Source organism: Rhipicephalus sanguineus, chromosome 4 (assembly GCF_013339695.2).
Source record: "Rhipicephalus sanguineus isolate Rsan-2018 chromosome 4, BIME_Rsan_1.4, whole genome shotgun sequence".
Taxonomy (NCBI): domain Eukaryota; kingdom Metazoa; phylum Arthropoda; class Arachnida; order Ixodida; family Ixodidae; genus Rhipicephalus; species Rhipicephalus sanguineus.
This window is the reverse complement of record NC_051179.1, coordinates 109,432,527-109,504,615: the sequence shown is the minus strand read 5'-3', so window position 1 is coordinate 109,504,615 and position 72,089 is coordinate 109,432,527. Positions and strand designations below refer to the sequence as shown.

Here is a 72,089-nt window from a genome sequence, read left to right as displayed (position 1 = left end):
TTCGACGGTAGGCCCTTAGGTCAAACCTCGCAAGTCAAGCACCGCATAGATACCGGTGATGCAGCTCCAATTCACAGGCGTCCTTACCGAGTTTCACCATCAGAGCGCCAAGTTATTCAACAGGAGGTCGACAAGATGCTCACAAAAGGCATTATTGAGCCTTCTTCGAGTCCGTGGGCTTCCCCTGTAGTCTTAGTTAAAAAGAAAGACAACAGCTGGCGTTTCTGTGTGGATTATGGGCATTTAAACAAGATCACCAAAAAGGATGTCTACCCGCTTCCTCGTATCGATGATGCCCTGGACTGCCTTCATGGTGCTACCTATTTTTCTTCGATAGACCTACGCTCTGGTTACTGGCAAATCGCCGTAGACGACCTCGACCGTGAGAAGACTGCCTTTGTAACGCCTGACGGTCTCTACCAATTCAGAGTCATGCCGTTCGGCTTGTGCAATGCGCCGGCCACGTTCGAGCGGATGATGGACACGCTTTTGCGCAGCTTTAAATGGTCTATCTGCCTGTGTTACCTGGACGACGTCATTGTATTTGCCCCCACCTTTGAGTCTCACCTCGACCGACTTTCGTCCATTCTTTCAGTGTTTCGTGCGGCTGGGCTACAACTTAATTCATCGAAATGCCACTTTGGCCATCGCCAAGTTGCTATTCTCGGGCATCTCGTTGACTCATCTGGCATCCGACCCGATCCCGACAAAGTTCGCGCTGTCCTCGATTTTCCCGTACCAACTTGTGCCAAAGACGTTCGAAGTTTTGTGGGCCTATGCTCATATTTCCGACGATTCGTCAGAAACTTCGCAGATATTGCCCGCCCCCTCACTGATCTTCTCAAGAAAGATGTGCCATTTTGGTGGGGTCCTGACCAAGCCAGTGCTTTTTCCCGCCTCATTACGCTGCTCACCACACCGCCGATCCTCGTCCACTTCGACCCGTCTGCTCAAACCGAGGTCTGCACAGACGCTAGTGGTTAGGGCATTGGCGCTGTGTTGGCCCAGCGTCAATCCGGTCATGATAGAGTTCTTGCGTATGCCAGCCGGCTCCTCTCCCCTGCCGAACGCAATTACTCTATTACTGAGCGCGAGTGCCTGGCGCTTGTATGGGCAGTTGGTAAATCCGCCCCTATTTATATGGTCGACCTTTCACCGTTACCACAGACCACCACGCTCTATGCTGGCTTTCAGCACTCAAAGATCCAACAGGGCGCCTAGCTCGTTGGGCTCTGCGCCTCCATGAATTCACGTACACAGTGGTCTACAAGTCCGGCCGTCTACATCAAGACGCCGACTGCCTTTCTCGGTACCCCGTTGACGATCCAGACCACGTAACGGATGACACGTCCATCTGTATCTCCTCGCTCTCTGCTTTCGGCAACATCGGTGACGAGCAACAGCGTGACGCGTCCCTACGAGATCTAATCACCCGCCTGAATACTGACTCGACGGACAGTTCGCTTCGCATGTTCGTCATCATAGACGGTATCTTATACCGCCGGAACATGCGCCCATTGGTACAGGAACTACTAGTTGTAGTACCCACTCATCTCCGCTCGACCGTACTTCAGCAACTACATGATGTACCAACGGCCGGCCACCTTGGTGTTGCCAGAACGTACGACCGTGTCCGCCGACGCTTTTTCTGGCCCGGCCTCTACCGTTCCGTACATCGTTATGTCGCTTCTTGCGAGTCGTGCCAACGCCGGAAAAGGCCAGCTGTACACCCCGCCGGGCTCCTTCAACCCATAGACATACCTGCTCAGCCTTTTTTTCGTGTCGGCCTCGACCTTCTGGGACCTTTCCCACTTTCTCACAACGGTAACAGATGGGTCGCCGTCGCTACGGATTATTCTACCCGTTTTGCCATTACGAGACCTCTCCCGAGCAGCTGCGCTACAGACGTCGCCGACTTTTTGATACAAGACGTCATCTTACATCACGGCGCTCCTCGTCAACTCATCACGGACCGAGGCCGCTACTTCTTATCCAAGGTAATCGAGGACCTACTTCGCTCTTGTGCAACCAAGCACAAGCTTACAACGGCCTATCATCCCCAAATGAACGGACTCACAGAACGTTTAAATCGCACGATCACTGACATGCTCGCCATGTATGTCTCGACTGATCATCGCGACTGGGACATTGCTCTACCCTTTGTCACTTTCGCTTACAATAGCTCGCGCCACGACACTGCTGGATATTCTCCCTTTTACCTTTTGTATGGAAGAGAACCGACCTTGCCGTTCGACACGCTCGTACTCATCCCTGACCACATCTCCACCGAATATGCTCGCCACGCTATCAGCACAGCCGAAAAGGCCCGTCAGATCGCCCATCGACGCCTTTCGGACTCTCAACTCAGCCAGAAACATAGATACGACAGTTGCCACCGGAACGTTCGCTTCAGTCCGGGTGACCTCGTTCTCCTGTGGTCTCCGTCTCGGCATGTTGGCCTGGCCGAAAAACTTCTGCCCAAATACTCCGGCCCCTACCGTGTGCTACGCCAGGTGACTGAGGTTACCTATGACATCGCCCTTTGGACCCTACGGCGCCCTCTACGTCTTCAAACGTCGTCCATGTCGCTCGCCTGAAGCCGTACCTTTCGCCCATCACCTGCTAACAGGCGCCGAGTCGGCGCTTTCGCCGCCGGAGGTCGATGTAGCGGGGTTGCAGCTAGGACTATGGTGAGGTGTGCGAAGAAGAGGCAGACGACGTGTCGGTGTGCTGGAAGTAACAACCGCCATCTTGACTGCTGGACCATCCTACACTGTAAATAAGTTATAAATATATTCGCAACAATATATATATATATATTTATATATATATATATATATATATATATATATATATATATATATATATATATATATATATATATATATATATATATATATATATATATATATGCGGCAGAAAAGACATGGAATTTACAAAAACCACACTTTATTTCCAAAAGTCAGTAAGTTTGCTTTCGCGGGCCTTACCATGCAGCAATTTCATGCCTCTCGATCGGGAATCTCCTTTGCCACGGCACAAAGTTCACCCCATGCACTGGTCAGTGACGGCGGCACTGCGCTGTCAACAGTACCGTCATCAGGTGCGCCTACAGGCGAACCTTCTTCCGGCTCCGCTAAATCAGCGCGGATCAGCGCTGAATCGTGGACAGCGAGCTGCACGCAACGCCGAATTCTTCGGCGATGACTGTATTCTTCCTACCCTTTTCCACCTCACTGACGATTGCAGTCTTATCTTCCAGCCTGATGAACTTCCGCATTTTCGTTGGAGGCGGCATCTTCGCAGGCAGCGAAATCGGACAAAGGAATTGCAACACACGGTTCCCGTTGCACCAAGTGACCAAGCAAACACTCCATAATGGCTCCACACACGCGACCATGTGCGCGCAAAGCCGACAAAGCCAAGCACAGAGCCAAGCCAACGAACGAAACTACATGAGGAATGTGGATTTGGCTACGTAGTCTGCGATAACGAGCAGGTGTTCCGGCAAACCATCATCATCATCATTGTCGCCAGCTTTATATTTTTTTGTAAACAATGATGGCGGCTGCTTCTCAATTGCGCTATAGCGATAGTTTTGCAGTTTTCGAATCTAGTTAATGTTGCGAGAGTAGATTATTTTCGAAATCGTGTTTCAAAAATTTCGTTAATGAGGGACTGCTGTATGAATATATTTCGTAGTCGCGAGTTACGAAATGCATTGACTCCTATGGGCGTTCGCCGGTGCTCCGAAAATATTTCATTGCGGTGAGAATTTCGTAATCGCGGGTTTCCACTGTATATATCTATATATATATATATATATATATATATATATATATATATATATATATATATATATATATATATATATATATATATATATATATATATATATATATATATACATATATATATGCTTGTGTGTGTGTGTGTCTTTATGCTTATGCAACAATTCACGAGATTCCTTTAATGCTGCTTGCGTTTACAAGCGAAATAGAACGATACAATCCGACCCGGAAATTTATGACAATGATTGAATATCTCGCCTCATTCCAAGAATACACTCAAAGTACTTTTCTTTAACGTCTGCACATGCGTTTCGAAATATATTAATAAATTTTGAAGGGGTCTTACGTCCCAAAACCACGATATGGTTATGAGTGACGCCGTAGTGGAGGGCTCCGGAAAGCACGATTATCTGGTGTTCTTTAACGTGCACCTTTATCTAAGTACACGGGTCTCAAACATTTCGCCTCCATTTCGATCCTGCGACCTTCGGGTCAGCAGTCGAACATCATGACCGATAGACCACCGTGGCGGCGTCACGTTTTCAAATAGTGTAGCCGCTGGAATGTCAGCCGGCGTTTCCTGGTTTTTCCTAGTCGATCACAATAGCAATGCCACTTCATCTTCTATAGCAGCAGAAGCGTGACATGGATATGTCACGAAAAAGTTGTGCAAGCTCGATCACTTCTCAAACCGTCGTATTTATCAAAGGTTTCACCATCCACGTTCTCGACTTAACAGTGCTTTCTGCGTTTACGCGAGCTGCCGTCAAATTTTGGCGGTTGGAAAGCTACGTTTCAATTTTGTCAAAAATGTCGCACAAGAGGAATGTGGGGAATACAGATTGGCTTTTTTATTACATGTTTCTTTTTGTATTGCTTTAGACGAATTCCTGAGCAGTATACGTAATCACCCATCTCCAGTGCTGGCGGCTGCTATAGGAACTAGCGGCCGTGGAGGCATCCGAGTTTTTCTGGTTTTTTTTTTGTTTTTTTTACAGCGAAAGCTGTTACAGAATCACAACAGCACGCAATTGTTGTGGTGCAGTTGGCCGCCGCAGCTGCCGGTGTTGGTAACCGCTATTGCGAAAGAAATATCTACGATCAAGCGGGATTAGAACCCAGGCTCTCTGTGTGACAGTCGGGTATTCTACCACAGAGCCACACCGATGCTGGAAGTTAACTTTGCAAAAAGACCATATGCAGGTATCACATCGGACAAAGAATCATGTTAACCGATGCAATACGTATATCCTGGTAGAAGAGTAAAATGACCTCGCGTCACACCATGCGAATTGCGTAAAGAATTGGTGGTTTAAAGCTTCCCACCCTTTACAAATAAGCGCTCACGACGTGGCAATAAGGCTTAGCCCACCTGTCCCAGAGTGGGAGTGGCATGGATCAGCCCTTGGCTCAGCCTTAGGACCCAATAAAGTTTTACCGTACCATATCATATATCTTCACCGTCTTCAGCCACAGCATCAACAAGGAAGCAGCAGAAGAGAAAGGAAGGTCAGGTACGTTAACCAATCTAAAAGGACCGGTGTGCTACCCTACACGGGGGGAAGGGCTTGCCGCAGCCCAGCCTTACCAGTTGCTGCACCACGATTGCAGGACGTCCACCTCCATCATTTTGCCCTCTGTGACACGGACTGCGGACCGTTAGTATTACCAGCATGCAATAGAACTTAACGCCATCGTAAATAATGTGTCTGCTCTAAGCTAGAAACCTTTCACGGTCGTCATCATCAACATCAACCAGGTATCGACGAAGACCTTCAAGTCAAGCATGGCTGCCTATACGAATTGATGACTTTAGTTCACGGTTTCTTCAAGCGTAGCTTGCATTGACTGACCGTGAAGCTGGTGTTCTAAAAAACCCTCGTCACCCATAGCTGGTACGCGCCAAATAAAATAGAATAAATTTCCTTTCCCTGACAGCAGTTAGAACCCCGGTCCCCCGGGTTCGAATACGAGTGTCTTGATCACTAGGCCACGCGCTCATGCTTGCCTAATCTGAACTGAACTGAAGCATACGAATGCGTTCTACCGACGATGCAAAAAAGCTATTGCGAGGCAGTGCATTTTCTATGGGCACTTCACTGAAATAATTCATGTTGGCGCACTAAAAGCGATCTGCTGGTCGATATCAGGAGTCGCACGTTTCAGGAAAATTCCGACTACTAGAATATTGAATTTGTAACGCGTGTTTTCGTGACCCTTTCGTTGGGCTGTTCTAGAGGATGACGGACGCTGGAAAGAGCACGAACGCCGTCATGCCGATTCAGCCCGAAAAGAGCGCTCCATTGACGGCCGTCACTTATTTTAGGAGGTAGCACTGTACAATGCGACAGAATGTAAGAAAGAAAGAAAGAAAGAAAGAAAGAAAGAAAGAAAGAAAGAAAGAAAGAAAGAAAGAAAGAAAGAAAGAAAGAAAGAAAGAAAGAAAGAAAGAAAGAAAGAAAGAAAAAAAGAAAGGGCAAGGGAAGTCTGCCCCGCGCCAAGCTTCCCTTGCCTTACTTTCCCGATAGGGGAATGGCTCCAGATCCCCCCCCCCCCCTTTTTTTTTTTGTCAATTCAGAACGAAGCGTCAAGCTGAAAGGTAGGCACCAAGTAAATCTCCTCGCCTACAGTTTGAAAGTGTTGTGCGTAGCTTTCCTTACATCTCGTAAGGCCTTCAGCAGGGGAACTCCGTGAACTATTTTTACCTGCTCGTCTAATGTAACATTCCGTACAGGGCGGTCTCTGCTGATTGCGCCATCAGAGTGGCCACTCTTTGCACCAATATCAAAGTCGCCGGTGAAGCAATATGTTTCTGACCACCTCTCTCTGAAATAAGGCGTGTTGTTACGTGCATTGAGACGTTGCCCCTTTCTAATGACTACGCTAACTTGAAATCAACTACTTACATCACGTTTGCTGAAACACTAGTGCTCACGGGGCGCTCCTACTGACAGGAACAATAGAAAGGCTCAAACGGTATCAGGTGTTTCTAAGAGAACCTAAACTTGTCCGTAACTGTCCCAACTACCGCTATTTCTATCTTGCAAAATTTTAACGCACAAAGGGCCATACATCTACCACACGGAAGGACGCTCTTTGTAAGAGCTGTTTGTAAGACAGACAGACAGACAGACAATGAACTTTATTTGATCCTGAGGAGCTTTTGCGGGAACCCCTATCGGGGACCCCCGGACGCCGCTGGCCGCGTCCAAGTCGGGGCTGGGACACCGTGATGTTCCGCCCTTTCTTGGGCCCTCTGGATTGCCTGGATTTGTGCCTGGAGTGATGGGCTCAGGATTGCCTCCTCCCAGTCGGCTTCGCTGGATAGAGGGCCGTTAGGTGACGCGGGGCATTGCCAAATCATGTAAGAGCTGTTCGCAAAAGAGGTGCCACCAAATCGTTACGTTAAACATATTGTTACCGAAGGCAGCTATCACCAGGAAATACCCCTTTCAAACGAAAACCTTTGCGCATTCGATTAGTTTTCTTGTCGGGCTTCATTAGGTGAATGGGGATTGATTGGTTGATTGATTGATTGATCGATCGATCGATCGATCGATTGATTGATTGATTGATTGATTGATTGATTGATTGATTGATTGATTGATTGATTGATTGATTGACTGTAATGCAATTTCTTTATTTGTAGCATCGGCAGTTACTGAACACTTCAATGTAACTTCCGCCGTTGCCGTGATGCTTCATATAGAGTCCAAAGGAAGTGATGTCATTACGTAAGAATGTCAGGCGTGCAAACGCAGGCACAAGAGCAGAGAAACAGACAACACGGCGTATGTGTTGTCTCGTTCCATTCTCTTGTGTCGGTGTTTGTAGCTGACACGAGTTGTCATATTCATCGCGTCATGGATAGCTTTAGAATTTATTTATTCCTGAGCAGATTGGCGTCTAACCATGGGAAATTGTGCGTTCTCCCATGATAGAACCCTACCAACCATCCCACCTTCCTCTTTCATAGCAAGCGATAGTATCCTTCGCACCTCACACGCTTTGTGCAGTAGTTTCGAGGCAAATTGTACGAAGACGAACCGACAAGTGTGGTCGCTTTTTTATGTTGCAAGGCTACAGAAAACTTTTTGCAGTGCAGTCGTCAAGGAGCAATGGAGCCTCCACGGACTCATATCGATACCTGCTGGGCCGTGCCTTTCATCACAGCATGCGTGACCCTCCTGTTTGCAATGCCGAAAACCAACAGTGCGGTTTTCTTCGTACTCTTCGTAGACGTTTTCGGCTTCAACCGGGAGGCCGCATCCTGGCCAAAGACCATCGAATCAGCCACTAGTAACTTCATGGGTATTGTTGTTTACACGAGTTGTCATTTTTCTCACGTCATGGACAGCTGTACAATTTATTTAATTCCTAAACATGTTATGGCTACTACCCTTGGAAAGTTGTGCGCCCTCCGTCCGTTGGACTAACAGTTAGGCGAGTTGGTGCGGATGTATTGTTAGGAAAAAGGCACGACAGAAAAAAAAAGCGAAAAGACTCGCTTGCTGTTGTGGAAATAGTCTTCGTTTTTTTTTGTTTTCTTTCGCACCGTTTTCTTTTTCATTCTCCGTCCATTCGTAACATAACAGAAACTCCTGGAGGTGTGCCCTACTGAACTAACAAGGGAGTTGCAACTGATATCCCAAAAATGATTTCATTTATTGCAGCTACCGAAACAAGTAACCGTTGGGGGTGTAGGATAAGTATATCTTATCCTACACCGCTCCCCACCCGCCGCCACTCGATCTGTAAAGAGCAGTTAACGGTGAAGGTGCCGATATTTACTAGCATACAGGCAGCGTTGGCTAGTAAAGGTTATTCTTGGCTAATTTATAGGTAATGCTTTACATTGGCGGCTAAGCGGTGGTTAATATGGGCTAGTTGTGGCTAAATTAGGGCTAGTGCTGACTGTTAACAGCTGAATTTCGACTTATGTTCGCTATTGTAGTTTAGTATTCAGTAATGATTTTGAATGTTTGGCTACCTCTCTGTAAAGTCCGCTAAATAATGGCTACTATCAGCTAGCGCAGCCAAATCTTGCTCAAGCGATGCAATTACAAATATTGATTACGGGATATCTGAAAATTGCCAGCATGTATTTCGTGCTGTTTATACTAGCCTCACAATGTGCAGCCAAGGCATTACTTGGAATCACAGAAGTGGAACTCACAGTGGAAATATACACGCTAACTAATGACTATTTCATCCTCCTAATGAAATTATGGGGGCGGAAAGGCTGCCGCCTTTGTATGGCACTGGCTACTTCCTGTCGCATAGGAAAACAAAAAAAAAACATAAATGTGTGATAAAATAAAGCATACTATTTGGTACCACTTGCATATATATTCAACAGCAATACGTGAGCCTAAAATTCTTACATGAGTTCTGGAAACATAAAAAAGTATACAAGTCCATATACGAGCACACGTGTGTGGAATTTCGCATAAACCACGAAAAAACCCACTTTCTTGAAGGTAAATGCGTAAAACATATGCCTACAGCCGTAACATTATGAATGATAACTTTCTCATTTTATATCAAGCAAGCATAATAATAATATCTGGGGTTTAACGTCCCAATCCTACGATATGATTATGAAAGACGCCGTAGTGGAGGGCTTTGGAAATTTCGACCACCTGGGGTTCTTTAACGTGCACCTAAATTTATGTACACGGGCCTCACACATTTTCGCCTCCATCGAAAATGCAGCCGCCGCGGCCGGTATTCGATCCCGCGACCTTCGGGTTAGCAGTCCAGCGCCATAACTACTACACCACCGTGGCGGGGCTATGAAGCAAGCATTTCGCTCATTCAACAACTCTATCAACGGCATTTACCTGTATTACTTCTACTTTGGAACAATTTCGCTTGCAAAGGTTTTTCTGCAATGTGATTTTTTTGAAGGCTCGCTGTTAGCCACGAAATATTTCTCACAAGATCGATGGACGCTTATCTAAAAGCTGTAACTTAATTCTAAGTGTGCTTCGTTGTAATTCGTAATTCCAAATGTTCGCAAAGGCATCGCCGACACCGCCAACGTGTAAAAAAATGCAATGTCTGCAAATAAGGACATAATATCCTAACCCTGCCTTTTTCGCATGTATATTGTCGCTTTTATTTTGTTTGAAAAATGTCTGCTTTTTTATACGAAGGATTCGCCATTGGTGCGGTACAAGACAAGGTGTCCATCTTCAGCGTCATTGCAGTTGGTTCTATTGTGTGTCCCGTTGCCATCGTCGCTGCAGCTTTCACGACGGACATGACTTGGCTGTCTGTTACCTTGGGATTCCTCTACGGCAAGTACCATTTGCCTACCAAAAGCGTGTCTTTCACGTAAGAACGAGATCTCAATTACTTGTACATGCTTCACGTTGCAACTGCTGGTATACGTACATAACATAAAAACTCTATGTCCAAGTGTTGCGGTGGTATTTTGTCAGAAAAAAATAGATTAGTAAAAGAGGGCTTTTGGCCTGCGCTGCGGCTTGAAAAGTTAACGCAATTTATTTTTAAAGGGATCAGAATCTTTGAAGCTTATTCAATCTTAAAATCAGATCCGCGTTTAGAAATGTCTAGTTACCGCAGGGGTCTAAGCACACCTCAGCTAGCGGACTGCAGTTACGAAATTTGGTCGCTCTTGGGCCGGGACAGTAAAGAAGATCGGAGAGGGGACGAGAGAGAGGGTTTCAATGAAACGTCGGGTGATTTTGCCATTTCAAAGAACACGACTCTTCCCAATCTCATTTCTGGGCCATTTCTGGCAGGGATTGGGCCTCAGAACTCGAGAAACATCGATATTGATCTCCAGAGTGACTGCAATGTGGACGCCGACTCTGACACACAGAGTTTTTGTTCCACGGTTGTGTGTCAACAATTGGTAACTGCATAGGGAGCCTCATAAAAAAATATGGGACGAAGGCAGCCATGTGCGGGCCGCGCGCCGTGTGTTTGAAATGGCTATAGTTACAGGCATTAAATGTATGAATTCAGCGCGTTTCGCTCCAACTCTATCATATTAGAGCATAAGAACAAAACCCAGCCGAAGGGACTCACATGTGTATCATGGATTGGCAAAATATCTGTAAGCGTTAAGCTTCCACGTTTTAATCCATGCACAAATGCCGATTGTCATGGCAAGTCACCAGTTCGCCGTCGGAGCGATGTCATCGACGGGGTATGACAAACCGAGTGGTTGTTCCGTGCTCAAAGAGACACAGTGAAAAGATCGAAGTCGCGAGCAGAGAAAAAAAGATATTTATTTAATGGTAGTCCTAGAAAAAATAACACAAAATGGCATCAGAGGAAAGAAAACTACTATATTTGCACTTAAGTCGACCATTTAAGAGGACAAAATATAAGTAATTGGCATTTAACAGTGCCTACAAAATTAAGGCATGATGTGGGTCGATTTTAATCAACACTGCCAAATAATATACATAAAGAGTATTTTGCCGTTGAAACTTGGATCCCATGCTACAAATATAGCCATTTTACCTCAACAATTGAACGTTGGAATGCGTTGTCCGGAATCTCTTGTTCTTGGCCCATGACCGATCTTCTATCGGGAATGAACCTCTGATGTAATTGCCGCTACCCTCATAGCCCGCGATGGGCTGCAGTATGTAGAAATAAAAACAAATAAATTAAAAAGAAAACAAAGATATGGTGAAAAGTGCCTAAATCACCACAAATTAAAAATAAGAAAGATAGGATGATATATGGATGATTGGGAAGTACTAGCAAGCCCATAAACCATGAGGTCGAGGGCAGAGATTTCTTGAAGAACGCTACCGTGTCTCATTGGGGTCAATGCGGTGGCTTGGCTGGTGTTTCCGGGAGAGTACCTCCGATGAGCAGCTTCGGGAGAGCAGCTTCCCCGATAGGGTTGAGCGACATTGAGGGTAATTAACGTGGATTTGGTTGCGGACGTGGTCTGTCGGGTGTTGCGTCAACTAGTCATTCAGACTATGGAAATTAGTGTTAGCTGCTAAGGATACATCATGAAAGAACGTATAGGCGTGCAAAGACAGACAACACTGAAGTGAATGAGATATTAACAGACGCCGTGTTGTCTTCATCTCTTCTCCTGTGTCTGTGTTTGCACGTCTACGTTCCTTTATGACGAGTCCTTCAGCGTTCATATAAGGTCAGGCGACCGACGTGACACTGGAAGGCACTCACTTCTTGAATGCTTCTTATGGTATTCTATATCCAGCGTACAGAGTGGTGAGCGGCAGCTGTACCCTACATTTAAATAGCATCTATTTCCCTTAGTTAGTTCGAGTGGAAACGGCAGGTCTTGGTCACTGTCCAATCATGTTCACCTACTTATCTGAAATCTCCCTGAGGATCTTGGCAGCGCCCCTTCTAAAGGGAGAAGGGAACGAGTGACACCCATGCTGCTGTGCGATTACTTTGCGCACGTTAATTGCAACACACGCACGCACACGCACGCACGCACGCACGCACACACACACACACACACACAAACACGCACACAGCACCTCGTGTCGACAATAGGCAAGCACATATACGACAACGGTAGCCGGCTATCCGGCGCCACATTCATTGATGACCTTTCGCATACACTGCTCAGAGAAATACTTCGGGACACCCACACAGCCGCTGGCCTCCCTCTAGATAATCTTCAGAATGCGCACGCTAGGCAGTGAAGGTGCAAGCGTTCTTCCACAGACTCTTGTCGTATACGCGAAGCTGCAACCCACAAAGCTGCAATTCTTGCTCGGCACTCATCCGCCCAACAGAGTGACAATTGCCGTCTTTCTCCGAGATCTCCTCTACTCGCGATTTGATGGTACTGACGTGGTACTGACTTCTGTGCCACCTGTGGCTTGGCATGGCCTTCACGAATGCCTGCTCGTTTCGGATTGGAATGGCCAACAACTCGGCATGTAATGGCTGCAGCTGTGAAGAAACGATAGTCAGTCTTCTGTGTGAGTGTCCCCGTTTCAGTACGCCAAGACAAGAATTTTCCGATACATTAGATAGACTTGATAATCACCCTTTGTCAGAACAAAGGGTTCTGGGACACTGGCCGAGTCCGTCCTCAACGCAGAAGGCTTTAAAGACGTTATTGCATTTCTTGCGGACAACTGGTCTCACAGGCAGACTTGAATCAGTGTCGCAGTCTCCTTTCCTTCTCTCTACAAAAGCGTGACTTTTGTAGAAGCGGCGCGGCCGTACTCCAGAGATGTGCTTAGCAGATATCTGGAGTACAGGTTTTGATCGGGATCCGGAGCTGAAAAACGCTTGCCTATTACGAATTACGCATGCTCAAAAGAACGAGGACTACTAAGACCTAAACTGGAAGTTTCTGGTAAAAAAAAGTCACAATTTCGCCGCAACGGCGAAGCAATGAATGCGATAGCAGCAAATTGGAATGTAACGTGAAGAAGGGAAAGGAGCTCGAAATTGCCAGTGCGTCGCTCGAGCCCAAAGGACGCACGAAAAGAACGCACACAGGACGAGCGCGAACTATCATGCGTCACAGCTCGATATTTGAAGCGCACTGCTGAAACATAAAGCAGGACGCATGAAACGAACACACAGGTGCACACAGGACGAGCGCAAACTAAATGTTGCAGTTGTTACCTATTTCTGTTTGAACAGCGCGCTCCTTTCGCAAACGTGGCCGCTGTAGCGAGCCAAGTGACCTTCGTACGCCCTGTGACTTCAGCGCGCACATCGAGGGGAAAGCACAAGACATACAACCCCCCGCCCGCCCCCCTACTTTCCTTGAGATAAGCGCACGAAGGAGACCACGCTCTGTAAGGCGCAGAGCATCGGCGTTCGCAGGAGCGGAGCGACGACCTTCAAAGCGCGCCCAGCGCCCAACGCCCAGCGCGCACATCGCGCCATCTCGCTGGTAATGAAGAAGCGCGTATAAGCGCCTGCCGTCTCTCAATCCGGCCAGCGGTAATGGGTGTGTATATAACGCTCGCCGTCAGCTACCTGGAGGATCTGCGTTTCGTAGCGTAGTGGTTACCGCCACGCGCTGTGGAGTGAGAGGTCCCTGGTTCGATTCCACGCTTCGGAAGCATTTTTGTGAATTATCTTTTGTTTGGGGTTCATATATATATATATATATATATATATATATATATATATATATATATGCTTATACGGTGCATGACGGCGGCGGCGACGAGGACAGACAAAAACCAGTCGAGACTGTCCATATAATTACTATCGCAATAAAGAGCCTCGTTACAAAACTTCAGCTTTATTTCAGTTAGCTCCAACATTGATATAAATTTTCGGGATCCCCTTTCCCAAATGTCACTGTAGCACATAGTCCTGGTCTTTTACTACACACAACACTTTTAGCACGCATACGTAGTGAAGTCGCAAACTAATCTTGTTTAGGTATGATCTAACATGTGTCCTTTTTTTTTTACTAGCAAAAGCTACGATATAACTATGACGCATGCCGTAGCGGGGGCTCTCGACTAATTTTGGCTATCCGGGGTTCATTAACGCGTTCCAAGACATCAGTACCCGTGTTCTCTTGCATTTGAATCGGCTTGAAGCATTAGTAGATTCTTTCCGAGCACGTAACGTACTTCTTTGATGAGTAGCAAGCTAACAAGCTTTAGCTGTCCCGGTCGTACTTACGTGTCTTTAAACAACGTTGGTGTGTAAAAAATGCCACCGTCAAACATACTTACAAACGTTCTTGCGACGTAGTTACGTACTATGCGATTAACATAGTTCTGCAAGGTGTAATCATTCCAATGGATTTAATTTCGTTTGTTGTCATTTCTTTTTAGGTGTGTCCTCCGGGCTTCTTATGATCGGGTCATCCATTTATACAATGTCATACTTTAACCACTACAGGGGCGTCGCAGCTGGCATCAGGTTTGCGGGAGTTTCGCTGACTGGCGTAATCGGCCCGCCGCTGCTCGCTGAATTAACAAAGAGGTATGGTCTACAGGGCTGCCTGCTCATTACGGGAGGCCTCACATTGAATCTGATTCCCTTGTCTATGATTCTACGGAACGAGCGACCAGTTGCCTACGCGCTTTTTTGGCGCTGTTGCAAATCTGAGAGTGAAAGGAGGACTTCGAGTTCAGCTGTGGAGGCAACTACAGCGGTCACGGCGGAAAACATGCAGCCTCCTACGCCACCCACCAACGCGTCGGTGATAAAGACCCTCACATACGAAAAACGTAATCAAGAGGTGGAGGCACACGCTGTGAAGACTAAAGCAAGAGAGAACTCTGGTCATGCACCTCCGCCAGAACAGTCAGCAGCCCTGACTGGCCCATCGAGAGTTTCCGAAATGCGCGAAGGTTCCAACTCTGGAATCGCGACTCAAACCGTAGTCGTGCTTACGAAGCCATGCTTCTACATTATCCTGATCTCCATGGTGGCCGCAGATTTTATAGTTCCTTTGTTAAGTACTACAATCGTCGACTACGCCCTCGACAAAGAACTGCCTCCGGATCAATCTTGGCGATTGGTCACCTTTCTCAGCGTGGGTTCCATGTGCGGTCATCTCGTCATACCACTCTTGTCGGACAAGCTGTCCCGCGGTCGCTCTCTCATGGCGGCCCTCAGCTTCACTCTACTGTCGCTTTGTTTTATCGTGATGCCGCAAGTGCATGGCTTCGCGACTATCGGAGTGGTCGCGTTCGTGGCAGGCGTCCAGCAGGGCTACCTGAACACACTCAAGCCGGTGCTCGTGGCCGACTACCTAGGCGTCGGCAGTGTCGCTGTTTCTTGGGGCCTCATGGGGCTGGCCTCCCTGCCACTCACATTTTGTGAACCAACGATTTTAGGTAAGCTGTGAATCGTATTTACTCTTCTTTTTTGTTCTTACTTGGCACATTTAAAAATAGACAAACTAGAGGATAACGTGCAGACGTGATTTTTACTTGTTTCATACCGCTAAAAGTAAATTAATTATTCAATAATGTACATAATTTTCTTTCATAACAATACTGTCGTTCTCCCACCAGCTTTCTTCGTGAGATCTGCGCAGTGTTCTGCTAGATCACAAACATTTAGTGACATGAGAACCATCGTCCCTTATAGAGGCGTGCCGCAGAGCTGAAATATTCATAAAACTCTGACACACGCCCCTACAACAAATTCAAAACGCCCTTATCCATGGGAATAAAATAACGGCCACGCACGCGTAACAGCGAACTCATGACATAACGTATTCCTACATAATCGCCTCTCACTCTTCTCATTGTACTGCTATTTCTAGAAATTCTCCGTGCCCAGTGTCGTTTTTTGTGTGTGTGTTGTGAGGAAACGAAGCTTCGCGCAGTTGTCGCGCAGTAGTTTGCCTTGTGAACCTAGACTGCATTTAACGCAGGTGCATTTCGCGACAACGGAGGCTCCTACGACAGGCTGTACCGCTTGTGCAGTGTCATAAGTCTCGTCGCAGCTTCCCTGTTGGCCCTTCAGTCCTGCCTGGATGCAAGAAAATGGACCGCTTGGTCCAAGAATGCACCGCTTCCATCCTCACCAATATGTTCTGAGAATGCTGCTCCGACGCAACACACCCCACGGTGACGCTCATATGCGCGTTGTCCGCTTATTTAACCTTCCTAAAGGAATCAAAGTAACAAGAACAAATTTAGCGAGGACGCACTGAAGTTGTTGTAGGTGTAATATGGACGAGAATATCGACTCCTACACATGTATGGACAAAACAATCTGTATTGTGTCTGTCTTTATCAAGTTGGCCATGTTTACCTCGCTTACCAATTTCATTTTGGCAAGAATAGGAAGACGAGCGTTGAAGTATGACACATGTCCGAAGGATTTGAAGTGCACATGAAATCGGCAGACGACACAGTAATGTGTATGAGCTGCAACATTGGACAGCGTACGCCATCATTTGGACACTCCATTTGGTAATGTTAGGCACAGACCCGCCACGGTGGTCTAGTGGTTATGGAGCTCGACCGCTGACCCGAAGGTCGCGGGATTGAATCCCGGCCGCGGCAGCCCATTTTACTTAGATTAAGGTGCACGGTAAAGAACCCCAGGTGGTCCAAATTTCCGGATCCCGCCACTACGGTGTTCCTCATTATCATATCGTGGTTTTGGGACGTTAACGCCGACAGTTACTAATATTAGGCATACGTTGGCCAACATTGCAATACCCTCACCCCATCTTGTAAGCTTTAGCAAGTTTTACCCAACACTGCAAATAATCTGGGCAACACCAGGTAACACTAGCCTATGCTCACCAGTGCTGCTTGTACATGAATAAATACAGCAGCCCGGGATACCAATGATCACCGGGATATTGCGGCCGTTACCATAAAAAGAGAAGGGTACCAAGCTTGCGGTGGCGAACAATGCGAACTCTTTTTCCTATACGGTAGAAACCGAGTTTAATCACGGCCGCAATACATAAGCTAGCACATCTCTAAAACATCACTATAACATCTCTAGCACATCTCTATAATTGGCAATGTTTCCAACACTGAATAAGTTATATGAAACCGTGTCGTTTGCATAAAACAAACTTAGTACACAAACGTCACCATATTATGAAAATAAGAAGAAAAACTGGTGAACACAATAGCTTGTGTATTTATGTGTTTTGTGTCATAGTAAACGTTACACGAGAAAGCAAAGACATAATGCAAAAGAAATCCTGACACAAAGGCTCTCTAAACTGCAGCCGTTAGGGCATCTAAGGCAGAACATTTTTTGTATGCTTGCAACTTACGTGAAACGCGCACCACAAAATTTGAATTTGGTGACTGTTTTTAGAGTTACGTTGACTGACTACGTGATGCTCTGCATATGCGAAAAGACGCCTTACATCAAAATTAATTGTGGGAGTACATTTTACCGAACACTAGTGCTGGAAAAAACAGGGGAATTCCACGTGTTACATTTCCTCTGTTCCTTCGACGTGGCATTTCACTCTGCATGGTATGTAATACCAAAGAACGAATACTTTCAGTTTTCTTCTACTGTGTTAGTTTACTACTGTGTTACAATATGTCGCAGTATTCAGTATTCACTATTAGCCCCATAACCACAGGGCACCTAGTCCACAGAAAATGAATGAATGACGTCAGCCAAGCCGGTCGGCCAATCGTAAGCAGCACTTGGGAATCAAAATCTTTGTCAATAGACGTGAGACTCTGCCCAGGCGGCGCTGAGAAAAAGACCTCCACCAGCGCCCTCATCGCAACCATTTCTCTAACTGGGTCCGTAACCGAATGTGCATAGGCCCAATAACCCCCCTTTCGTTGTTACGATGCAAGGTTTCTTGAAAATCAAGGACCTGGATACCTTCTTCCGCCAATCCACGCTTCAGAAAAGTAGGAAGCTCATCAAAGCTAACTTCGGGTGCAATGCAAAAGAAGCTTCAGTTATTTCAGCGTGCTGCAACTCGCAGTTACAAGCGAGCATCGCACGACATTGAGTTCGAGACAAGCTCTCCAACGTCCGTTTTTTAGCGCCTAAACGCGTTAAATTTGGGTACATACCTAACGTCAAAGCAATGAAGTGCAGAAGCGTAGTAGGGTGGGCCAATTGGTGACGGTTCATGCTGTAACCACAAGAAAAACGGACGAGAACACAAAAGAGAAGAATACACAAACAGGCGCTGACTACCGACTGAAAGTGTATTCCAAAAAAAAAAAAGCCAATAGAAAGGAAAAGTAAAAAACAACAAAGATTGCACGACAGGGGAAGGGGAGGAGGAGGAAATGGCAAGGACCCACATCAGCAAAAGGCGAGGATGCATCAACCGAGGCACACCTTTCAAACAGGCCCAAGACAACTCTTTTTCATGCAGAGTCACTGAGGGGACGCTGGCGCATAACTGCGTATATGCACAGCCTCAACAATTTCAAGCGCTCTTTGATTTTTACGTCGAAATAACACGGAGGTGCCACAAGATAGCCGTGCGCACCCACAGTTTTTGCAATGCGCCGCGAAATGAATGCCAGCGTGCCCTTTCAGATAATTGCAGTTTCCTCTATGTCCAACATTTCAACAGCGTCCTATTTGGCCTACTCATACACGATTGCATGAAGGGTACAACCGAGGGCAAAACAATCCTGGAGGTAGTCACGGCCAACATTTTACGTTTTACTTTTGTGACGCACGTGTTATCACAGATGCACATCCGCCCACGACCGTTTATCCCTATCACGAGTTTCCGGAGAGAGCACTGGCCAGGTCCCACGTCGATGATCAGCGCAGGATGGTACTGAGATGCTGAAGCTAGTGGATCGCATGGTGTTTTGAACTGATGTACCACAGCAGGCACTTACACAAGACATAAAAATAGGACGACGAGAACAAGCGCTCGACTTGCCGCTGATTTTATTCCAAAAGAAAGACGCATACATATGTACACAGATTCTAATGCGCGATTACATATGTGCGCATTTCTTTTCAAATGAAATCAATTGGAGGTCAGCGCTCCTCTTCGCTTGTTGCTCCCTCTTTGTTCTTTGTATAAATGCGCCCTGTAATATATTATGGGTCGACACCAACTAGCCCCGTCACATGTCCTGGACTGAAGACTCCTCCCGGTGACTTTCTTGCAATAAATATATTTATTCTTTCTCTTTCGTTCGCTACGCTAAACAGGGAAAATGGCTATGGCAGAAAAAATATCGGAGGAGCAAACCCAATTCGCGAAGACTTTTCATTAGTGTGCAGAAACACGACTCAAATCGCCTTGTTGGTACCTGCATTTTGCAGCGGAAACCGGCCCACATATCCCTCACACTGATTAACGCTTTCTGAGAAGCGAGAAAGGAATCACTGCACCGTTCGGCTGAGGTCAAATGGTAAATCCTAAAGAACATCACTGTTCGAGCCCTCGCCTTGGGCGTGTCAGTGCTTGGCCAGCATCACTGCTCTTCGCAAAACTCCACTCCGCCACTGTATACGCTGCGCGTGCGAACGACATTGGCTACCATGCCGGTTGCGCCATTTTAGTTAGCCAATCGGAATCGACTGGCGCGAGAACGTCAGGCATACGCCACCATGACGGTCGCATGGGCGAACCTGTTCCCCCGACCATGTGGTCGGACCGTCTTAGCAATGACCCACTTCTTTTTCGATAAAATGTGCAAGGCAGGGCAACACAGACCTGACCGCAAGTGTCAGGTTTTGGTGAGGCTTGGTGCACTGCGATCGCTTGATTCTTCCGCGTCTATTGACGCCTGGCCCTGGACGGATTCCTCAGCATGACCGACTGGCGACGTAGCTCCGCACTGTCCGCGTACAGCGTCGTCTCGATGCGGCTGTTCGTGCGAGACGACGACCTGTTCACGTCGTACAGCTCGCGGTCAGCGATGTCCCGCAGCTGAAGATAACGCCTGCTCAGTGCGACCACCAGGTCCTGTAACACACACAAAAGGAAGAACGGAAGGATGCGGCAGAAGTCACATTAAGAGCAGCGCAATTGTTTCGAAAAGATGGTCCAAGTTCCGAGGCAGCCATGCATGTTCCTGAGACAACATTGCTTTCGACATACCCCTGGCGTAAAAAAAAAAGAGATTATGGAATACTCGAAGTGAAAAACCATGAAATAGTTATGCTGGTTACCGCCGCTAAATTATGTTGAGTCCCAATATACTTTGTTTTAACCACTCGACATTCAATCGTTACGGGCTATTCCATACTACATCAACCAGAATTTTTTCCTACGATCACAAATATGGCTGAAAGAAATTCCACATTTTTCCTGATGTTCAAAACTTGTTCTGCTCGGCAATAAAACGCACATGATAACCTCCATTTCTTTTCGATTGTTTTGAAGACGGCGCCAAGTTTGCAGTCTGGATCCCAGGTGAGTATGCTTGGGCTGGAGAGTGCCGTCGCGAGTGCTTCATGCCGCTCGAGTTGTGTAAGCGAAAAACTTGTGGAGATACAAGATTTCAAAAAAAAATATTTCTCAAGTTTAAAAATAAACACCCTCCTGTAACTTCGCATATATTCAGCTAATACGCAGAGCTTTCTAATGAGCTATAGGATGCATATTCTTAGGCCGAATCCAAAGCTACTTTTTTACGTTGAATACAGAGCTTTTTTTAAAAAAATAATAAAATTCGCGATTTTTTTCCAGACGATCTGCTATACCATCAGCGCCTGAATTATTTTTTGTAGCAGGTCGAACACGCCACTATTTCATTTCTTATTTGTGCCCTTTGAATTTGCCATGTTTCCGGAAAAAAAATGTCGAATAATTTTTGCAACCTTATTTCCCTCGTGCCAAAAGCCCTCGAAGAATCGATATACGTAGATAAGTCATTATTTTTACAGTTGCATCCCTTCATTAAACTGCCACAAATACTACTTATTCGAGTACATCCTATAAACGTCCTTTGAAAAAAATTGCTGTTTGATGCCCTCCAGCTCAGTCGGCGCAATGCGCCGCCTGAGGAAGGGGGGCTCCGGTAGGGCTAGTCTCCCGGCCCCCGCCTCCATTGACCCCAGCAAGGACAAAAATAAAGTTATGTCTCTCTTTCTCACAAACACAAATAGCCGTGAAAATTTTTGACGACAGAAGTAAACGGGCTGAACGAGTTTTGGACTTCACGAAAAATGTGGAAATTTTTTCAGCCATATTTGTGATCGTCGGAAAAACGCTGGTTGATTTGGCATGGCACCCTTACCTGAACTTAAGTTCGTCACGTGGGTGTTTTTTTTCTCTCCCTCTAGATGAAATAGCACCGTCACTGCTGCGATGGAACCCACGCCCGCAGCACCGCCATGATATAGCTCGTGAGTCATTACGACGGGTTCTGCGAGCTGTGATTGACCTCCATCAGAATTCAGTGACAACACTGTTTTTTACTTTCTCTATTTTCTGCGTATTTTCAGGCTTTCCTGACCGTTGAAGAAATAATGACGTCGTTTTATAATTCCGTACACGTTAGGCGTAGAAGGGTGAGTGAATACCGAAGGAAGAGAATAGAAAAGAATTTGGCCGTTGTATTTCAATTTCCTTTATAGTACCTCATTGTTGAATTTCATCGAAATTTATGTTGGAAACACTACTCGCAAGAAGGCGTGTGTGCCGCACGACTTTATTGCTCATAATTCTCAAAGCGGCCTACAATAAGCGGAACACGTGCATACTGTTTGCCTGTAACATGACCGTTTGTACGGACTCCTAAGGAAGAAGGAAAAAAGCCAGAAGGCTCCTTACAGCAACATTCATACGTGTATACTTAGAAAATTAGCCTTTTGTATGCCTCTTGGTTCATTTTCACGTATGCTTGGAAGTTCAAAAAAACAAATCGGAGTGGTTTCAGCCAGTGCAAATTCAAGCTTATTTTGTGGACAAAGGGACACTATGTTCCCCACATTTCTTTTTCCTTCTTCATTCAAAGTGCATGTTGGCACTGCATTCCGCTAGTGCTTGGACGTCGCTCTCCCAATCATCCCAGTATGGGCGTACTGCCACATATAGTACTAAGGCATTTGCGTGCTACTCCCCCCTCTTCCCCCATCCCTGCTTTATTTTACATTTTATTCGGCGCCTATAGCATACTCTCTGAAATAGCCTTTTCTTCTTGAGCACATTTCTCCGTCAGCGGCCTCATATAACCACGTCTCTCACTTCTCATTCAATCTTACTATGAAAGTTAAAATGAAATTTAGAAAATTGAGATCCTAGAAGACATATTGAGAATAAGTCTAGTTACCTGGTTCTTTTCGAATTGATTCTTAGTTTCCAGAATTTAATCGCTCGATTCGTTAAAAATACATACATAGCAACACATAGGGCGCGTTTTTTCCGAAAGTAGGTTGATTGCGGTAACGACTACATACAAGTTAGTTTTTTGTTGTTTTTTTGTACTATATTTATTCGGTTGCCCGAAAGCAAAACAGGGGCCTACGTGCCGAGTTGCTGTAGGAGCAGAAAGCCTTTGTCAAGCCACATGGCCTTTAGCTCCTGCTTCCTTTCTGTTGTAAACAGGAAAAATAAGTTCGATTCAATTCAGTTCGAAGAAAAGTAGGTACCGTATTTATTCGAATCTAAGCCGATATTTTTTTTTTCGAAAAAAACGATGTGCGAAAGTGGGGGGTCGGCTTAGATTCGAGTATAGATTCGAGTACAATGATTGTTTTTTTTTTTTCTGGCCTTGCGAATTTCGGGAGTCCGCATAGAATCGGGGCCGGCCTAGATTCGAGTAAATACGGTAATAGTGCCATGCACCTCTCGTTCTGCCGCTAACTGCAATAAGGTCGTCGCAACCATCCTCACATTACATAGTTTCAAAGCCGTATTTCTAAGAACGCGGAAAGAATCGCTGATGAAAACGTATGTAATGCTTTCATGGGTGATGCTGAAAACACGTATGATATATAACCATAGCAGGAAAGTAAAACCAGCGCGCGTATGGATCTAACTTGGTTACAAGCCTATTCCGCTTGGAATAATGTTAAGCTTATTTGCACATGCGCAAAATATTAGACGATTCGCGCCCACTAAGCTTCGCATGTGACCTACCTAACTAAAGACAGTCGACAGCATCGCAAAAAAAGTGCTTCTACATACCTGGTATGAAAGGCGCCGACCTGCGCCACAGGCGTCGTCAAACTCCCAGTCGTGGAAGCAAGATGAGCGCTGCAAGATAAAGGGCGAACGTCAGACATCACACAGTGAACGCCACCTCGCTTCTATGAGATACCTCGAAAACTTCTTCTACCTGTCAATAAACTCTTTTCCTTGGAAACCACGGTCCTTATATACTGCATAACTTTCAGGCGCTTAATGGTGTTCCTTAAACAGGCACGCTATCACTTATGTAAAACCTACACTCCTTTGCTCCTTTTTGGTGAGTCCTAGCTGGCATGCCACGTATATCACTCTCCTTAAAGATACACGCTAAATCTCCTATGGAGAGTCACACCTTCTACGACTATCTGAATAGAGCATAAGGATCACCAGAAGATAGTTAACGTGCATCTATAAAGAGAGTTATACATGTGGCAAGTCGGGATTGACGAAAAAGAGTAAGAGGTAATCTTTTTTTTTCCTTGCTTAGTTTGAACGACTCTATGGTAATGGCGAAGCAAGCAAACATTCATTCCTTGCAATGAGCTGCCTGAGCAAAGTGAAGATTGCGAACGCGGTGGAATAACTCGCAACAAGCTCTGGGTTTTGTCTGATAGTCTCCCACGGATTTTGCGAAGCTTTTTATTGGACAAACTAAAACTCAATTTTTAAGCAAACGGATGAGCCCGAAAGCAAAACATGCAGATTGTACACTATTATGGTCAGCCCGGAGAATTTACTTTTCTCATTTTTATGCACCGGCATTCACTGCGAGGCATTCGAACGACATGTCTCTTTAACCTTCTTTTTGAAAATATCGCGTGTTATGAGTGAAGTCTCAAAGAATTAAGCATAAACTGCAGCCATGACAAACTTACTGCTCATGGCATACCCCAATTGTCGGAAGATTCTGGACATAAGCTAGTCTTTAGAATTGGTTACGCAATCCTTGAGCTTATTGGCATTGTACAAGCGCGCCGCAGATGCTTTCGAATAGAATTTATCCTCCCCTAACTTGTATTGAAGAGAATCGTACTGGGATCTTCGTGAAATCAATGCAAAGCAGCCTTGGGGTGGCTTCATACGCAAGCTACATTCGAAAAATAGGGGCCCGGAACGCTAGCCGAAACAGTGGTCGGCATATGACGCATGCAAAAAGACGTCTACGCAAAATGACTGCGTACTCAAAGCTCTGGGAACCCTATTATGAGATTGCCTATTACAGAATCAAATAACTAAACAAGTAAGGACTGCGTTTTTATCCACAAGAGCGCACCTGTCGGCTCACCAGTCAGCCCCTTTGCATTCTTAAGATAACAAGTGTGACGCACCCGACTGGATGTCGTGATGCCTTTGCGCATTCCTTTCTTGGCAAAGTGCATCTTGTAGCACAGGCGCAAGCACCTCGCTGTAGGGAACAAGTTGAGAGGAGGTGGTGCTCCGGCGTTGATATCCAAGTACGAGATCCATTGCGATGATCGGGCGAATATCCACTCCGTATAGGCGTTGCCCTGCGTGAGAGTATATTTTTTTTCAGTCAACGCATGAGATGCTGCCGACAGTGCAACACTGTTGTGCGACATTAAGTTATACCCATCAAGAATGGTGATATACAGAGCCCATGAAATATGATCGATCAATCGAACAGTTATTGAAGTTTTTTTTATTAATATAACGACACATTTTTCTTTATTGGCTTCAGCTTATTAGGTCAGCTGTCATAAAGATAACAAGAGCACGTCCACTTCCACTTTCTTTAACTGTCAGCAGCTCCGCTACAAGCAATACAATATGAATCAGAAAACTGCAGCAGACTGCTATTTCCTAAATATAAAGTGGCGGTGAGCACTTGCGGGCCAAACTCACAATATCTCTTTCAGTTCCTGAATATACCACACACATAAGAGACATGGCACACTAGGTTATCAAGCTAGACTGGAAAGTAAACAAGAAAGTGAGGTACTTGTGCATATGAAAGACAACATTTGTCAGTTTTGGACATACCACAAAAAAGAAAACTCTAAAGTGTGTTACGAGTATACATCGCAAGAACAAATAATAAGCTAGCACTGCATAAACGCAAACGACATTTCTTTTACTCGAATATCATGGATACGTTTCGGTAGCACCACCAAAGAAGGAAGTTATTTTAAGCGCGGCGGATAGATCAGCCTCCGCTTGTACCCTCTAGTCTGCTACTTTGCGTTGGAAACAATGACCACAGTGACAAAATAAAATAATGAAATCGGGGTGTGTTGCGCACCAAAACAAAAAAATACTTATGAACATCGTGGCGGACGACACGGCGTTTCGCAATAATTAGGACCATTTGCGCCTCTTAACGGTGCGACAGAAGGCATGATGCACAAGCATTACGCTTCCGTCGGAACGAAGTCGCCATAACCAGCATCTAACGCGCGACCTCGAGATCGCCATTACGCCTTTTCCACTGAGTTACGCCGGCGGCTAAGTGGTACAAAATAGATATTGAAGATGCTGAAAAAAAAATAGAGGTCTTATTTTAGCAGTGAACGCCGTAAACGACACTTAAATCACAAGTCAGAGTTCGGTCCTGCGTTGTGCAGGACTTGCAAAATGCCGCTTAAGTACCTCGAACTGGTACGCAAGCAAGATGAACGTGCCCGATAGCACATTTGCAGTTAGTAGTGCTTCCAACGCCTTTAGAAATGAGGCTTCCAAGCGACTCTGAAAGAAAATGTGGAAGCATGAGTGCGTCTCCATCAGCTCAGCCCCGAGATAAGTGTATGTGAGAGCTTGAGTTACTATGTAAATAACATCTTTTTCTCTCCCAGAAACGAGAAACACGCTTTCCTTTGCTAGCAGCAACTTTGGCAGCTGATTTATTGCATTTCTCTTTCACAATTCTAAACAGAATTGCACGATACCTACAACGGCATTCAACGTTATAATTAACTAGCCTGAGCATTTCGCAAACACAAATACTCTATCGTCGGAGTTTGACAATGACAAAGCCGGGGTAATCTGACGGAAATCGAATGAACGCGCTCACATGTCGTCATGGCACGCCACGAGCTGCATGATGCAAGTTGAATATAAGTAGAACCTAACGATTTCAGACAGGCAAGGCTAATATGCTTATTTGGCTACCAGGTGTCATATTCTAAAGGTATCTCATGTTTGAAATTACTGCCGACATTTTATGTTTTAGCAAATTTTCCGTGTTCATGTAGTCATACAAATCACCTTGCTGAATACTTCGAAAACTCCTCGTGCGCGAGTCTACTGACGCGATGGTTGCGCGTTCGATCCAGTCCGCGGCGGTCGCATTCTGATTGGGGCTAAATGAAACAGGTTCACCTACTGTGAGATGTCAGTGTACATTAAAGAATCACAGGTGGTTGAAATTTATGCAGCCCTCCACTATGGCGTGCTTCATAATCATATCTTGGTTTTGACACGTAAGACTCCACATAATATTACTAAGAATTGTTGGCCTTCTTTTGGAGCGTTAAGTAGCACAATATTCTCTTTAAGATATTAACGCCAAACCCTTTCCTTGGGTGTGAGAGAATGAAAGAAATCAATGTGAACAAAGACGAAAATCAGCAACCACTTTTCGAAGTAAACAATAAGTGGCAAATGACTCTAGAATACATTAAACTAACTGCCGCACACATGTAGCAATCGAATACAGCAGTGAAAACGCACCTGGACCCTTTGGAAACTGTCGGTCATCATGGCGATGAGCACGTTGAGTAGAACAATGACAGACACGATGTGGTATAGGCCCCAGAGTGCGTATCCGACGAACTCGGTGAAGTTGTGCGTCACGATCTTGCCTCCCGGTCGCGTCGCGTCTCCAGAGACGACAATGTCCGCAATCTCTGGTGTTCCAAGCTCGTAGAGGGCCCAGAATAGGTACTTCAGTGCACGGCCAAGACTGTGTGGGAAGCAGGTGCCATCCTTAAGCTGTGTACTTGCCCATTAATTCAATAATCGGCTTTTAACTCACGTGTCGATGTTCCTCACGTATCTGAAGCTGTTAAGAAACCAGAGGGCATCTTTTCTAAAGGTTCGTTTCATTGTTACCTCACTTTGCTCCTCTGCCTCAAAGCCCATGTGGATAAGGCTCCGCCATGCTGGGCTCATCGCCTATACTGGCATTTCGGCAACCTTGTTTTCTTTTTCAAATGGCACAAAAAAGACTACCTGCATAACAACGGAGAGACTTGATTTTGGAGGTGTGCCTAGCAATTCTTCCAAGACGTGCTCTACACGCATATTACTTGAAAAAAAAAACAAGCTTGAGTAATTTCCGTACTGATGCTATACCGCTATTGTAAACAAAAAAGTTCAACCAACTCGAGATTTACGTTTGCTGAGATTTCGAGTTTAAAAAAAAATGTAAGGCAGCTTCGCATTAGTGGTGCCAAGCCTGAAGGAAGTGCGTAGCTGGGCAGCCTTCTTTGTTTCTGTTCGGTTTTCTATTTCTTTCCTCCTCTCTTTCCTCCTCTCTTTCCTCCTTTTCTTTTCTCTTGTCCGTTTTTTTTTCTCTTTATTTCTATTCATTTCTTCCTGTCTCTTTATCTATTTCTTTCTCTTTCTTGCGCTTTCTATTTTTATTCCTATTCTTTTCCTTTCTTTCACTCTCTATTTCTCGCTTGCCTCCTGTTCTTTTTCTATTTTTATACGTGGTTTTGCCTGCGTTACGCCAAGCGACGACAGCATACGATCCGCACTTGTCATCATCAAAGCGCTCGAAGAACAATAGGAAGAAGAACTCTCCCTGACGCGCGCGCGTGCGCGCTCAATATGCTACAGATGGCTATGCTATTCGCGGTTTTGCCTGCTTTACGCCAAGCTACGACAGTGTACGATGACATCATGCGACAGCATACGACAGGGCGGACCCGTAAAGTGCTCCGCGCGTAATAAAATACGTGGAAAGGCAGCTATGAGCTAGGAAATGAGCATACTCTTCGGTCACTTGATTTTAATCGATAAAAAGATGTAACATTTAAAAACAAATATCCTGGAGGTGTCACTAATCCTTGAATTAGGTGTTTGGTACTGGCACTCGCTCGTCGGTGGTAGTGTGCCCTGGTGTATGTATTCGGTTAACTGCATTTCACGTGCTTCCGAAGTGGACCTCAGAGGACACGTAGAACGAACGTAGAAAGAAAGCGCGTGGTTTAGATTTGCCCCGCCGGGTGCCGCAACGATGCCAGCTTCTCAACACCTTTCAGTTATCTAACTTAATTTCATTAGCTAAGCCAACAGTTAAAGGACCCTTATCTTAAGTTGCGCTCCGATATCGAATATAACTCTTAACTTCAACCAGAACCGTCGATTTCTGTTTTTAGAAGACTTTTTATGAACAATCCCTAAACCGGAAGTAAGTGCTCGAGCGGATATGTTTGGAAAAGAAACACGAGTGTCACTTGACACTCGTACCATTAAAGAAATGGTATTCCGGTAGTATGATCGATTCAGCAGTTGTTCTTGAACCACTGCACTAGAAACGTTCGTGCAAAAGAGCACATACTATCTTAATTGTTAAATAGCGGCCCTTCCCACTTTCGACCTTTTTCGGAGGAGAAGCTTTTGGGTGCTTGGGAACATGCAAACCAGGTCCAACGAAGTTTAAGGTGCCTCTTGAGATTTGTCAGCGATACAGGTTTAGATGCTCGTCTTTAGAGCATATGCGGTATAAAGACTTTCGCGCGTGTCCTGTCCCCGTGCAGGAAAGTGTGTGCAGCAACTCATTGTACCATATCATAGTTATCTATCATCATACCTCCCTCTCTCTGTTTCTTTCCCTTTTTCCCCTTAACCCCGTGAGGAGTAGCAGGATAGAAAACCGCTCTCCAGGCCGACCTCTCCTCCTTCTTGTCATTAAACATCTTCTTCTTCCCATAAATATGCATATATTGCATTTTTAAGCATATGTGTGCAGAAGAAAAAGCGATAAATCTGAGTCAGTATACAGCAAACAGAGATTTATAGCAAGAGGGGCACCATCGCTACTCGGCAGAAGGCATGGACATAAAACCTTCTAGTTTACATAGCTAGTAGCATCTGCAGATGGCCAGAGGATCTTATTGCTAAGTATACGAAATAACTTTTAAAAAGGGAGTCTCTGCGAAAAGCCAGCTGCTGCGACTTTTACCATGTTCCGTGCCTAATACCTATTGACCTAAATTTCATACCTCGTAAAGTTTGGCGGCTGGTGCAATGTAGTTCCATTAGACAGCGTGGCCTCGTTGCCGGCGTAGTTCTTGTAGATGGAGCTCATGCCGACTGCGAAACCGAAGTAGACGATTCCCAGTAGCAGCATGAAACGCACCACGTCACGAAGCATGTAGAGCAGCGAAACAGTCAGAGGTCCGAACGTCTGCAGGATCTGGCACCATAGCAGCAGCCGACAAAAGGCGAGCACTGTGGCGATGGCGTAGAGGGACTCGCCTGCGAGCGCGAATCAGCTTCATATCTCAAAAACACTTACCAAGAATATCTCGAGCTTGACCACGTAGTCCAAGTTCGTGCCACAACGCAATTGGCGTAGCGCAAAATGTAGAAAGAGTCTTCCTCAACAAAACCTCCTTGCATAATCATCAATGCCGTTAGACATACTGCACAGACAACGCAACGTATGTTACTAGAAATGCGACGAGCCGTAGCTTCAAACTGCCACCTTGACCTATCGCTTGCTACGAAAAGTGCCGTCTTCACAATTTGTGGTGTCAATAAGAATCGGGGTATGTCCAACAATACAAACATTTAGCAATACAAAAAACTATGAAAACAGTAGCCGATCTTCTCACGTGATTTAAGCGCCTTTTCGCAGAGCGTCTCTCAACCTACACAAGTTCGCGACAACTGTATGGTGTTGGCGTCTTTAGACTTGCCGGCATCTGAACAAACAGCAGACGTACATCTTACGAGCTACCTGGGATGACGGTCCGAAGAAACGATGACGGAATTTTCGAAATAGTTCGAAAATTCTGTCAGATTCCGGCAAGTCTAAAACGACAAGACCGGCGTCCCGCACAAAAACCAAAGCGCCAGGCTAACTAGTAGCATTCAATTTCTGAAAGAATGTTAGCCTATTCGCTTACGAATGAGGAGGTTCTGGATTGCCAAATTGGTGTTTGCAGTGTATGGATTGTGAAAACACTCTAGATTAGTTCCGGTACCCCCGTGTTATTATAACCCCCAACATTATGCTTTCTACCGGTGCTTCCCAGGGCGGTCATGACGATTTACAGGTATAAAGAAGCTAGCACGCATGCCGAGCGAACTTATCTGTTTGTGCCTCTCAGACCACCAGTACTTGTTAAGATCCTCCATAGTTTGTAGGTGCAGACGAACATCCAAAGTTGTTGGGTAACAACCATGCTGAGTAATGAAGTAGTAAAAATAAAATATTTCATGTGTAAAAAAAGATGGCGTCACAGTCACCACCAGCTTCACTTCATCTTCTTCTACAGGCGCTTCATTTCCCCGCGAGCACTAGGGAGCCAGTGACACTATTTTGACGGCCATGCGATAAATGTAGCATTATTTGATACAAGGGTTATTCTGCAACAAAACAACTAGGACAGGCGTATAGGCGCGGACACAATTAACTGGCACACGGGCTTTGTGATCCGAGTTCACCACGGTACCTTCTGGTAGCCTTGTGTGGAAAGTAAAAATCGGAACATGCACGCGCGCACACCACACTTTTAAGCTTGATAGACTTCGGACTGCGAGTGACTTCTGATCATATGAGCCGAAAGTTTCGACCTACTGCTCAAAATTTTCTTGTAAAGCACGCGCTAAAAATGTGTAACAACGCTCTCTTTGCCAGCAGCATCAGCTTTGAGGGGGTTCTGTTCTTAGGTAATGAGAGCGCTCCGTGCTCAAAACAGATAGACTATCTCAATAATGTGTGACAATAGTGAATCTGTTTTCTGAGCTTCGAGGTTAGCGGTTACTTCAAGGCATGTAATGCGCTTATTTCACGGCAAGCAAGGCATGTATATGTGATTGGCCCCTGCAAGGATGTGCACAAGGTGAGAGTTCCGCAACGACGCGAAGTTCCAACTCACCAATGAGGTATGGGTGGTACCACGGCCACTGGGAACGGTCGATGCTCTCCTGGAGCGTGCGGGCAGAGACGAACACGATGAACCAGAGTATCTCGGCTACAAGGAATAGGCCAAACATGCAGACGTCGTACAAGGCCCACAAGGAACTGAGAAAGACGCGGGGACCCAGCGCCCAGGCACTGAGTGCCAGCTCCCACGCGTAGCCGACTATCCAAACACCGACGAGAATCTCGGACCAGAGCACGCGAAGCTTGAGGCTGTCGCGCCGACCGTAGAAGAGCGAGATGGTCAGCAGGACCAGGAAGGTAGCGTAAGAGGTGCAGCTGTGGACGAAGCGATTCAGCGGCACTCGCAGCGGCTTCAGCACGCGCATCGGTTCGGGCGTGAAGATGTACGCCACGCCCAAGAAGGGAGTGGCCAGCGCTTGGCCAGCGACGTGGGCCGCCTTTCGAGCTGGGGACCAGGCCGGCCAGCCTGGGAGACCCTTGTACCACAGAGAACGCAGGACTTGTTGACAGTTCGCGTGCCCTACGAACTGGAATAAAAAAGCAGTCATCAGAGAACACGTTAACTTCTACCTCTAATACGCAGAAAATAGAATATGCAGAAAGCTTTCAATGTACGAAGGCGTACGGAACGTTAGCACTGTCGCAACAGTCTTTTAGTAAACTACAATCAAAAGTATAATTTCGCTTTGTTTAACTATATCGTGTTTTCAGATGTGGTCTAGGATGTGCAGAGCACGAAAGGGTCGTGTTATCGTCAGCCGGACAGGATCATTACAAATGGTATATCTTCACATGACGCTGCCTCGTATCTGTAAAACGTTCTATTTTTTTTAAAAGGGCTGACTTACGGAACCCCAGTAACTGAAATATGAAAGGAGTTTAGAGGACTCCGATTGAAAATGGCAGCGTTATGTGCTACCGCCTTCTCCACAAGCAATAATTATTAACGTACGTCAACAAGAGTGGGGCGGTAAAGAGAGGTAAAAAAAAAAACATGTTTGCAGGTTGGTTATGAAAGAGAGTATCAGCAGCAAGAGAAAATATTCTGCACTTATATGTAACTATGCACTTGGAAGTAAACGCGACATCGCGACACATAGACATGTGAATATGTGAACCTGTACTAATAATGAAAACAATTCTAGAGCGACCTAATATAAATATCGGAAGGTTTAAGTGCCACAATCGCAATATGATTATGAGGCACGCCGTAGTGGAGGGCTCCAGAAATTTCGACCACGTGGCGTTCTCTAACGTGCCTTGATATCGCACACTACATTGACCTCTAGCATTTGGACTCCATCGAAGTCCGACCACCGCGGTCGGTATCGAACCAGCTACTTTCAGGTCAGCAGCCGAGACCGTAGCCACTGTACCACCGCAACGGACAAAGATAACTACTTATCAGACATTTTATAAGTACTTATTCAAGTTATTAAGTAGTAGGTGCTATAGGCATCTTAAACGTTAAACTGTTGATATACAGACACGGTTCGTCACTTCCTAAGAACGATGCAATTGGGCCTTATAGGCAATGGATGACCAAAGCCAATAGCTAGAATTCTCTGTCCCTAAGCGCGGGGCATTAGTAATATCCGCCCATCGGCAGATGGATCGTATATTAAAAGATGAATTTTTATACTGCCGTCTGTTTCGCACTAGGCGCTATTCTTTACCAAATTATAATACGATAGATGTTCTCTGGTCCACGTGCTCTTTTTTTCTTTCTTATATGGGCAATATCGCACCATAAATTCGCTAAGAACAGAATTACAGCTTACAGCCGACAGTTTCCATTACGACAGCTATCCGAACACGAAGCCAATGTACTTCTACATGTGCTTCGTTCCATTTCAAGCATGTGCGCAATGCACGCGGGAACCTCCGAGTTCATGCACGCTTCCTCTAGTGCACCTGTTCAAACTGTCTTTAGCAGCGTGTTCAATGTTTCTTGTTGCCAGCTGTGATAAAAGGACATTATTGCTTCTAGCTCACTTACTACTATTCTCGTATAAAACTTTGGGCGCAAATAGACGACTCAGGACGAGGAAGAGAATCACACACCACACCCTTCTGCAGGGTTGCCAATGGTGGCTACTTTTCGCCAAATTGGCGAATTTGAGAGGCCCGTGGCGACCTAAAATTATGAATGGCGACACGCCGAATTTTTGGCGATTTTTAGCTTAGGTCTCCACTGAGTTATGCATCCTAAGCTCAGTGCCTTCCCAACGAATAAGCGGCACTATTCTCTGTATTTTTCTGGGTTTTGAGGTGCACATTACGCGCCGTTCTGTATGTCCGTCCTGTAACTCGTGTGTATCCCCTCAATTCATCTAGATGCTTCTAACTCATTTCATCTAGATTCATCTATATGCTTCAGAGCTTCGCTAAAGTTTCGCTTCTGAAGGGGCTAGATTACGGGTTGGTCGTGTGTTCCGGCCATTTGTTCCGCCAAAGCACCAACTATTCTGAATAGCTTGGCGACCTATTCACCGCTGCAGTATCCCCTAATCGAGCTCGTATAGCGAAGGTGGGCGAATACGCGGGTGTTCGCGCAATAAAAAAATATTTATTCAGGCATTTTCTACTGTTCTCGGTGAGCGTGTGCAATGAAAACAATTGCTATATAACATTTTACAATGTCTACCTGTTCAATTATAACGCACTGGATTGACGCGGGTAGATATAAGTGATTATATATGAAAGGGACAGTGGCGTCCGGTATCATATTAGTTCACACTGAAAGGTATAAGACTCACTGATGAACGATACCTGTAAGAATTCTGTCTTACTACTTTCAATCAACCTGTTAATCCTTTTTTTTTTCATATTAGGGGATGTAAAGCTGTCTACAAACAACGCCTTTGCGGCTTTCGCCCAAGGTTTACCACACTTTTACCTTTGAAACGAACGGACAGGGATGGAAGGATATCATGAGCGTTTTATCCTTTCATACTTGCGCCTCCGCGCACATCTTGCGGCTAGTCGGAGAACCAGGTGCACCAAGCACTCCCATGGTGAAGGGGCGATGCGCCTGGCATTGAGAAATGTCAAGATACTTTAAGGGCTTTCAATGGCACTGTATTCTACTGGTTATACATCAGTGAAAATTCCTATTACTAGGATATGCCGCACACATCTAGAATGGCGACTTTCTTGGTGAAATTTCTAAAAAAAAATGGCGACTTTTGGCGACTTTCTGCTCGTTCTTTGGCGACATTTACTCGAAAGTCAGTGGCAACCCTGCCCTTCTGCGTCCTGCGTAGTTAGTTAGTTAGTGTGTGTGTGTGTGTGTGTGTGTGTGTGTGTGTGTGTGTGTGTGTGTGTGTGTGTGTGTGTGTGTGTGTGTGTGTGTGTGTGTGTGTGTGTGTGTGTGTGTGCGTGCGTGTGTGTGTGTGTGTGTGTGCGTGTGTGTGTGTGTGTGTGTGTGTGTGTGCGTTTTTTTCTTTGTTTTTTATTCGTTTTCTTCCTCCCTTACCTTTCTCTCCCTCTTTACCCATTCCCTGTGCAGGATAGCAAACTAAAAGCCTTTCTTCTGATTAACCTCCCTGCCTTTCACTTAACCTTTCTCTCACTCCCTCTATTTGCGCTCAAACTTTTGAGAATACCATACCAACTAGGCGACCTAGCTATCCTGTTACTACAACCACATAACCACCCCCCTCCTGCACCATTTTTTGACCTGTTCCTATGATTCTCCGCAGCGAGATGCACACTACGTTCCCAGCTCACACGCGTCTGCGAAATACGCCTGCCAGAAGCTGTGTTACAATAAATGACAGCTTCGACATTAAAGCGGAAGACTCAACTATCACGCTGATCGGCGAGATCCAGCGAAACACGGCAAGTGAAAAAGAGTTCTACAATATCTAAGTTGTCTTTTCGTCCACTTTACTTTCTTCACATCTATATTACAACTACTACAATACGCTTAAAACCAGTACAATTAACGTCCGCTGTACTTTCGTTGGCTTCATTATCACCTGGTCTTCATTAACGTGATAACGTCAAGCTAACTTAATGCGCGTGTGTCACACTGCGGTTCATTATGTCTTACAAGCAGTCTGTCACCTCATTGCATAACTTAATGCATTACCAATTAGAGCACTGCACGGGCCCGGGCCGACCCGAAAGCGCGGGCCGTCCGAAAAGTTTCCGGCGGGCCCGGACTGGGCTCGAGTTTGAAAGTGCGGGCCGGGCCGGGCCCGGGCTTGAAGCTGCGGGCCTGGGCTGGGCCCGGGCTTGAGGATGCGGGCCGGGCCGGACATGGACCCACTCATAAGGTCTAGGTCGGGCCTTCGAGCACATGCGAACGTTGTTCATTGCATGGTCTAAGGCATTCTGTGCCAAGCTGAAGTGACACGTGCAAATAGCTGGCTCTTAGTAGAGCTTAGAAGGGTGAAACCTTTCATCTGGAATAGCATGAAGTATGGTGCGTAGCAGCTTGATTATATAATTATATTGTACATGGCGATTACGTTTCCATGACGACGTTAGAATATGAACGATTTATATTTCATCTGCTTTTGGTGGCTGTTCATCATATATAACGTTAACATTTTTTATCTTGCTGGATCAAATTATTAATCAGGAGGCTCTTTTAAAAAATTGTGTAATTAATGTTTCCAACGCAATTGTAGAAAAGAGCATTCAAGAAAAAGTCCCTGGTAAGGTTCTATCCGTTTTTTCATGGTAATTGTAAACTTCTTTTAAATAATTTTTGTGCCTATGTTTTATTTTCACTATACAGTTATTGTGATGACTTGCCATGTACCATATAGGCAATATTTCATTTATATGCCTTGGTATCACGTGCCAAAACCACGATATGATCACGAGGCACACCGTAATGGGGACTGGATTAATTTCGACCACCTGGACTTCTTTAACGTGCACCTAAAGATAAGTACACGGGTGTTCTTGCATTTCGCCCCCATCAAAATGCGGCCACCGTGGCCGCGGGAATCGCACCCGCGTCCTAGGACTTAACAGCGAAACAGCTTAACCGCTGAGCTACCACCACGGGCAAAGCAACATTTCGATGCATGTACACACCGGAGTTTCCGTCCGAGCGCCCGCTACAAAGCGCAAGGCATCATTAATAATCATCATCAACTAATATCATGTAGAAGAACTTGTTTTTGGGCGAGCTGGCACTCTTCTGTCTCTTTCCTCCGGCCCTTTTTTATGTTTCAACTTCGCGCCAGTTACGATATGTTCAGCAAAATATCCTCTAGCGGGCCCGGGCCGGGCCTGGCCATGAACACGCGCGCCCTGGATAAGTTTAGTAATGAACGCCCAGCCTCGGGCTGGGTTCGGTCATGTACGCCCGGACCCGGGCCGGGACCATGCTTGGAACCACGGGCTCCGGCTGAACTCGGGCTTCATAAAGCGGGCCCGCGCCGAAAAATTAGGCCCGTGCAGTGCTCTATTACCAAGTGCGCAGCAGGCCTTCACCTTCAAATGTCCCAGAGAATGTAACATCCTACCGAACATTTTTTTTTTGTATTATTAAAAGGCAAATCCATACACAGTTTCCTGTTTATATGCAGCGCCCAGCTATCCTCTGCTCTAATATAATAGTAGCATGCAGCGCCTGTGCGAATTATTGCGGAGCTCTACAGTAATCTGGCACACTCACGGTCTTCTGGTCGAGGAGGATCGCGAGAGAGAGCCGTGGAAAACGGAAAGGCCTGTTTGTCGGGAAACCCTCCGGTTGCGAGAGCACCGTCTCCACTTCCTCGGTGTTCTTGCAGGCTCCCAAGATGGCAGCCGCAAAGCGCGAACACATCTCGGCCATCTCCTCGTACTCATTCTGCGTGCAAAACCAGAACGACAAACAAATCATACGTGCGATCAACAATCTAACACCGCTTTGTAGCGCGTGGTCACTCGTGCGCGCGCTTATCTCGTGATGGCGGTGGTTTCTACGTCTTGTGTTCTCACCGCAAGTTTGCGTTGAGAGCACGAAGGTGGCTTCGCTCACTGCAGCGGCCGCTTTTGCGTGAGGAGCGCGCTGCTCACACAGAAATAAGCTGCAACTGTGACAGTTACTTCGCGCTCATCCTGTGTGTGCTCGTTCCGTGAGCCCTTTCTGCTTGCGCAGCGCGTTGCATGTTTCGAGCTGTTTGCCGTTCTTCGCGTGACATTACAATTTGCTACTATAGCACTCATTCCTTCGCCCTTGACGCGAAACAAAGCACAACAAACGCTCAACTACGTCTGTGAAGACACGTTTCACTTTCGTGTTATACCGATTCGTATGACAGAGGGATCAGCCATGTTTTTTTTAGAAAGCCTGCCCGTAGGCATAGCGATACGCGGTGTCAAAAATAGCATGCAAATTTAATATACGGTGACGATGTTACGACATGGCCCCACTGGTATAGAGGTGCGCTGCCGAGTATAATTACTTCCCGAATCGCGTATAGAGCGTGTTTTCTGTCCTTGCATAGCAAAAGCCGCCACAGGATACAAAGTTCAGAGAAATTCTAATGGCGCGTGCACCATGCAAATTGCTTGCGCAAATTACGAACGTTTGCCGTAAATTCTCATCGATGTGCTTCAAAATAAATATATACAAGCGTCACACGAAAGACTTCCAGTAATGAGGAAGGTCAAATTGTAGAACATAGTTTTAGTTTACAGAGAACCAGGTCATGTGCACTAGGAGTCCTGCACGGACTACGTTTAAAGTGCATCATAGTACTTCCACTAAATTATTCCAGCATTCAACGTCACTGTACGCTATATTGCGTAGTACTTTTCCTGACTGTCTTGTGGGAGGACCAAGCGTTGCATCGAGGCCGTATCTGAGATGAATAAGGGCAGCATTGCCCAATAAGTATTCTCAATTTACAGTACAAGGGTTGGTTATCGTTTCTCCGCACAGTTTTCTCGTACAGTCAACTGCCATTTTTATACTCCATTGCGAGCATACCGCCGCATTGCCAGATACTCGAAAATGTGGATCATAATTGATGAAGGAATAAACTCCAAATAAAGTGATAGAGGACCACTGAAGCACTTGGTCTTGGTAAGAAAACACATCCTGCGGAAAACAGGCACTGCTATGAACAGCTCAGCTAAATCTTGCAAACGTGCTCGGCAAGGAGAATTTAGAAGCGGCGCCGTCACTTTATACAGAGGCCCGTCCTCACTCACTTCAGTAAGAGGGGGGGAGGGGGGTCTGGATCAGGCGCGCTTCTTGCCACGGCGTAGCGCCACGCGCAGGCGCCGCGCTCCATAGTCTCCCAACATTAGCCTACAGAGTGAACCACACTCGCGCACACGAATAACAGCTGCAGAGCCCGATCGCGTTTATTCACGCGCGCTCAAGGTCATGAACCGTGGTGACGTCTCTTCCTTCCCTCTTGCCATCCCTACCTGTGTAGCTTCCAGCACGCTCGTGGGGACGAGAGAAGAGAGGAAACGCTTGAAGCGTGTGACAAAACCCGGTAACTCCGCGCATTCTTGACGGATCGGAGAAATTTTGCGGTAGCCGATTCGTGAGGCAATGAAGTGCGATACTGAGGTTGTTCGATAATTACTCGGAAAAGTGGTTCAAAACCCGTTTAGGAAAACTTAAAAGTTCCGTCGAAGTACCAGAACCTATTCGACTCAATACGGAAGGTATACCACGAACAAACCTTGTGGTACATGTGCCACATATTATAGGTTTTTAGTTTGTACGTATACTTTTTAACGCTACCGTGTTAGCGGAATCCACGTTTTGGGATGGTTTTAGCTCCCCATACGTAAACATTTACGTACGTATGTAAACGTTTACGCTTAAGCAAACCACTAAATGATAATTATAACTGCCGTTAAACTATATTTAATTCAGAGAACATTCAATCACCGCCACGGCAAAATTGTAATTGAGGTTTTCAGCATGCATGGTATTCCAGTATACGCAAAGGGGTGAAGGAATACCGGGTTGCCGGGCGATGGTATCGACATCTTGTGGCGCTTCGTGGAACAACAATCAAAGGCCCGTTTGTCTTCGCCTAGTGTTTTTGAGGAAAACAAAGAAAGGTTAAAACGGCAGCTCATGCGTTATTACGCCAATGCAAGAAAGTTATACCAGAATTAGAGTGCACAGTGCTTCTGCAATGACAACTTTGTGCTTGCATGCATCACGCCGACCCCGCCAGATGGACCCACCTATCCCGCTTATCGAGGGCTTTAGTCCCCCTTCGTTTACGGCTTCGGTGTTGCATTCTACGTTTACCCTAGCTTCCGTAAGCCGGCTCAGACAACGTGGTCGTAATTGACACTCGCACTTAGATTATTTCGACTCGCCGGCTAAAGTCACCGTAAGCGGATATCGTGAGTAGTCACGGACGACTTGAGTTCGCGAGATCTGGCCGTAAACGTAGGATGTATCCGTCGAGTAGCTTACGTTCAGTGAAAGCAGGTGTACTGTTTTTTTTTTACCCCAAAGTGTTTTATGCCGGGGTCCACCACAGCTCCATTGACGCATTTCCGTAACGGATATGACGTTGTAATTTATAAAGACTAACATTTGGCAAAGGAAATGCCAGAAGAAAAAGTTCCGTTACCTGGAGTCCAACTTACGAATCGTTGCTCCGCAACGCGGGGCGTGAAACGATTCGGCCATATAAAGCACGTTCTTTGCCATGCTAACGGCGGGTTATTTATAAACACCATTTACCGGTGGCAGTACTCAGAGATCGATGGTACATCAGCGTGTTTTCGTTATCACTAGAGAGATGGCGCGAAGGGCTCGAAGAGCGCGCTTTAAAGGTCGTCGCCCCACGCGGATGATCGCGCGCCTCTACAGGGCGGGGTCGCTCGTGCGCTTATCCCCTGATGGCCGTGGTTTGTACGTCTCGTGCTCTCACCGCAAGTTTGCACTGAGAGCACGAAGGTCACTTCGGCTCACTGCAGCGGCCGTTTTTGCGAAAGGAGCGCGCTGCTCACACAGAAATATGTTACACCTGTGAGAGTTAGTTCGCGCTCATCCTGTGTATGCTCGTTCCGTGCGTCCTTTCTGCTTGAGCAGAGCTTTCAAGTTTCGAAATGCTTGCCGTTCTTCACGTGACATTACAATTTGTTGCTGTAACTTCATTTCTTCGCGCTTGGGGTGAAGGAATGCACAACAAACGCTCAACTACGTCTGTGAAGACACGTTTCACTTTCGTACTATACCGATTCCTATGACAGAGGGATTAGACGTGTTGTTTTTTTTTTTCCGTAAAGCTGCGCGCATGCTCATATTCCATCCCGGTATTCCGGTAACACAGTAACGTGACAAGAATGCGGAGACACTAAAGACCTCTATTATTCGCGTTACGTCGACCCACAACGTTAGCAGTTTTATTTTTGCGATGCACGACTACCACGACGACCACACGTCGAAGCGTTTGTGTATTTATCTCACTTTATAACTGGGTGAAACGCATTTCCCCTACGCCGTGGCAGTAGTTCAACTAGCGTTCCTATGTTTTTTTTTTCGTTTTTTGCATGCATTAGCTTTCACGACCGCATAGAATTACACATAATTGCGCAGCTCGGCTTCCTGCATGATGTAAAGAAGCTCAAGCTGGTGTATACCGTGCAATCAATAAGCCCCATGGCCTGCTGGGCTCAAGTCCCGCACTCCAGTCTCATGTAACACCGCGTCGGCCGTACGTCGCAAGTGCGTTCCATGTGGTTGTTCTTTATAACACTCACACTGGGATCACGCGGACAGTTCGACTGAATCATCAAGATTAGTGTCCTAACCAAGTGCTTTACGGAACCGGCTGCGTGAACGACTGCGACAGTCACCAAAGCGCGAAGTTGAACGTTAGCGCACATCCCTGTAGTCTTCATTGTCGACGTCATCGCAGCACTGTACAGTCGTAATAAATGGCTTTGCGAGGTTCTCGAGCGCACCTTTCACTGTTCCTGTGTTAACGAGCGTATGAGAGCGCAATTGTTGCAACAATAAATTTCTTTGGAAAGTAGCGTTCATACGTATGTCGCGTTCTCCTCTACATACTTGTGCAAAACATGCGTTGCTCTGACTCTTGCGGTCATGACTGCAACACACTTTAAGTGGAGCGTGCAGGCTGCAATGGTTTCCTGTTTATGACATAGTGCTATAAATGATTGCCGAGCCGTCGTTGCAGGTATTCTGGTTGTGGCGAAGCCATCGCGGACGCATACATTTTATCACAAATATCTTTCTTTTCCTTCTTTTTCTTGAGCTAGAATATGCGATTTTGTGTCCGGCACAATACTTCACCTTTCTTTTACCTTTAGCAGGAAAGTCTAAAAAGAGCATGAAATTAGTCGTTATCACAGCTACGTTTGCACATATACTGACATATACCAAGCTACAAAAAGAAGGAAGCATGCAGTAAACAGCCACCACGAGAGAAACAATGCTTTTATGTTTTCCTAGACAACCGCTACATACATAAGAAACCTATTGGGAAGATATCAATTAATTGTTGGGGTTTACCGTCCCAAAACCACTATATGATTATGAGAGATGCCGCAGTGGAGGGCTCCGGAAATTTCGACCACCTGGGGTTCTTTAACGTGCACCTAAGTACACGGGCCTCAAGCATTTTCGCCTCCATCGAAAATGCGGCCGCCGCGGCCGGAATTCGATCCCGTGACCCACGGCTCAGCAGTCGAACACCATACCTACTAGACCACCGTGGCAGGTATAGTGGCAAGAGGATAAAAAAAGAGGTGTTGTTGACATAACGTATGAAACACGCACGGGCTAAATGCACAAAAGTGACACCCCGTTCGCGTCTTATTCAGATACATATACCATTCTTTTCTGCTGTACTTCCTCTCTGCTTACTGTGGGGCAACAATTTCACTTGCGTTTGAGAAAAACCATAGTCGCCAGGGTAGGGCACTTTCAGTGGCAGTCACATGTACATGTACCAAACAGATATTCCCGCACGTTCGAATTAGCTTTCGCAACCGCGAATATGAAAATGCCCACTTCATGTAACTTGTGTTTAAACTGCCGTCCTGAAAACCGTTGAACTTGCTTTATCGTAAATAATGGCTGCGCATATATCCTACATGCTGACTTCTAAAAATGCCAGCGATCTTGGCAAACAATAACAAATGCGGCACTCACTTGAATCTACCGATATTCGTATAACACATATGGCGGCCGAGCTGTGATGCGGAGCCGTCTTTTTCAGCTTATTTAGTAAAGTGCATCCTCAATTAAGCAAATGGATTCTGAATAACTTTGAAAAGGCATATTCAGCTATACTACAGATAATGTTTTGTGCAGAGCCGCACGGCAGCGAAGCGGGTCCTACTAACATGCGGCGTTCTATCAGCTTCATACACGAACTCAGAATGCCTGGCGTCCACAAACGTGGACGCCGCAGTGATGAGTCAACTTACAAAACTTTGGTTGCTCACAGTGCAACAAACGTCACACAAAAACAAGTTGTACCCTTCATTTTCTCTAATAAATCCGAATACTTTTTAAAATCTTACGAATTTACAGAGAACCTATCAAAGAATGTATGCGTACACCTCTACAGGCGACCTGAGAAGAACGCCATTGTTCTGCGTGCATTTACCGCTGCTTGTTCACAGAAGTTGACACATGCAGATGTTTTATGAAATGTTGAAGTAATGCCAACATTTCAAATCAATTTTTAAGGCAATGGGTTGGCTAGCCTTATCCCACTTCACCGATATGCTTTGTCCACATATGATGACGCTGGGATACATAGGGTCCTACTACTTCAATATGCGGTTGTTGGGGGTCCGGGACATAGAATCCTCAAAGGCGCATCCGGCACCTCTGCTTAAAATACGTACCTGGAACTCGGGCACGCTCTGTGCCAGCTCGCGCAGCTCTCGGCTCAGCGTGAACGCGGTAAGCACGGGGTCGTCCGACGTGAGCAGGATGTGCACGGGGCTGCTGAGAGCGCGAAAGGCGTTGCGCCGCAGCTGCGACTGGGAGAGCCGCTCGCCGTGACGGGCGGCCTGCTCGCGGCACGACTCAGCGCACCGACCTGCGGAAGATAGAATGCTTCTTTCTATACCATCACGTAAAGTCCACGAACACAAGACACCAGAGGAAAATGTACCACAGTTGTAAGTGTTTTATTAGCAGTAGCTGTCGAGGCACTCTGCTGGTATAAGGGCAATGCCCTATAACGCGCCGTCAGCGCAGCGCTTCGCAAGAGACCCGTCCGCTAGAGAGTCGCGTTACAAAAAGACCTCTTCATTCTCGACCACTCCTTACAGAACCGTGAGGGCGCGACTATTCAGTTACTGTTTTCTATGGGCCCTCTACAGTAGCAACACGCGGCATTATTGTTCATCTTCCTACCACTTCCGGTCGAACATTTCCTCCTTTCCCGAATATTCGGAAAATGTGTTTTAAAAAATATCACTGGTACGAATTACGTTGTTCTGGTTCAAGTTAAGAGATATATTCGATATATATGATATGGGAGCATATTTATTTAAGGACCAGTTGACTGTCAGGTTAATTATTAGAATTCATTGAATGAGTTCATTGAAAGAGCGGATGCTTTTGTTGTGAAAAGCTGGCACCGTTGCGGAACCTGGCGGTGCAGATCTCAACCACGCGCTTCTTTCTAAGTTGCCTCCGAGATCCGATTCCTCGGTAGCGCGCGAAACGCAAACTTAACCCAAGCCACGTTGACCCAAGGCATACACCAGGGCAAACGAACGCCCACGTGGGAATGCCATTAACAGACAACCAAGTGAAGGATTAGGGTCGCCTAGAGGTTTTTTCTTTTTTGATAAACCAACCCTCGATAGATTCTGCTGCCTTCCTTGCTTGTAAAAATTTCCTTGAGTAACAATTTTTTCCCTGTAAGAGAAGCATTGAATCTTTTGACCACTCAGACTTCAAGGACATGATGAGATATATGTAATATGACCTATACAGAATTCTAGTGAAATCCCGCACTATTTCTGTCCCACCGTCATCTTCCTCACTCTTTTTCGCCCTTTCCGTTTTCCCTGTGCAGTGTAGCAGGCCAGAGCGCACAAGCCCAGGCCGACCTCTCAGTCTTCTTTTAATATTGTAATACATTCTTTCTCTCTCTCTGCTGCAGTCTTTCTTTTTCCTCAGTACTTCCCATATTGAGGTATTCGGCCTTTTGTTATTTTTGGCTTTTGATAGTAAATCACTGCTGTTATTACCACCTTTCGCGTTTCGCTTTTCTTGCGCAATAGCGGTGTCGCCGTGTGCTTTTCTTTGTTTTCTATGTTGGCGTATATTCGCTATTTATTTTATTGGCGCGAATATATGTGACCTGCATGTAATCTAGCACCCTTGCTGTGATGTGTGAATAAAGAGATAGACACACGAACAATTAGTGGCTGATATCCATGCGTTGGAAACGCCACAGCAGCGATTGCTTGCGGGGCATAAACATGTAAGCAATGCGCTCTCTTCAGTTTGCTCTCTTTGTCAACGGCGCACATTTGATAGGGTCATTGCCAACTATCGCATAGGCTTCTCTGTGTAGCCATTGCCTGCTACCTAATAATGTTTCCCTCTAACTGGCTGTAAACCGTGGCTACTATACCACACACAAAGCTAACCCCTCCGTGCAGATGCTACTGCGGTTTGTCGCCACACCGCAGTTTGGGGCACTTACGTCTGAGGTGCCCCAAACCGCCGGGCCTACGTAGAATACCCAATCTACCCCACCCCCCGTCACAGTGGCGAGCAGCCCTTTCCAGCGCAGCCTTAAACGACCACGAAGACTGATTGAGCGGGCCAGCCGGATAGCACCAGAAAATGCGGCCCTGGGCTGAAGGATCCACCCTCCGAGACTTGTACTTTTCTGCTACGACTACATCGTTGACCGCGGCTGAACCTTTGGGTTCTGCTTTAACTTCTGCACTTCCTAGTTATCAGTAGCGATGGAACACCCGAGCTGGTTTTTTAGTTCGGCGATTCTTGCGTCAATAGGCTTACGAGACACGCTGGCATATACATCAGGCAAGTTGGAGGTTAATCGCTTAGACGCTACCACCATGGCCAGGCTCCAAATGGTGGCATTTTGATTTTGGTTTATATCAAAGTTCTGTTTGCCCACTTTGAAGATTGAGAAGCCTCAAGTTACGCTGTCTTAAGTTCCCCTAGCATGCGCGCATTTTTGGAAGCCATAATGAGGAAGGGTACTTATGTGCTACAATAAGCCCAAAATAACTCTCAGTCATGTGCACGCCGACACGCACTACGCCCGAACCAAACCCGAGTCATAGCCGAGGACTGGCGAGAAAGAAAGCAAAGCCAAGAAACAACCGACAGCGCACCCCAGCTTCAGGCCTCACCGGATGGCCAACCAAAGAGGACAGAATTCATGTGTAGTCCAGTATACTTAGACTTATCAAACATCAGTTGCATATGCTTACTTGAAAAAAACCCGCCTGAAGGCGACGGAGGTCACGCAAAAGAAGGACACAAGACAGCGCTCGTCGTGTGCCCTTCTTCTTCCGTGTGTTCTCCATCGTACATAGCGCGAGTTTTTTTCAAGTATGCATAGATTCCAAGTGGCCCACCTTTCTACAATGCTACAGTTTGTATATGTAGTTCATATCAAGGCTCCTAAGTTAATTCTGTGCACTACAACTTACATCCAGGTTCGTGTGGCTTCTGAATGGTATGGCCTCTATCCAGGAGCATTTTGGTGATCTCAAGGTCGCCAGCGATGGCGGCTGCCATGAGCGGTGTCATGTTGCCCACTGGCACAGTGCACGGTCCATGAGCTCTGAAAGAAAAGTTTATATGGACTGGTCATCTTCTAACTCTGTCATATGATGACGCAATAAGACTTTGACTTGTTTTTAGTGAAACTGACGCGGAACCTTAACCAACATTGCGCATTACACGAACCAAATATTATAGCGTAAACTCAAAACTTTCGCTTCCGGCAACAGTTTCTTCTTTCCTTCTTTGAAGCGCTGCTAAATTTTTGATTTTACAACTTCTAGTGATAATTCGCTAATAATGTAGCAGCGTTTGATACATCTTTGAATCCAAGAACTAATGTGCTGAAATGCGAGGCCATATTGGCTGTCAGGGCGAACCGTAGAAAACTTAATATTGTCAGTTAACAGTGCAAGGTGCAGCTGCACCTAGAGAAAGCGTGAACAAGGCGAAATTGGCATGTGTGAGAAATTTAGAAATGAGTTATGAAGAAAACTCAGTGCACGCTTCTCTTCTTATCAGAAAGCAAACTTAGTTCAAGAAATGTCTCGTTTCAAGCTCGGCGGTGCATGGGACACGGTGGACACCAATTTAGTTTCCTTATCAGGAAAGAAATCTTGCTAGACTTGATAGATAGATAGATAGATAGATAGATAGATAGATAGATAGATAGATAGATAGATAGATAGATAGATAGATAGATAGATAGATAGATAGATAGATAGATAGATAGATAGATAGATAGATAGACATATAGATAGATAGATAGATAGATAGATAGATAGATAGATAGATAGATAGATAGATAGATAGATAGATAGATAGATAGATAGATAAATAGATAGATAGATAGATAGATAGATAGATAGATAGATAGATAGATAGATAGATAGATAGACAGACAGACAGATGGATAGATAGATAGATAGATAGATAGATAGATAGATAGATAGATAGATAGATAGATAGATAGATAGATAGATAGATAGATAGATAGATAGATAGATAGATAGATAGATAGATAGATAGATAGATAGATAGATAGATAGCGGCCGCGATGTTTCGTCAGTGAACGAGGACCACAAGCGCGCGCGGACATGCATCATGCTGACAAATGCGCTTTCAGGCCGTCGCTGTGCATTGCGCGCGCACCTGTGCTTCAGGCAGAACGAACGAAAACAGTTCCGCAATTTTCAGCGGCACATTTCTAAATCAGGATTTTTTGTTCCTTCAACTGCCTATCATAACCAGCGCTGAACGCACATACCACTCTAATGACTCATTGTCGTGGAACGCGTGGAACTCAACAACTAACGCAAGTGCCGGCTGACTCAACAACATTGCGCAGAAATCTAGAAGGAAGGAATGACGCATAATGCATGAGTAAGCAGGAAATTAGCTTTCCGGCGCCTCGTGTAAAATATTTGCGTGCAACGGTTTATTAAGGCCAATGTCTTAGATCCCTCATCCATCGCGAAAGTTGGCCGTCGGCATCGGCGACGTCAACAGGATTGGTGGAAAAAAATCACGCGCTGACGTCACAGATCGCCAAATTTTCTGACGCAGTCCTAACGACATTATGACCGCGTGCAAAATTCATGACACGTTTCGGTGGCACTGTTTGACACGGAGACTGATATGCCTTGTTTTTATTAATTTTATCTACCCTTTTTTTATTCTTTATTACTGAATTTTTCCCTCCTTTTCGTGTTCGTCCCTTCCTTCCTGTACACAAGTCTGTCCATTCTCGGAATAAAGTAAGCTGTTAGTTTGCGCATCAGCCTGTGTTGTCTACCCTCCACGGTGGCCTAGTGTTTGTGCTGCTCGACTGCTGACCCGCAGGTCGCGGGATCGAATCCCAGCCGCGGCGACCGCATTTTCGATAGAGGCGAAAATGCTTGAAGCCCGTGTACTTGGATTTAGGTGCACCTTAAATAACAGCAGGTGGGCCAAATTTCCGCAGCCCTCCACTACAGCGTCTCGCATAACCAAATCGTGGTTTTGGGACGTTAAACGCCAACAATTATTATGACCCTGTGTTTTCTCTCGTTTTTTCCTCGGTCCGTGTCATACCTGGCAGCGCATTACAGAATGAAGTACAAATTATCCCCTATTGCAGCATTATTAACATTATGACGTCACAAAACGTGACACCACATGATAACGCCATAACATGATATCGTCGCTTGGTCAAAGGTAGGCCGATCCAGGAGGCAGTGCAAAACTAATTACATTAGGCGCAGAAAGCATTCGGAGTAGCTGGGGAAGGATGAATACATCGAATGGAAAAAAAAAAGAAAGTGGCTGTCGCGTTCGAGTCGTCTTAGGCTAATGCAAGAGGACCCTGTGAGTTTTATGACTATTTTTGTTTTCGAGTGGTATGCAGAGCAAATTAGGAAGAGTGCTGTGGTGCGAAACCATTCAAGATTGTATAAACAAACCATGTTATTACTAAAGCAACGCATACGTTGGCCTGGCGTTATTGTTTGCGCGTTCTGCGCAGCGCTCGAAACACCATGCGTGCCTTGACATCTCAGCTTGGTTACGTATGCGTGTACATCCATGCAGACATTTTAGGGGCGAAGCTCCTTAAGGCGGCACCCGTTCGTCCCTCGTAGTCGTAGTCGTAGTCCGTAACCAGTCTTACGCTTTGACCTCCAAGGTGGTGCCGGTGGGAGATTTTTCCTGTGCGTTGTTGAACAATAAAAAATTCGCAGCGGTAGCTAAAAGCCGACTTCTTCTGTCTCTCATTCCCATTAGCAGCCATTCTTTACCTCCAAGGTAGTGCCTGGTGAGATTTCTCCTGTGCGTGATTAATCAATAACAATTTTGTTCAAAACGCTGTTGATTGATGAAATAAACCAACGAAAGACGCCAGATGTTTTGTAAAAGCAAAACGGAAGAACGCCAGATGTTTCTAAAGCAAGAGGAAAAGACGCCAGCTGCTTAACGAAAGACGCCAGATGTTTTCTAAAGCAATGGTTTTCTAAACAATGAAAATTCACAGCGTACATGTAAAATTAAAGTGAGCTGCAAGTCGTCATAACTCATCGAACCTTTAGTATAAACGCGCCCTATCTCACGTCGGTGATGATGTACTGGGCAGAATTCACGGAAGATTCGCGGTTTACCGATGAACCTCCGCAGCTTCGCCCACTCATCATCATTCACTCCGTGGAAATGCTGCGATTTTTTTCATTAATCTCTCAGGTTTTCGTGCCGAAATTTTAGTATGGCTAAAAAAGCGCACTGTGTAGCTGTAGACTTCAGAATTCTTCGTTTATGTTCGGGTAAACGTAAGCACGCGAGTTTTTATTTCTTACATTTGTTTGTTTTCTGGCATTTTACCTCATCAATATAACTGCCAGCCAACGCTGATTACGACAGCTGATATGGCAGATCCGTAAGTTTCACTTACTCTTTTGTTGCAATACCATACGCCTGTCCTGCAATCTGACATCTCGAAAACTGTTGGATGTTTACGCACAAGCTTAAATTAATTTCGCAAATGTTGACCACTTGTATAGCGTAACCGCGCACGTGTATGTTTTTAAATGACCCGGCCCTCTCAGGGCAGTTGAAGACACTCTAGTATTGCCCCGCCACGGTGGTCTAATGGTTATGGCGCGCGGCTGCTGACCCGAAGGTCGCGGGATCGAATCCCGGCCGCGGCGGCTGCATTTTTGATGGAGGCGAATATGTTTGAGGCCCGTGTACTTAGATTGCGGTGCACGTTAAAGAACCCCAGGTGGTCGAAATTTCCGGCGCCTTCCACTACGGCATCTCTCATAATCATGTCGTTGTTGTGGGACGTTAAACCCCAGATATTATTATACACGCTACTAATGCAGACGCCTGTTACCAGATAAAATGACGTCAATAATAGAGCTTGGCTTGTAGTGTACACACCCGTCAAGCAGGATTCGTGTGAGGCGTATGTCTCCGCGTTGTATGGCCACCAGCAGTGCGCTCTGCACGTGGTCAGCGTCCAGTGCGCGTAGCCTGAGCAGCTCAACACTCAGCTCGACGTCGCCGTTCTGAGCGGCCACCTCGAGTGCCCGCAGTCCACGCATGTCACAGCAGTTCACGTCCAGCAAAGGGTGCGCCTGCGTTGTGCGCCAACAGCAACAAATTGACATGACGAACGTGAGCCATGGTTTTAGATTCTGTTGCAATTTTCTTGTAGGTTTTCTCGGTACTTTATAATATAGCATTTTAATCAATACGTTTCGCGTTGAAATATATTTTGTCAGATACGTGTATTGCTGTGCATCATTTATTCTATTCAATTAGTGTTCGGCGAACGGAAGAAACTGGTACGCAAGAAGCCAGTCAGTGATTTAGCCCTTAAAGGGAATATACAAGAATTCAGTATCTCGCTCCGGAACAGATGCTCGGCTCTAACCGAGGAAGCCGAACTTAGCGTTGACGCAATGAACAATCATCTGACAGGTATATTACGGAGTGTGCAATAGTATTCGAAGGTACACTTGCTAGAGAGGACACGGGTAAGCGCCCCCGTGAGACTGAAAAACTCATTAAGAAACTTCAAAGCATGAAAACCACGAGTCGAACAGACAAAATATGGCTGGCAGAGCTTTCGAAGTTAATCAACAGGCGTATGGCAGCCGACATAAGTATGTATAGTATGGAAAGAATTGAACATGCTCTGAGGAAGAATGAAGCCTAAAAGCGATGAAGAGATATATGGGCGCAGTCAAATACCATGTCTATGCGCTAAGATAAAAGCAGGGCAACGTCACTACCAATATGGATAAGGTAATAGTTTACCAGTATCCCTTACGAGAAAAGTGCGTAACAGCCGTATCTTACCGGTGCTTACCTAGGGGGCAGAAACTGGAGGCTTACGAAAAGCGTTCAAACTTACATTGAGGACGACGTAGCGAGCCGTGGAAATATAATGATAGGTGTAAGGTTAAGGCACAAGAAGAGTACAGAGTGGGTTAGAGAGCAAACATGTACTAGGGACATCTTAGCCGACATAAAGAAGAAACGGGCATGTGGCAGAACATGTAACGAGAAGGCAAGGTAACCGTTGGTCTTTAAAGGCGTCCTGAACCGCTCCTCGTGTTTGGCGAAAAACACATTTGTTGGCAACTAAGACTGTTGTGAACAGTTAAGCCGAATTTTATAGTCGGGCGTGGCACGTAGAGTTTGCAGCGAAGTGCGAAGTTGCCACTATCTCAAGCGCCCTCTCTTCATGCAGAGGCCCCGTCCTCACTCACTACGATGGGTTGGGCGCCAGCTGTATGTCGTCACGAAGCAGGTTACCAGTATTGGCTCACAGCTTACATATATTGGGAGCGGCGTTTTGATCATATGTGCTACGGGGTGTCGCCATGTGCTGGTGCCACGCTTTATACTGCGCTGATGTTACACAGTAGCAACACCAGTGTGCACAGGTATCGCAACGGGAGAGAGCGATCGCGCTTTTTTACGCACGCTCAAGGTGACGATGCGCGCTGACGTAGCTTTCATTTTTTTTCTGTGTCATTCCTTCCTTTGTAGATACCAGCGCGCTCGTTGGCAAGAATGGAGAAAGCGCTTAAAGCATGTGGCATAGTTTTGTAAATCCGCTCAAATTTGGCGTCGTTGGAGCAGGCTGCCGCGGGCCACCACAATCGCCTCTGCAAAGGAAGGGGCAGTATGGGGGTGGTCGCAAGAGGGATGGAGTGAAGAGGCATAAGACGCTTAAGGGCAATTGCTGTGCGAGGAGCTCGTGCTGGAGGGACGATGCTTTGCTGCCGAGCGCTCCTGGGCGTGGCAAGCGCGACTGCCTTGGTGTAACTGAAAACCGAGAGTGCAGGACGGGACGCGGTCTGCTCCAGCAAGTTCTATGCACCCTACTATAGGCTTCCCAAGCAACGCTTAGCGGCGCTGCTGCTCTTGACAGGCAGCGCCATCTCTGGCAGAAAAAGAGAAACTGGGGCGTGATCAGCGAGCGCTTTCCCTTCTCGCCACCGCGTTGCCGCTCGCTTCCGTGCACGTGCAGAGCTCTCGCGGTGCACTTGCGGCGTCTCTCAATGTACCGCGTGCAGTGCGGCTTCAAAAGGATCTTCAAGCTTGACTGGCACTGCCGCAAAGCGAACTTGATAAAATGAGGAAAGCTCGTCAATCACGTTAACGGTGAAGAGCAGACGATCGACGACAACCACGCCCGACTCAAAGCGAAATGCATTTCCCAAGTCGCGATTACACCGTGTAGGACGTATACCTCGAGGTAAGTCTCATTCTGTCACGTTAAAGATGAATAATGGTCCACATGCACTCCGAAATGAAGCCGTACACGCTATCGATGTTCTGCGGCGTGGACTACGAATCATATGATTGTCGTTTTGATATGGCATGCTTACAGTAGCAGCCGTGTACTTTCGTGAACAAACGTTTGCGGCGTGCGAAAAAAAGATTATACGGCCATGGCACTGCTTCCTGAGAAGGTTAGAGTCAAGTCCTCCGTGCCGCTGGAGAATCACCCGCCGATTAAGACGCGAGGCAGCTAGCTGAGCTTCAACCACTGTGAAGCAAGATGAACTGCTCGCCTCGTTTTTTCGGCTCTCGCGTCATGCTTGCAATCTCTTTTTATGATACCGACTTGACAGGCGTATAAAACCTGTTGCGTGAACGCGGCTAGAAAATCGCACAAAATCAGAAGGTGGTTAATTCAAGGTTGCAATTGCAAAGCATGTATGAAGTGCCAGTTATATTTAGCGGCTTAAATATATATCACCCCAATAAAGTGACAAAAACAAAGCAAACCTGCAGAACGATGTCAAAGCTTGCTGAAAATGCACAGACGTCCGTTCCGGCGTGATAAAGCAGCCTTCCCGACGCGTGAAATGCAGGCGCCGAACTTCTGACAATGTGCGGAGTTCAGTTGAATTCAACCAACCGCGCAACGCTAACGGTATAACGCGAATGTGAACGTTCAACAACGACGGGTAGGTCTCACGAGCACGGGGAATCAAAACACAAAGTTGCTTCACCTACAACCGTAACTGGACTTGAACAATGCGAGAAGACAGCGAGTAATCATTACTGTAGTCGCTGCGTGCATGCGCCCCGTTACTTACCGATTCAGGTAGTCGGAACGAACGAAAGCGATGAACTCAGACAGCCAAAATAGAAGGCGAGACAGCGCTGTCAGCTATCCACGCTTGCCGCCTTTATTTCTCGTGCGACACGCCCGGGAACCGATACAGTTTAACACGTGAATCGTGTGCCTTGTCTGCACTGTTGTGGCTGGCCACTAAACCGCAATACTTCGGACCACGCTTGCGCTTCCGCAGGGTCGCTTCTGCCATCGTGGAAATGCGCAGCTTCGCACAGCAAGCCTCTCGGTTCAACGTGCCGAGCTGACGGCCCCACAGTTACCCGCACCCAGAGAAGAACGCGAGCGTACGTGCGCTACCGCTACCGTGAAAGGGGCTGAGTCGGCCGCGCGACGGTTCAGTGTTTTCCGACAGAGCCGCAGCGCGGCTGGCGCGGCGCTGTCGTCGCGCCGCAAACTTGAGCTTGGGTTCCCTATAGCAAAACCGTAAGTTGTTCCTAAAAGTTACATATGTTCTCTAGATAATCCTTAAAACGAGAATGTCAACGTTTCGCAGTACTGTGCACACTGCTATGTGAAAGCGTCATGCAGCTGTCCTTAATTGCTATAAGCAGAAAAAAAGGTGAACAGCTGCGTAACGAAAAGGTACATCACAGGGTTGCTATCTGCGAAAGCTCAGGGCAGGTGAATGCAGGTGTAGTCGATCAGAACCACCGTAGCTTCTCTACTGATCTAGAATTCTTTTGCGCAAACTTCATAGCGCAAAAATTGTGATTGTTAATTATATACATTGAAGGTCGTGTCTTTCCATACGTAGCGCACATCTTTAGACTTGAAGTTCTGAAATTGTCGATTGTGACGACTAAATTCGCACATTAGCACGCATAATTCGCGGGAAAGGTGCGAGTCATGGTGTGCCTATTCTAGACGGCACTTTCTGCGTTGGTGGCACCGACATCGCCAGCCTGCGGACTGGTCACAGTGGTGATGGTTAGCGTTCCAAATCGTCGGAAGCCTCATGATGAGTTAAAAGCACGGAAAAACTGTGTGTCACCCGTTAGTTCAAGCATTTTTTCATTTACTCTCAAAGGCGGCTGAGTGGCGTCTGATATCCTGTTGCGCCCCTCGCTGCGTTACTCTTAAGGGGGTATAAAATGACGTCCTATGTACTGCGACGCGGCTGCCAAACGAAGCATAGCCACAGAAACCATGTCTGATCCCTCTGCCATTGGAATCGGTACAACACGAAAGTGAAACGTGCCTTCACAGACGTAGTTGAGCGTTTGTTGTGCATCGTTTTGCCGCAAGGGCGAAGGAATTGATGCTATAGCAACAAATTGTAATGTCACGCGAAGAATGGCAAGCAGCTCGAAACTTGCAACGCGCTGCTCGAGCAGGAAAGACGCACGGATAGAGCATACACAGGATGAGCGCGAACTGACAACTGTCACAGCTCAACAGTTAAAGCGCGCTGCTCAATCACAAAGGAGGACGCACGAAAGGAACGCACAAGTATACACAGTACGATCGCGAACTAACTGTCATGGCGCGTTCACACTTGGCCTCGATGGGGTCGAAAGCGGCAAAACTCACCGGAAATTCACTCGCTTCGCCCCCTAAGCGGCCGGAAAACCAGCCGGCGAGTCCGACGCGAAAACATCGGTCCAAGACCGATTTTTCCGCCACGCAAAAGCGGATCGCCTTTCCGCTTCACGGTAAGCCGTACTTTGGATGCGCTAGCTTCGGCCGTCAGCAAACGGGCGTCCGCAAATTCAACATGGCGGCCAGTGCGTAGGCGGTGGCTCGCCGACACAATTGCAAACTACTCGTGCAGCAGGACGAAACTCACAGCCTCGACAAGGACGAGTTCCGCGAGAGACTGGTTTGGATAAGATCGTCGAGAAGACCTAGATTCGCAGAAGGTGAAGCAGCAGCGAGTCGACGTGCCCCAACGTATCTCGTTTTTGCACAGCCGGGTGAATCCACCGTCGCCGCTGCTGCCGTGCCCGTTTATGTGGTTTCTGCTGGCGTATATCTCCCGAAACAACGGTTTCAAAGGGTGAAAGCTATTTATTTTCCCTGTTTAGCATGCATTGCTTGAATTCGGTAAGAAATTAAATGCTCGGGAAACGGGCAAAGTCGAATGAATTCTCGAAGTGGCGAGGCGGCGGCGGCGACAGCACGCAGGAGGGGCAGAATAAATGTGAACATTTTCGACGCGCGCGAACACGGTCCCTCAGGCGTTTTCGCTTTCTCTTCGCTTCTGAAGTGTGAATGCGCCATCACAGTTGTAACCTATTTGTGTGTGAGGAGCCCGCTACTTTCGCAAAAGTGGCCGCTGCAGTGATCGAAGTGACCTTCGTGCTCTCTGTAACTTCAACTCAAGCTTGCGGTGAGAGCACAAGACGTACAAACCACCGCCAACACGAGATAGCGACGACGTCCTGTAGAGGCGCGCGCTCATCCAAACGCGTGGGGTTACGACCCTTAAAGCGCGCCCTTTGTGCCCTTCGCGCCATCTCGCTAGTGATAACGAAAACACGCTGAAGTGCCACCGATCTCTGAGTACCGCCACCGGTAAACTGTGTATATAAATCGGTCGCCGTTAGTATGGTGAAGAACGTGCCGTCTGAGGCCGAGTCGTTTCGCGCCGCGCGCTGCGGAGCGAGGGGTCGTAAGTTCGACTCCCGGTGGCCGAACTTTTTCTTCTAGTTTTTTCTTTGCCATCTGGTAGTTTATATATTTTACAACGTCATATGCATGACGTAAATACGTCAGTGGAGCCGTGGCGGACCCCGGCATAAAACACTTTCGTGTTAAAAAAGTAATCTGTATCTTTACTGATTGGTTGATGCCAGGCCATTATGGGAATGTGTAGCTCTTAAGGTGCAGCTAATTAAGGCGAAAGCCTTAGATGCCTCATCAAACGCGAAATTTGACCGTTGGCGTCCCGTGTCGGCGGTGTGTCGCGTTCTGCGGTCACAGGGACGAGTGATGCAAAAGAATCATCACGAGATGACGTCACCATAAGACATCACGATGACGTCACAGATTGCCAAAATTTGTGCCGTCCTTACGACGCCACAGTGACGTCACGTGACGTAACATCATATGATGGCGTCATCACATCGCATCATAGCTTTGACAGAGGTGGTCCGACCACGCAGGCAATGCAAAACCAGGTGAGGTGCCTCCGATCGTGGAGGCAGTGCAAAACCACGTTAAGTGCGAAACACTTTCGAAGGGTGGCGGGGCAGCGTCAATACATCGGCTGAGAGGGAAAAGATGGCTTTCGCCATCGAATCGTCCTAAGTGAATGCATAAGGGACACTGGGAGTTTTTTTTCTTCCTAACACGCATCACGAGTGAACTGTCTCGCAAACAACGGTAAGACGCTTATAATGTTATTATAAGTCAGGTCAACCTTGTCAATGATGCTGCTGTAACTACGAGGCGCTTATATGATGGTCCATTCATGGCGCGCAACCTTGCCCTAAATGAGTCAGCGGACTCCTTACCTGAAGCACCGATCTCAGTCCGAGTATGTCGCCATCCCGCACCGCATCCAAGAACCGCTGCTCCTCAGGCTGCAGCCGCAAACTCCTTTGGATCAGAGCCCTTCGCCGGACGACTGGCTCGTGCAGGGCGGCTCCACTTCCCTCGAAGGCCGCGTTATCCATTTCTTCTTGCGTGTGGTTTAGGCAAGCCTGGTCCCTTCGGCCACTGCCTTTCCTCCCAGGTTTATTCTTCTCTTCAGCCGGTCTGGAAAGACAGGAGAATTGCTTTATTACGCAAGGGAGAATTATAACTTGCTAAGTTTGCCTGATTAGCAGCCTTTTCTTTTATTCGGTCAATCAATTGGTTGAACTAGAAGTTTTTACGCTTGTGGCCTGTTGTCTCGACAGAGCAGGAGAATGTAAAAGCAGTCGCTGCAATCTACCCGCAGTTATAGTGTCATACGTTCGGGAAAGAAAAAAAAATATGATAGATCGAATGCACTTTGTTCGAACGTAGATCGAGGCACCTTCGTATCCTATTTCACGTTTAAATGCGCGCGACGTGTCTTCTCAGGCTTCAAAAGACGTTTTTGTTGGGCAAGTTGGTTTTATATTTCTTAGGTATGTTTGATTGTGGCCTTCAGTATATAGTGGGACGTGGAAACAAAAGAGAAAGAACTGCAGTGCCAAACTGCCAACTGTTCAATGACAGTCCCAGAAACCTACACAAAGAAGACACATTCCGCGCATGCGCATAGCGCCATGGTGTGAGATGGAACTGCATTGCCATGACAATATTTTTTAAAGAAAGCACATTTCTGCAGATTGCGATCTTACAGATGTACTACTGACGCACTCAGGCTACTGACACATCTGTAGCGTTGTATTTTGCAGAAATTTGGTTTCTTGAAAACACTTTATCTTGACCGTGACCTTCAATGCCACACCATGCCTTGCATGAGGTGTAATAATAATAATAATAATAATATCTGGGGTTTAACGTCCCAAAACCACGATATGATTATGAGAGACGCCGTAGTGGAGGGCTCCGGAAATTTCGACCACCTGGGATTCTTTAACGTGCACCTAAATCTAAGTACACGGGCCTCTGACATTTTCGCCTCCATTGAAAATGCAGCCGCCGTGGCCGGGATTCGATCCCGCGACATTCGGGTCAGCAGCCGAGCTCCATAACCATTAGACCACCGTGGCGGAGCTGCATGAGGTGTGTTCTAACGCCGTAGTTCACCCAGGGTGCTTCATGGCGTAACGCGAGCCTTGTTGATAGGCCACCGTGAAGGTCAAATTAGCCGTATAAGTGACCGTAGCCCTCTATTACAGATGAGATATTGAGAACGTGCAACTCGCGATCAATTATCTCACCTCCAAAAAACGAGTGCGTTCGTAAACTCGCATCGCTTAGAATTTGAAAAAGCAATGTAATTCTACCGACTTGCCAATGCAAATGCCATTTTATAGGTGCACAGCTCATAAAACACGGAAGTAAAACTTCGACTGAGTCTCTTCTCAACCAAAGCACAAGCTAAAACGGCTGCTTGGGCGAGTTGGTTCATGATTAAGATAGATTTACCAGCGCAAAAAAGAAAGGACATTTAGGAAGGACACACACACATAGCGCTGCTTTATATACATAGCCCTACCATGAAGCACCCTGGGCGATTGCTATAACATAGAGCAATCATTTGGCCACTACTATCCATCAGTACGTAGCGCTAGCCCACAGCCATCAATTAGGCATTTCTAGCCGATTGTACACATTTTGGTCACCATAGGAAATGCTATTGATTTTTTTACAATTTATGTGTGTGTGTCCTTCCTAAATGTCCTGTCTTTTTTTGCGCTGGTAAATCTATCTCAAAGCACAAGAACTTAAAGGGGTGAGCTCACCTCTACCGTTTAAAATTAAATAGTATAACGACTGTGTATGTGCGTGTGTGTGGCGACAATAAGTCACTTTCTTCGTTTAGCGAACTGGGAGCGCAGAAAAGAAAACACAAAGGACGAAGCGAGGAACCACATAAGACGAGCGCTCGTCTTATGTGGTTCCTCGCTTCGTCCTTTGTGTTTTTTTCTGCGCTCCCAGTTCGCTAAACGAAGAAAATGAATTACCAACTGGCCCACCTTTCGATCCTCCGACAATAAGTCAAACGAAACTCTCCACTGGAGAATTGTCACGTAGTGTGAAAACATAATTTGTCATTTCATTATGCAGCCAGAACAGGACGTAGCTAGCATTAGCTAACATAGAGCAATCATTTGGCCACTACTATCCATCAGTACGTAGCGCTAGCCCACACCCACCATATAGGCATTTCTAGCTGATTGTACACATTTTGTTCACCATAGGAAATGCTATTGATTTTTTTTTTTTACAATTTATGTATTTATTTCTTCATGTAATATAAATGCCCATATATGCAGTTCATGAGGGTGGACACAGTCAGTAACAAAAACAACGTGAAAAAAAAACAACGTCCGTAAAATACGGTGGTGTAGTTGCAGAGGGTGTATTTTTTTCAGACAATACAGATTTTTTTATAAAAATGCTATGACGGTCGGACCCCTGTCGTCTTCGCAGGCTAACTCTGCGCCGAGGCGGAAAAACCTTGCCGCACCTAAACCTACATTTAAATGAGCAATAACCAAAAGCTCGTTAATTATTTTTTTTATTATTAACTTTAGGGCCATTGTTTATAAGGAAGAGTTGTACGGTGTCACAATTTAAGACATGCTCATTCTTTTTTTCAAATCGCCAGAAATGCACGTAATTTGAGATATTAATTACCGAAATTGAGAACGTGTACCATATCTAGGCGAAACCGAAACTTGGCGCACTGGGAGCGCGGGAAATCCATCATCCCTGGTACGTCAGGCTGGTAGATCACGTGACAATTTTGGAAAAAGGCGTGTCGCAGGTGAATGTGGTTAGCAAAAACGGAAAGTCGTCCGAAACTGACAAGTGGACCTGTTTTTTTCTTTTCTTTTTTACCGTGTGGTGTGTAGTGCTTATATTGTCTTTCGCGCTGTAGCCAAGAAAACCACAATTTCTACTTTTTCTTTCACTGCACAGCTTAAAACTAAGCGGCAGCCACTGCGGAATTACTTCTCGCAAACAAGCGAACGAGTTCATTGCACTTCTTTCGAGTTTAACAAAGTATTGAATGAGCACTACACACCAAGCGCAAAGAATAAGCGGCAAAGAACGCAGAGCGCGCGGCATACGAGCATCACGTTGGCACTTTTTCGCGTGCATGGAAAGATCTTAGAATAACAGAGAGCTGAGCTAGTTGGTAAGTATTCATCTTAAAAAGACAGGGCGTGCAAACACGGACACAAGAAACAAGTCAGGACACCACAAATGCCGACTAACAACTGAAGAGACGCACAACGGCTGAAAAGAAAGAAGGCACGAAAACTTATCAGCGCATGCCCATGCAACAGGCAAACCTAACAACCCGGCACGCGTGGCGGTCTACGTGGGAGATAACTGTTAAGGCATTTGATTTCATCTCTATGCAAGTTAATCGACGGTTGGCTCACGCATGCGCTACCACTATTCTCGATATACCATGCTTCAATCATCAGGCACGTTTCTTCATTTCTATGCCGGTACAACACTGCGCATTCATCAAATTTCGGCGTGCACTTACAATCTCGACAATGTAAAGATAGATTAGAAGGTGAGCCTCCTGTTAGCGATCTCTTATGTTCCAACAATGTCTGGTTGATGCATCGGCCCGTCTGTCCTACGTAGAAGCGGCCGCAGCTGAAAGTGTGGTGTATAAGATCCCTTTCAGCTGCGGCCGCTTCTACGTAGGACAGACGGGCCGATGCATCAACCAGAGATTGTTGGAACATAAGAGATCGCTAACAGGAAGCTCACCTTCTAATCTATCTTTACATTGTCAAGATTCTAAGTGCACGCCGAAATTTGATGAATGCGCAGTGTTGTACCGGCATAGAAATGAAGAAACGCGCCTGATGATTGAAGCATGGCATATCGAGAATAGTGGTAGCGCATGCGGGAGCCAACCGTCGATTAACTTGCATAGAGATGAAATCAAATGCCTTAACAGTTATCTTCCACGTAGACCGCCACGCGTGCCGGATTGATAGGTTTGCCTGTTGCATGGGCATGCGCTGATAAGTTTTCGTGCCTTCTTTCTTTTCAGCCGTTGTGCGTCTCTTCAGTTGTTAGTCGGCGTTTGTGGTGTCCTGACTTCTTTCTTGTGTCCGTGTTTGCACGCCCTGTCTTTTAAAGAAGGAAAGATCAGCGGCCGGAACTTCTGAATGCACTGAAGGCAAGTTTTTCTTCAAATGCGAACCATTTTTCGGCGCATCTCAGGCACTTTGGCCGTTTCTATCTATCTATCTATCTATCTATCTATCTATCTATCTATCTATCTATCTATCTATCTATCTATCTATCTATCTATCTATCTATCTATCTATCTATCTATCTATCTATCTATCTATCTATCTATCTATCTATCTATCTATCTATCTATCTATCTATCCGCCTACCTCTGGGCGCTCTCCTAGTCGTCTCCATACCTTGTAATATACCAAAATTAGCAAAGCTGGGGATCAGTGTAGGACGAACACGATTCACTGGTCATGACATGAATAACGGAAAATACCTGTCGCGTACGACATGAAACCCTTTCTCTCAGTCACGTGTAGCACATGCCCGCATACCAGGGTTCATGTTATGCGGATATGTGCCACAGGTGATACAGAGTCTCAACCAACACAGTACCGCAAACACACACATTGACACGCAAGGAAAGTGATAATGATAATAATTGTTGGGGTTTTATGTCCCAAAAGCACGATATGATTATGAGAGACGGCGTAGCGAAGGGCTCCGCAAATTTTGATCATCTGGTATTCTTTAACGTGTACCGAGATCGCACAGTATACGGGCATAGCTTTACTTTATGAAGGCCCGGCTGCGACTGATCTGTCCTCAGCGGCAGGGCGAGCTCGAGCACCGAGCGTCATCGCGCCCAGCCCAACAATTGTTCAGTTTTTTTTTATCTCCTTCGGCAGCACCCCCATACAGGGGCGTAGCCAGAAATTTTTTTCGGGGTGGGTGGGGGGGGCACCTCCTTGATCTGAAGTGGGAGTCGGGCAGGCAAATGTGATCGAGTGTCATTTTGAGCTATGTATGCCAAGGCGAAAAAAAAAATTGGGGGACGCTTAAGCTTCGCCTTTAAGAGTTGAACGCGATAGCAATATGCTGCCCCTAGTGCGCACTTCGAACAATACGAGTGTTTAACAGAATGCGCGCAATAAGGTGTGTGCCTTATGTAATGGGTAGCATGCTTTAAACCCGGAGCAATTATGCGCGAGAACCTTTTTCGAAGCTGCGATGCACCCACTACGTGGTCTTAAGGGAATACGCGCAGTAATGTGTGTGCCTTTTGTAATGGGTGGCTGTCTTTAAACCACCAAGTCGTTATGATATTGACGTGGTGTGACGCCCGATGGCAATGTACGCTTGTACCACGCAATATTACTGTCATATTACATCTCGTACTGTGACACCTGTATACAGGACGCGTATTTTTGGGAAGCATCAAAGTTACTTTCAGTGCAGCTCCAAGCGGAGGCGTGGCTGTGTGGTAGAACACCTGCTTGCCACGCAGACGGCCTGGGTTCGATTCTCACTCAAACCCAACATTTTATTATTTATTTTATTTGCAGCTTTTTCGATTTTTCGGTCACGGACAAGATGATGATTTTTCGCTCACAACCAACGGTGCCGGCGCCGACGCCGACGGCGGAATTTCTGCGATACGAGCTCTTTAACGCTATCGCGTTAAAATTTCGAAACGGGGCACGGGCCAGGTGTGACCCTCCCCCCCTGGCTACACCACTGCCTCCATACAATGCAGCCCGCAAACTTCGTAGCGCGTTTCCAGCACATGCGGATCTGTTGCAGAGGCATCGCACTTCTAAGTGCTCTAATATGGGAGGCGCATATCTAAAGCAAAAAAAATAAAAGGCGCATTTCAGAAAAAATAAGCCTCGGCATGCACTTTGCCTGTCGTACACATTGACCTGGCATTTCGAAATGAGTGGGAGGTTATATAAAAGCGCAAAACCATATTTTCCTCGCATAACGCAAGGCGCGCCAACAGCGCGGCAGCCTGTCGCCAGAGATGGGATGCGCGCCTCCGCCCTGTACTTTTACCTACAGTGCATGGTCGCCCGCGCGAGCGCGGGCAACCAGGCATCTCTTGAGGAGGGAGGTTCGTACGTGTCGCTCTTTCACCGCAAAGTTTGCGCTGAAGCTGTAAAATGCACGAAGTTCACTTCGCTCACTGCAGCGGCCGTGTTAGCTAAAGGAGTGAGCTCTCAGCATTTCGTCGGATTACATTCTTAATTGTTGCAATCGCATTCATTGCTTCATCCTTGCAGCGAAACTGTGACATCTTTTATAGCATGCGTCATAAAAAATGTCACAATTTTTTTTTTGGTGTGGCGATAACTTTTTAGAGCAATTACATTCGACAAGGCAAGGTGACAGCAAGCTGAACATCCACTGCTGCCTGGCAGCCACGTTCATCGGGCCATCAGGCCACGTGTTCCAATTTATAGCGTTGTTTTCTTTTCCTATTTTTTACGGCTAGCGGATGCACGAAGGCATATATGTCTGCATGAACTTTTACCGTTCATGGCTAATAAAGGACTGCAACTCAAAACGAAAACAACGCAACGTGAAGGTACAATATCAAGTTGTATAGACTGTAGAAGCTTAAATATCGTACAGCGTATTTGTGATAATGACATTGATCAGTCAAGCAACACTGACGAAAACAATGCCATGTTCTAGATTGGCTTAGGTCCATTGCGCAACTCCCGGAGAGCTTATTGAGACGTGAGCCAGTTTGTCGCAAAGATTTATTCAGTTGTGCATCATGACACGTTAGTAAATGCTAAACAGAATGTTAAAAACTCCGTGCGAGAGACTGAAGGTGTGTTTAAGAATAATTGGCGGGTTCCTGGAAATTTGAAGTTGCGGAAAGTTGCACTTTAGTTTCAAGAACGCGTACACTTCGTTGAGCATCGAGGAATTACGTTCAAGCCCTGTTGACAAGGTCATGAAAGCAGCGTCGCCAAATGACAGCAGGCCACCCACCCGCGCGTCGAGTAGCGCGGAACCCTGTGGGATTCCCTAATACCAAAGGAGCCGCTATCTTTCACTCATCCAGAGAAATATTTTCACCACAACCCAAGTGTTGCTCGTATGCATATTGACGTCATATGCATTAACGTCGTCGTTCATATGCATATTATATCGCTTTAAAAAAACATGCTGCACTTCATAGAGAAATGAGTTGGGAGGGGGGGGGGGGGAGGGTTAGTCAAACTAAGACAGTACACGACCCTACCAAGTTTTACTGCCAAACAAGCAAGCTCCACCTCACTACACCACTGTAAACATACGCTCGGAAATCGCTGCATATAAACAAACCTTTCGTATGGTAGGTTAAATTTTAAATCAGCAAGGTGTGTGACCGGGCTAGTTGGTATTCCATAGTGACGTCTAAATCAGCGGCAGGAACATGCGCGGCTATCTGACTGACACTCTACAGTAATGCTTGGGATAATGTTGGCCCTGTGGCTCATATTATTTTAATCATTCAGTGCACCGCGAGTCCTCGTGCCTTGCTCATGAAGTTTGGTGTCACAGTGTGCCTAAGACACTGAATAGAGATTTGACAAAGAAAAAAGAAAAAAACTGATAGCGTCTCCGATATTCGGGAGAATGTTCTTGGTCTGTTCCTTACTGAGTGATTGTTAAGTGGGCTTCAAACAAGCACAAGCACAGCCATATGGAGACGAAGCAAGACGAGAGCCATTTCGCTCCACTGGCACGGCTGACTGTGCCCGGTAACTCTCTATGTATTCGCGTGCTCACAATAACATATTGCTTACCCAAAAATTAGAAGCTATCACGTAATTACGTTCTGCTCACGGAATGACGAAGTCGTGTCCAACATTGTGACTCCGATGTCAGCCGCATCCAGACAAGTCAACGGAAGTCACAGCAGCGGGCGAGGTTGCAGCGGTTCTACAGTAAAGAACACTTGGCGGAAAAAGCGCGCTCGACAGCCGCGGCCGCCACCTGCTCGCAATATAGGCGTCATCGCGAGTCACTGGTATCTGGCGAAGCCACACCGAGCGATACGCAACAAGTTCCGGTGACCCGTTGCGGCTCCAGTCGCTCACTTTCGTGGCAACTGCAGCTGGATGAGACCGAGAATGGGGGAAATGAAGACAGCAGGGCCGAGAGGAGAAAGGGAAAAAAATGTTTTATTGGAGGTGGTGCATATGGAAGCCGACTTGTTATGATAGGCCTCCGTAGCCCTCTAGAGCGCTCAGAGGAAAGGGAAGCGGGAGAGAAAGAGGGACACGGGAAACGTTAATGAGCATAGTCAATGAGTACAAAACATGCACTGTTTCTGCTCTCGCACCGATTCAGTGCCTTACACAGGCACAGCCAAGGCGGTTGGGGTCGGTGGGTTCAAACACTAGCGATTTTTTTTCAGTTTTGCATGTGTGTACATACACGCACACACTCAAACACACGAACATGCATAAAAGCTGTTTGACCCCCCACCTCCCCTCCCCCCTCCCTGAAAAGTATTTCTGGCATAGCTCTCGTGCCATACATCACAGTGCTCGTCCCGTTAATTTCGTCTCGGAGCGTTTGTTAGCACGGACGCAGTTCGCTTCCTAGCCGACGAATGGGTTGAAGAAAAAGCATTAAGGCAACGTGTGTCTTTGAAAGCACGAACCCCCACCCCTCTCTATTCGCAACAGTGTGGCAAAAGAACCTGCTTATTTGTGCGAAATTGCTGTCTCAGGAATCGTTCACTGCGCTAGCAGCATTGCTTGACTCAGAACGTAAACATAACTATTTTTTGCATATTTTACTGTTCCTGACCTACAGCTCGGTAGTTCCCAAGAGGCCATCGGATATGGGATGGTAGTACAGGTCGGGTTCAGGCAAAGGTAAATGTAATCAAACAATAAAAATACAGGAAAATACCCAGAGAGAGAGAGAAAGAGCAGAGGAAGGCAGGGAGGATAACCAGAAGTTTGCATCCGGTATGCTACCCTGCCAGAAATATCTACAACGATCGCTTAGATAATTGTACGTGGTATTTTATTTTTATTTTTTGACGCATTCAAACTTTTTTTTTCTTTGTGGCATAGCATTAGAACGACAGAATGTTGAGCTGTAGTTGGTAAAAATTTATGCCATGAAATTCATGTAGTATTGCATGACATGGTGTTTCTAGATACATATTATGATGAGCTACCTGATACGAAAAAAAGGCTCCGCGAAAGCCAGTACAGAAGACAAGGTTATACCTCGCGAATGTGCGTCTCGCAGTGTCTCTTGAATCGCCCTGTGGGTCGATAGCGTATACGATAACCTACAGCGTAAGCTACTGTTACTTGATTTACCCTAATTAACCAAAACTTTCATCTTTCTGGAGAATCAAGAGAACCCTAGTACTTACCTTACGAGGAATGGAATCACACTATTGCAATGTAATCCCTACCAAACAGCCAAATTACGTGAAGGCAGACTTCGTGTAAACCAAACGGTCGACGGCGTTAAAATGGTGTAGTGACACTTACCTGCTTGGAAACAGTGTGAGAGCTAAATACACGATTCATATTTCACGAATTAAAAACAATGAGGAGCTATAGCGCTCTCTGAAAGCGTTATGACACCAGCGAAGCTGTTTAGCACACGACACATAGGTGACACAGCATTTCGAACCGTAGCCGTTCACACACCCTGCAACCAGACCCGAAAAGCCTGTCCAGAAAGTAACTTTTGTATTAGTTGATGCTTTTTTAAAGTTTTTCGTTTGAGCAGAATGCTTCTTTCTGCCGTGGCATATAATATCGACTTATCTGGCTGGCCGCATGCGCATGGCGTTTCGTGCACGATCTTGAGTGGTGTTTGCTGTCCGTGTGTTCCCTTCTTCATTTTTAGAGGAACAGTGATTAGTAGTGGGTTTCGCCCAGTTCCTGTGGCAAACTCCAATGTGTTTTCCGTGGTTTTTGCCGCCGGACGACGGACATGCCCTAGCAATATACAGCGTCGCTGTAATAGGAACTGCACTGTATTTAATGCATAATTAGATAACACGTCTTCTGAACTTGTTGACGGTATGAAATGCCTGGCAATTTACTTGATACTAACTTTAATTGAGAACGCCATTTCTGAAAAGCTTTCTGTCGGCACTGACGTTTTCTGACAAGCAGGACGATATTACTGCGATATCAATTACATGGACATTTGAGACAAATTTTAGCCGTCGCCGGCGCCGTCACGTTCCGTGGAAAGTCCCAATTGATAGCATTGCCCTGCGAGTCGTATGTTTCTTGTGCGAGTGAAAGCACGCGAGGGCTGCCGCCGGTTGTGGCTCTAGCAGAGATGAGAGGCGTTGGCCCTCTCCGTCGCGCGAAGGCGCATGGAGATAGGAACCTGAAGGGGGGCTGCGTCACTCCGGCAGGCGAACTTTGATGAAAGTTACATGGGCGCGCGCGCGCTATCTCGCCGGAGAACAGCAGATAGCTCATACTTTAGTACCTCTCACCGCTTACTCTGGGTTGAAGCGATAGACACCATGGAGGTCACTTCGCTCAATGGAGTGGCCGTGTTCCTTTACTCCAGCGTTTTTTAGAGTTGCGCCAGGTAGCATCCTAAACTAGTTACCTGCCAGCCTTACTTTGTATAGCATTCCAATTTGTTGCTATGACATTCAATGGCTTGTGCTTGCGACAAAACTGCGATATTTCTAACAGATACTGCGGCAATCTAACTCTCGCCAAGTGCTCCTATGCATGCGATAAAAGTTTCATCAATGTTCCGCGCACCGCGATGAGAGACAGCTGCTTGAGCGACAAATGGACATTATCTGTCACGATCAGTTAACAATACACAACTTATTAGGTCCAGTGCCCAGCCCTTCAAAGCAGCGACGGGTTTTACAGGCACTGTTTAATTACCTATCAAAAATTGGCCTAGTCGAAAAGCTTTAATGGTTGGCTATTTCACATAGCGAAGCCTTATCTTACCTGACACCCTCCTTGTAAATATTTCTATCAGGTTCACTTGCTCATTTCATTTTTTTATATTCTTTCTTTGTATTATTATTTCCTCCCCTCTCTTCTTTAATCTGTCAACCCCATTCCCCATCCCTACACAGAGTAGCATGCCAGCGGTATACAGACGCCGGCAAAAATCTCTGTATTTCTAATAAAGAGCATATCTCTCTCTCTCTCTCATCATTTTTCCGGCGCAAAGGGGTGCAATGACATACCACAAGAAATAAAACTCAAACAACCGTAGATGTATTATGCACGAACTACTTCTGTTGAAGCTAATCATTTCTGACATTCATCTGTTGTATTGATCATTACGATGCAGTTTCCGCGCTTATGTTACCTCAGGTGTAATTTTTTCTATTCCTTTTGTGCAATAACAATTTGTACTATAGTTTAAAGCATAGAGATATTTGTTGTTCTGACTACTACACTTTGTTCTGAAGTGCCAGTCGTTGTCCTGTTGCGCCGGTCATTTAGGCTATCGGACAAAAATTCATCTTGATGATGTTTACCGCGAATCTTTTGTAAGATATGTTGAAAATTTTAACAGTCGCTTCCTGGGCATAATCCATGTGCCTGCTTCATTTACAAGCGCATAACGCACCTATATTTCCCATGCCGTGCTCCCTTGCTATGGCCTATTGCAACCTGCGCTCTGCCACATGCTCGACCTCTCGTAGTAATGGACCAAGAAAGCACAAAGAACAAATTACAAATTGCAACGGCTTTCGCGAGTCATAAGTCGAAAGCACTATTTCACACCGCTCCTAATGTGGTCGCCACAGATTCCCTAGGCCTCACAATAAGCGTGCAAGCTAATATTGCGCTAGCATTGCACGTAGTGGCAAAAACGCAAAGGAAAGAGGTGTTCTAATTAGCCCAATTGTTTTCGTATCTCTGGTTTCACCTATGCTTGTTGTCGCTTCAACGCCGTGCTTACATGTAAAATAGCATAATTTTTAGAAAAATAAAGATGAACGCACTCATGAGCCTACTCGTTTAGACGCACTCAAACTAAGACTAACATACTTGTTTATGTCTGAGTAAACCAGGCTCAGCGGAACTTTGATCAGTCTGAGCCCAATTGAGCCGAGCGTGTACAACAGCAAAAGACATTTCTTATTAAAATAAAAAATAAATGAAGGAGTTGTTGCCACCATTTCTTGGCGATGGCTACCCTTTTCCACTTGACTGTTAGGATAAAAATATAAAAAGAAATAAAACAATAAGAACATATATATATATATATTCATACACACAGTCCTGCATTTAGTTAGTTCGAAAGTCCTCATTTTAACAAAGCCCACGTACAATCGCAGTGCGCGCTTTCAATGTAGTTCGCTCAATATTCATGAGAAATATTAGTCTCTTCAAGAAAACGTTGAAGCTTTTATTGCTTTCTGGTTTATACGTGACGACATTGTTGTAGTTTACGCCCGGCTGCGAATGTCCCGATTGCGAAAGACAAAGCATTTTGTGAAACGACACCACGCCCTAGTTGGTGAATTACTGTTATTGTTTCGGGTCTTAACAGTGCAGACGCGTAATGACGTTCGAGAGAGAGGGTGAGGTGATGGAGAACTGTGTCTGCCGGAGAGTACGGATAAGCTTTCTCATATACCGACTGAAGAGTCCCGTTGCTGAGAAAAAGACAACGCGGGTACGAACAAGGAGAGTATCCCTTTATGAACTTTCAAATTGTCCTCGACTGATGATAGCGCAAACATGGGCACAATCACCATTGTTTGCTCCTTTAATAATGTTTAGTTATTTCCCGCTCTTCCAGCACATTGTCTAATGAGATTCTGCGGTTGACAGCTCCTTTCGTTCTCTATCACTTTGTCTTATGACAATATGTGTTATGCCCAGATTCCACCTCACTACCCTCTTCAGATGCAAAATACGTACACAAGAAAGCCTCCTAGCTTGATACATGTACGGGATATCCCGTACGTTCCCGAAACACTTAAGGGTTGCAGGGGCTTTGCAAGGTCGACAGGTCCGAAGGTTAGTCTGCTCACCTTGCGTCGCAGTAGACACCCTGAACGGGCTCGGCCCTAGCCTCGTCCGCACTGTCCAAGGACTCGTGTCATCTGTACGCGCGTCGTTCGGCCGAATGCGTTACCGTCGACACCAACGGAGAAACAACGCGCACACAAACGACGCGCTTCCCACAGCGTCGTAACGAGAGCGCGAGGAGCCGCCATCGCGCGCATTGACCCAAATACGCGTCGTGCGGATCTACCGGCCACATCGCTCATCCCGGCGTGCATCGACGCGTTTAATTAATCGCCGACCGAACCGATTGCCGGCCGCGCGTATGTCAATGTGAACGCATGAGTGAACCGCTGACTTCCGAGTCGGCGCCACCCATGAGAGTCGCGAGCGGCTAGGTTTGCCGAAGCGGAAAGGGTATTTACGGCTATGGGCTCCGGAGCAGCGACCTTTCCAGTTCGGGTGACAGTGACGCGTCAAAACTACAGTAAGCATCGTTGTTTTCATTGGCCAATAGAATTGATTTTGTATATTTTCTTTTATTTATTTGTACACGTCATCGGTCGGATTTTTCGAGAGCGCGCCCTTTGACCTTTGGCACGTTTCATTGCCGCCGGGATTTGACAGATCGCGGTATCAAGGCCGGAGGGATCGAGGATACACGTTGACATGACAAAAGCATTTGTCGCGTGCACTTGTATGTAAACGTTGAACCAACATTTCGAGGACAGGAAGGAAGTGTAACTTGTAATATTACGGCCCACTGCTGTTTAGATTATTCTTGTTTGCATGTTTACTCTCCTGTACTTACAAGGTAGTGTTGTCGCCCTGCTTACATCTAAATCCGCAATCGTGCCAGACAGGTAAATAATTAACAGACAACGGAACCCTTCGTTGCACTTCACACTGCAAATACATATATTTAAAACGCTTCGATGTTGCCGGCACTACCCTGATGTCTGGTGGTCCATTAAAGGGTGCCTAGCGTAAACCGTCGCTTACCTAATCTAATGTAAGGTGTATATTTCTATGGTATCGCACTGACATTCAGTTGATGATGTTTCAGCGCGAAATTCAAAAACAAAATAGTCACCTTTATCTTGTCTATGTCGGCTAATAAGGAATCTATGACGGCGAAATCAACAGCAGCAGAGTTGTCAAAGAATAGCTTATGAGTCCAAGCTAATTTTGGATTTCTCCGATGTCCCTTTAAAGCCACAGACGCATTGTTCTTTCTCAAAGGGATGTAGATTGTTTCGTTTATTTTCAACGAAAAGAGTGTTTCTCGAGAATCCAACAGGATATGTTCACACACAGTTGGAATTGGTTCGGCATAAGTAGGTGTGCAGTATCCCTCCCATTATTTAGATATCGCAACATTTCCGTTTGTTGTTTGTCTACGAATATTTTTGTTCCGTTCACTGAGCACATGGGATTTATAGAGAAGAGGAACACAAGTACCCTATCGTGCTCGAAAAGCGGTTTGTTGCTGTCCTCCTCGTCGTCGGCGTTGTTGCTTATAGCCTCCGTGTATGACACACACAGAAGGAAGAGGTACGGCGGTGGAAGGTGGGGAAAACCGGGGAAGGGGGTCTATAATCCGAAAAGTGATTTTCGAAATCACTTTTGTGATTTATACAAAATAGGTATGCCGTAAATTGGCATGCACTACAACTTTGTAATATAAACACCTGCCCTCAAGTCAATGATTAAAAAGGTAATTAAAGAGTTCTTGTGAATTAGTCGCAACAGTGTAATTTTAACTGCAGCAAAGTATTTCCGCCGCTACGTGGAGCTCGCGTGCGAAAATGGCAGGAGCCTTACTGTCAAAGGATTCATATGAAAATTCTGTATTGTCTAAAAAAGCACCCAACATATATATGGGTCATTCCATGCCAAGTGTCCCAGACGTGGCGCTCGCACATCGCAGATATTCCTGATCAATTTTCTGCCTTTTTCCTGTGCCACATGGAGCATTCTGACAAAACATTTGTGCTCGAAAAAACTTTTGACGATCGTGGCGACCCCTCGAAGTTCGCTAGTATTTGTTAAACTTTGCCTAATAGAAAAATGCGTATAAAATCTATTTTTGTGTGTTGAGCTTTGAAACCGCGCTTGCGCTATCGCAGATGCTCTCTTCAGTTGCCCTATTTATTAATTCCTAAATTTCTGTGTTTCACTACCAGCTACGTATTTTCAAAAACTACAAAAATCTTCAAAGTTTGTGATTGTTTCTTGAGCTATCTGGAA

The 72,089-nt window shown here is 46.2% G+C and overlaps 1 protein-coding gene across 1 annotated transcript; it reads right to left on the bottom strand.

Moving 5' to 3' along the window:
* Positions 1 to 19,225: 19,225 nt before the first annotated feature.
* Positions 19,226 to 57,941, bottom strand: LOC119391500 (short transient receptor potential channel 3-like). The gene is made up of 12 exons (XM_037659178.2): positions 57,928 to 57,941; positions 56,700 to 56,943; positions 50,022 to 50,218; positions 46,040 to 46,173; positions 43,232 to 43,428; positions 37,053 to 37,226; positions 31,404 to 31,938; positions 29,520 to 29,775; positions 27,019 to 27,250; positions 24,660 to 24,839; positions 23,329 to 23,397; positions 19,226 to 20,160 (listed from the first exon to the last, which is right to left on the bottom strand). The coding sequence occupies exons 1-12, from the start codon at positions 57,939 to 57,941 to the stop codon at positions 19,972 to 19,974; spliced, it is 2,421 nt and encodes an 806-aa protein (XP_037515106.1). The 3' UTR covers positions 19,226 to 19,971.
* Positions 57,942 to 72,089: the final 14,148 nt, after the last annotated feature.

Bases quoted from the DNA above. Each gene is read 5' to 3' on its own strand.
- LOC119391500 (XM_037659178.2), bottom strand. The intron at 46,174-50,021 runs GTGTGTACACTA...CTTTTCTTTCAG, and splicing joins ACACGAATCCTGCTTGACGG to AGCTCATGGACCGTGCACTG. The intron at 20,161-23,328 runs GTATGTAGAAGC...TGTGTGTTACAG, and splicing joins GTCGGCGCCTTTCATACCAG to GACCTGGTGGTCGCACTGAG.